General features: G+C 44.6%; 1 protein-coding gene across 1 annotated transcript; it reads right to left on the bottom strand.

The window, feature by feature from the left end:
• Positions 1-22,018: 22,018 nt before the first annotated feature.
• Positions 22,019-61,585, bottom strand: NLE1 (notchless homolog 1). Its single transcript, XM_066575113.1, has 13 exons — positions 61,505-61,585; positions 60,939-61,075; positions 56,984-57,201; positions 56,813-56,892; positions 52,953-53,029; positions 44,554-44,651; positions 39,977-40,169; positions 38,044-38,179; positions 34,306-34,352; positions 31,304-31,506; positions 29,954-30,113; positions 27,795-27,865; positions 22,019-22,378 (listed from the first exon to the last, which is right to left on the bottom strand). The coding sequence occupies exons 1-13, from the start codon at positions 61,536-61,538 to the stop codon at positions 22,366-22,368; spliced, it is 1,467 nt and encodes a 488-aa protein (XP_066431210.1). The 5' UTR covers positions 61,539-61,585; the 3' UTR covers positions 22,019-22,365.
• Positions 61,586-72,089: the final 10,504 nt, after the last annotated feature.

The raw sequence follows: 72,089 nt of genomic DNA, 5'->3' as shown, positions 1-72,089 counted from the left end.
GCGCCGGCTGCGCGGCAGCCGGCACATGAAAGAGCCGGGGCCGCCAGGCGCAGGTGAGTACGCGCTCGTCCCTGCAGGCTCTCGGGTCGGATCGCGCGGCGAGAATTCTCGCTGCCGGATCCGACCCGCTCGTCTGCAGGCGGCCTAACAATAAAAGGAGTTACGATTTTTTTGAAGGGGGGGGGGGGGGAACGAAAATGGAAAAAGAAAAAAGGGGCCACGTCATTAAGGGGTTAAGGAGGTATTCCAGGACTTAAAAATAATAATATTGATGACAAATAGGTCATCAATAGATGATCAGCTTTTAACCGGCAGCTTGGATCCCCCTGCAGTTATTGAATCCTGGGGCCACTGGCAAAGCAGACCACAGTGCAGCCCTGATTGAATATCATAGGGGCGGGGCCTGCAGTACCAACTTCTGCGTCGTACACGGATTGCAGTCACAACTACCCTGGTTATCAACTGAGATCCGAGCAGTGGGTCCCTTTTGATAATCTGTCCATCAATAGAAAAAAAAAATTATAAAAAAAAAAAGCCCAGAATACCTCTTTTACACATTGTTACTCATGTTTATTTGGGGAGTGGGGTCCTGACAGGTTAGCAGTGGCATTTTACATAGGCTTCTCTAAAGGCAAAAAGACATGGAAAAATGTGTGAATGACATAAGACATCCTAAAAACCTACCACCTTTAAAAAAAGTCAGAACCCTCCCAAAGAGAAGAGCGCATATATCTATATTCCACAACACTTCTGCTCGATTCACAACCTGATTGGTTGATTCACAGGGATTGGTTGGTTGGGTTGAATCGAGCAGAAGTGTTGTGGAATATAAATATATGCTCCCAGAGGGGCTGCCAGTCGCTGCCCCCATGTAATCTGGAAGTATAGACTTGTCGTTCTGCAAAGTAAACCAGCTGGAAAACCGTACAACTAGAACACCCCGTGCACTGACCTGAGGAGCCTGCGGTAATCTCCGGCTGATTACACCGCTACAGCCGGGATAGACGCCGCTCTTCTTCCGTGTACTTGAATTTCCCCCCGAACGTCACATAGAAGAGCCACTGATGACGTAGTTGAGGGGTTTCCCCATGGTGAGCAGTCCCACTCCTCCTCCGCACGCGCACCTGCCGCATTGGCTTGTTACTATCAATAATTCCCCCCACCCAGCCCTTGCACCTCTTACTACATGTTACATCTGCCTCGTGCATCCAGACCCATCACGTGATTTATGATTAAGGACCCCGATGCTGAAGGCTAGAGGGCACTTAAAGGGGTTGTCCCGCGCCGAAACGGGTTTTTTTTTTTTTTAACCCCCCCCCCCCCCCCGTTCGGCGCGAGACAACCCCGATGCAGGGGTTAAAAAAACAACCCGCACAGCGCTTACCTGAATCCCGGCGGTCCGGCGTCTTCATACTTACCTGCTGAAGATGGCCGCCGGGATCCTCTGTCTCCGTGGACCGCAGGGCTTCTGTGCGGTCCATTGCCGATTCCAGCCTCCTGATTGGCTGGAATCGGCACGTGACGGGGCGGAGCTACACGGAGCCCCATTGAGAAGATAAGAAGACCCGGATTGCGCAAGCGCGGCTAATTTGGCCATCGGAGGGCGAAAATTAGTCGGCTCCATGGGAACGAGGACGCTAGCAACGGAGCAGGTAAGTGAAAAACTTTTTATAACTTCTGTATGGCTCATAATTAATGCACAATGTACATTACAAAGTGCATTATTATGGCCATACAGAAGTGTATAGACCCACTTGCTGCCGCGGGACAACCCCTTTAAGTGTGGCTCATTTTATAGATCTGGTATTAGGGCTCCTATCCACTAGCGCTTGAAAAAAAACCCCGCAGCGATAAAAAAAAAGGGTAGTGGAAAGGAGCCCTACTATTTGCAATGGAGAGAGGCGGGGCGGGGGCGGGGCTAATTCCCGAATCTTAGCCCCGCCCCCGTCCTGCCTCCTCTGATTGCAAATAATGCAGAGGGGCGGAGAGGAGGCAGAGAGGGGGCGGAAGCACAGTCCCTGGCCCTGGCTCTTCCAACCCCCCCCCCCTGCACCCGAGGACAACGTATATCGGCTCGGCGTGAAAACCGAGCCGATATACGTTCGTGTGAATGCACCCTGAGGGTGCGATATTGCTGCGTTTTTTCTTGCAAATGTCTATGGGACTTTCAAATGTTAAAATTGCATCGCACAACATTAGAAAAGTCCATTTGACAATTGCGTTAAAAATGCAAGTGTGTGGGAGCCCTAAGGCTGGGTTCACACAGGGCGGATTCCTGTCGGAAATCTCGCGGTTTGGCCGCAGCAAAAACCGCAAGATCTCCGCCGGGAGAACCACCGCCGTTGCGGCTGGCGCTCCCATAGAGGAGAGTGCGGCCGCGACGAAAATAAACAAAAAAGGAAAGGTAAATAGACATGCTGCATCTTCTGAAACCGCGGCGGCCGCAGCCGCGGTTTCAGACGGATTTGCCGCAGCGGATTGGCCGCCCCGTGTGGACGAGATTTCTGAGAAATCTCGTCCACATGGCTGGCTCATCCCGAGATTAGCGTTCGCGGGTGGATTTGCCGCGGCAAAGCCGCGGCAAATCAGCCCTGTGTGAACCCAGCCTAAAGGACCATGTAATCTGTTTGAGACTAAAGGGGCTTTCACATGGGTGGATGAAAATTGTGTCATTTTCACTGCACTATGTACATGTAGTGCATGAGTGTTTTTTCTGTGTGTGCAAACACATTTCTGCTGGCTCCATGTGTAAGAATGCAGTGGATATGCATGTAGCCTGTATATTCACTGTGTGGTACTATTGTACCTTGACACCACCAGAAGTGGTAGGTGTATAGCAGTGTTAGGCTGCTTGACAGCCAGGTGATGTCCTCACTGCCTGATTAGTTGAACTGACCTCTCCAGCGGAGATTGGGTGCACTCACCCCTCCGGCGCTGTGCCTTGTGCTGCGGTGAATAGTCCATGGTGGCTGCGGTGAGTGACCCAGCCACTGATGTGGCTTATTTTCGGGTGCTCTTCCTTTCCCCCCTCATGCCAGCAGTGATGTTTGGCCTCCCGGCCCTCTGGCCTCCGGTCATTAATGGTGCAACAGGACTGTAATGTTCAGCCTCCCGGGCCTCCAGCCTCACATCAGTAACGGCATGCTGCCACAAAGTCCTCGCTGTTGCCGTCGTTGGCCTCCAACACTGCAGGTGCTTGGCGCCGGCAGCGCTGGGGGAGGTTTACACGCTGCTGTGGCGAAGAGGTGACACGGCCGCTGTAGCAGCGTAGAATTATTTTTCCTTGGCCTGGAGGGTTAGGCTTAGTTTAACTGTTACCCTTACATTATTGGCTGAAAATGCTTCCATGTTTATGGTGGCTGGCTCTCACATGGAAGCATTTACAGGTAAATGGAAGCTTAAAGCCTGGTTTAGACACAACGATTATCGCTCAAAAAATGTTTTGAGTGATAATCGTTGTGTCCATTTACAGCGCAAGGTGATCGCTCAAACGTTGAGCAATCACCTTGCGCTCCGAGCAGAGGATGCAGAAGACAAGCGGGGTAGCCCCACTTGTCTTCTGCATCCAGCTGTTCTCTGCTCAGAGCGCCTGGCTGTTATACAGCCGAGTGCTCCCAGCGGGGTATGAAGAACGCAGCTGGACAGCTCTGTTCTTCATACTCAACCTGTGTTCAGGGAGCGGGATACAGCTGAAACAATAGTATCAGCTTTATCCCACTGTGAATTCCTGATAACCGATCGCTGATCTTTCAGCATGCTTAATGATCAGCGACGGCTTAACGAAAACTGCACAATGTCAGTGCAGTTACACACGATTATCGCTCAAAGATGGCATTGAGCGATTTTTGACCGAAAATCGTTGTGTCTAAATCGCCTTAACAGTTAAACTACTCCTAACTCTAACCCTCCATCCCATCCAAAACTCTTTCCACGCTGATAGCCAATCAGGCAATGGGGGCGTCATCTGGCTGTCAAGCAGCCTAATACTGGTGTACGCCCACCACTTCCAGTGGTGTCAAGGTACAACAGTACCCACTGTGTGTCCTTGGGCAATTTTGGTCTGTAATATGGACCACAATAGAACATGCTGGGACTTTTATTTTTTTTGTGCACATGCATAAGAAAAAAAATGCATGTCAGAACACTACGAGGGAAACCGATTGTGCTCTATGCTTTCCGTAGTATACCTATAAAAATAGACATAATGCGGATACAAAATCCGCCAATATGAATGAGCCCTTAGGGCCCCGCACACTTGCGTTTTTTCAACGCTGTGATATTGCTGCGTTTTTTTAACACGGATGTCAATGGGACTTTCTAATTTTAAGAACACATTGCACAAAAATCGCAAAACACAAACTTGCGATGCGTTTTTACATTAGAAAGTCCCATTGACAATATCGCAGTGTTTAAAAAACGCAAGTGGGTGGAGCCCTTATGGTAGTTTAAAACGGGCGATAACAATATCACTGCAAGAAAATCATAGCAATAACACAATTTTGCTTATGAGACATCTGAGCAACAGCGTTGCTTTTTTTTGCAAAAACATCACTGCCGCTTGTTATTTTATTGCACGATTTTCTGGCAAGAATGACTATAGGAGTTTCTAATGTTAAAAACGCATTGCACAAAAATCGCAAGTTTGTGCATTTGGATGAGATAAAACGAAGGCTCCATGAATGAATTCATGAATCTGTGAGTGCTGCCTCTGATTGACTGAGCGCAGGTACCAATCACAGGCAGCTCTCAGCTGTCATTTAATAGCTGAAAGCTGCCTCTGATTGGTCACAGTGCTCAGCCAATCAGAGGCAGCCCATCCAGCAGGCGGGGATTTTAAACCCCCGCCTGCTGAATACTACTTAGAGCAGTGCAGGAGAAGAGTCGGCTGGATGCGGCTAAACCCCGGCAGCTGCAGAGAGGTGAGTATAGACTTTTTTTATACTTGGATTGATTTTCAGGGAAGGACCTATATTTGAGGCCCTTCCCCGAAAATCACTGCAGCGCTTGCCAGCAGCCCATCACTTTTCCATGTGCACTAGCAAAAATCAATTGCGATTTTTCCGATCGAAGAGGGGGGAAAAAATCGCAGCATGTTGTATTTCAGCATGAATTCTGCGCGGACGGCTTCTGTTAAAGTCAATGGAAGCCATCCAATCCACGGCCCTTCCGCAATCATCATTGCGGAAAGGTCGCGGGATCCGGGTTATCACCTAGCGTTGACGCAACAAAATCTGTACTGCGCATGTGCAGCGGCGCGCTGTCCGGCATATCTATAATATTATGAAGAATCCGGACAGATATGCAGGGGTCACCGGCTGAGAGTGTAAGGCTGAAGCCAGTGCCTGAGGGTGCAGGACAAATGCCTGAAGCTTGGACCAGGTTTTTTAGGCTGTAGGACAGGGGCCTGAGGGTGTAGGGTGTAGGCCTAAAGCAGGGGCTTGAGAGTGTAAGAAGGAAGCTTGAACCTGGGGCCTGAGAATATGCAAAGTCTGAAGCCAGGGCCTGAGGGCAGATGGTGCAGGCCTAAAGCTGGTGCTGTTGAGTGTAGGGCAGAAGCCTAAAACTATGGCCTGACGGTAAAAAGGTAGAAGCCTGAATTTGAGGCCTTAGGGTGTAAGACAAAAGCCTGAAGCCAGGGCCTGAGGGAGTTAGGTGGAAAATTGAAGCCGGGGCCTGAGGGTGTGAGACGAAGGCCTGAAGCCAGAGCCTGAATATGTATGACAAATCTCTAAATATGGGACCTGAGGATGTAAGACGGAAGTCTGACCCAGGGCCTGAGGCTGTAGGGTGGAAGCCTGAAACTGGGGCCTGAGGGTGTTGGGCTGAGGCATGAAGCTGGGGCCTAAGGGTATAAGGCAATAACCTGAAGCTGGGGCCTGAGGGTTTAGGGTGGACGCCCACACCTGGGGTCTGAGGGTGTAGGATGGAAGTCTGAATTTGGGACCTGAGAGTATAGGGTGGAAGCCAGGGCCTGGGTATGTAGGGCAGGAGTCTGAGGCTGGGGCCTGAGGGTGTGGGATGAAGTTCTGAAGCCAGGGCTTGAGGATGTGGGATGAAGTCCTGAAGCCAAGAGCTGAGGGTGTAAGATGAAGGCCTGAAGTCAGTGCCTTGGGTGTAGGGCAGAGGCCAGGGCCTGAGGGTGTAGGGTGAAAGCCTGAAGCTGAAGTCTGAGGTTGTAGGGCAGAGGCCTAAAGCTGGGGCCTGAGGTTGTAAGGTAGAAGCTTAAAGCTTGGGCCTGAGGGTGTAGGACGAAGGCCTGAAGCTGGGCCTGAGGGTGTAAGTCTGAAGCTGGGGTGACCTGAGGGTATAAGGCGGAAATGTGAACCCAGGGCCTTTTGGTGTAGGGTGCATGCCTAAAGCTGGGGCTTGAGGATGTAGGACTGAAGCCTGAAAACGAGTCCTGAGGATGTAGGGAGGAAGCTTGAAGCCTAAGAGTGTTAGGTGGAAGTCTGAAATCAGGGTTAGAGGATGGAGGTACCGATCCTGAATTATATCCTGCATTATACTGCAGAGCTGCACTCACTATTCTGGTGGAGTCACCGTGTACATACATTATATTACTTAACTTGTATCAATCCTGAATTATATCGATCCTGCATTATACTCCAGAGCTGCACTCACTGTTCTAGTGGAGTCACTGTGTACATACATTATATTACTTAGGGCTCAGTCACATCAGAGTTTTGCATTCTGTTTTTAACTGATCTGTTTTTGTTTATTAAGCATATAGCAAAACATTTAAAATGGAACCAATTTATTAACGGATCCGTTAGACAGATCTGAAAAACAAAAGAACCATTTCTATCAGTTTGTTTCCATTTCGTCCCATTTTGATCTGTTTTTAGGGCTTTTTCAGATGAGCCTTTGTCCAAATACTCTCTTCTCAGCACAATATATTTGTGCAGTGAACGAGGTTAATATGCACATGTGTGCACATAGTCCTGTCCTTTTTTGCGCACGCAGGGCCTGTTTATATGTGCGCATGATACTATTCTCAATGTGCGCATTGTGCGTATATACATCTTTCTGAAGAAGCTCTTAAACCAATCCATTTTGTCTTCTTTTGTCTTTCTTCCCTTCTGCGCACACTTATTTGAAAGTAGTTCCATTAAACGGACAGCAAAGAGGGAAACCAACAGGAAACAACCTTTCCGTCCAGTTCCATCACTTGTTTGTTTCCTTTTTCTTAGCGGAAAAAAGCACCGCAGACTGCGCTATTGTAAGGAGGTTGTATTGTCATGGTTCCCTTTGCACAGAGGAGCTTGCAGTAGCTGCTAGTGGCCATAAGCCGCGTCCATTCCAGGTCCGAGATGCAGGCGGGAGAGGGGGAAGAATGCTGTTGTGGAGACATTCCTGTGCCCCCCTTGCCGTGTGCGGCTGAGCATTAGCCTGCTGGAAAATGACTCTTGGAAGGCCTGCCATGAGAACACATGTGGCTGCAGGATGTGCTGAACATATCGCTGAGCTGCCATTGTCCATTGTAGCACTACTAGGGGTGACTGACTGTCATATGCGATGGCCACCAGATCATCACACCAGCAGTGGAGCAGTGTGCTGATACACAGTGGGGCAGTATGCCGATACACAGTGGGGTAGTGTGCCAATACACAGTAAAGGCAGGATTGAGGCGCTAATCCCTACGTCTCCAGACATGAACATGGCCATTGTCAGTGCGCAAACTAAACTTGGATTTGTCGCTGAAGACAACCCGGTACCACTCCGTAGCAGTCCAGTTTAGTGGTGCACAACATCACTGAAAACAGTGGGTGGACGTCAAAAGCAGTATACATAATGGGTGCCGTGAGACCAAGTGTCCTTCAGCCAAGCGGCTGGTAAAGGTTTCAACAGAAGACACAGTGGCCTGTAACTATGGTGCTACCTGTCTCTGGATGGCAGCCAGTGATACAGTTGAGGCTGCTTGTGCTTGTCGGATGACCAAACGGTCCTTTATACTGGTGGTCTGTCGAGGGCAGCCTGGGGCTGGTCGCCTTGTGTACATTCCCTCATGCATCCACTGGTCCCAACACCTCTTAACAGTCTGGTCAGAAGAGCCCAGGTGGCGGGTGATATATCAATACAACCATGCAGGTTTTCACATCCCAATAATGCTCCCTCTCTGAAACTCTATTAACTGGGCAAAATCGCTTTGATTGTAACGTAGAGGCGTCTAGTGGTCAACAAGCTCTACACAAGTGGAAAAAGAGGTCCAATACAATGTGCAATTTATGAAATCACCTATATGGTAACATGCACCCGTTGCTGAACTTCTAAAGGTAGAGCCCCTCTTAATATGCCGACATGCTTTACAATGTGCACAGGAAAAACAGCCCTTAATTGGGTTTGACATGAGCCACGTCACTGTTGGAGACTCCTGTCAAAAGTGGCTATGTACCAGACAGTCCCGCAAATTGCAAACTCTTCTGTAAGTGATCATCAGTTGCTTAGGAGTCAATCTTTCATAAATTGCAGATCGAGTGGAGTAATATATTTGGCAACATGCCCGTGTCCCTTGGACTATATTGGGAAGACAAGACAACAGTTGAGACGGAGGGTCCTGGCCCATATCGAGAACATTAAGAGGGAAGAACACATGAGCTTAGCGATTCATATACATGATTACCACAACAATGACACGGATACAGTTAAATTTCAGGGTATAGAACTCCTGAGATCAAATGGTCGACAAGGCAATATAGATCGGAAGCTCCTGAGAAAAGAAAGTGCCTGGATCTATAGAATGGGATCCTGCTCACCTCGGGGCTTACATGAACAACTTTCCTTTTCCTTCTTTTAGAATAAAAAATATGGAATTAGATTATAAGATAAAATATATGCCTTTTTGTCTTGATATCTTCTAATGGTATGCGTATATATCTATATATATGACCAATAACAGAGCCCGCATTAGGTGTCTACACATAAGGACACACAAAAAAAAATCCTTTTGATGACATCCCACCTGCCTCTGTGAAAGATCACGCATTAACACGACTCTCGGCTGGATATGTAATAGACCTATCTTTTTGGTATTTTTTGGTATGGTGTTGTTGTGTCAACCTATTCTGGATATTTTATCTGTTAATTTGGACTGATCGCCTATAATTGATAAAACCCCTTTCTGGGGGCAATATGTCCATTGTAGCAACTTGAAAACGGAGACAGTAATATGTTTATTTCAATTGATGGGAGAATATGATCTCCTGCCAGGAATTAGTGAATGCATGAGGTATACACAATATACTTACCTTGGATATAGCTGACATCTTTGATTAGTGCTGGTTAAATATTCACAGCACCTTATATTCCAATACCTAGAATGAGATGGATCCAAATGAATAGATGCATCTATTAATAAAATGTGTTAAGACTCAAGTTCTGTTACTCTCCAACAGAACGCCTTCTAGCATCTCTTTTCAACTGTGCACTATCTTGAACCCGGCTACTCTTCTTCTAATTAAGTATCCTGGTTCAAATGGGGGAGAGGACATGGGCACTGCAGATCAGTTATTTTTAAATTCTTTGAAGCAAGATTCTGATCTATTTGAAATAGAACATCAGCATGATTGTCTAGCATTGATGCAACAAGAAACTGCAGGTTTTGAAACAGTTACTGCAACCCCTCTTGACAATGCACATTTTGAGCTTTTTGTAGATGGTTCCAGGTACCAGGGTGAGGATGGACAATTCCACACCGGATATGCAGTAGTCACACAACATAATGTCCTAAAGGCAGAAACACTGCCTCCACATGTCTAGCACAAGAAATGGACCTAAAAGCCCTTATTGTAGAGTGGCAGAATGTAAGATGGCAAACATTTACACTGATTCCTGGTATACATTTGGCATAGCTCATGATTACAGCCCAATATGGAAGGCCAGACAGTTTCTTACCTCAGCAGGACAGCCAATTAAGAATGGTGCCCTCCTGTCACCAAAGTAGCAGTCCTCAAGGTAAAAGCACACACCAAAGCGGACACAAGAGAAGCAAGAGGCAATGCCCTAGCAGACAGCACAGTAAAGATAGCAGCCCTCAAGCTGTGGAAGAAAGAAGAAAAGAAGATACTGACAGCATAAGTCAGAGACACAAATTTGGACATTGATATGCTAAGGACTTTACAATTACAAGCCAGTAAGGAAGAAAAGGATAAATGGACTAAGATGGGAGCAACAGAACAGGACGGTGTATGGCAAACAGTCAACAGAACTTGCCTACCACGGTTCCTGTATCCCATGATGGCCCAGCTGATGCACGTAAGGACGCACCTATGAAAAGCAGCAATGATGTCGATGCTTGAACGAGGATAGGTGGCACCTGGTGTAAGGCCTGGCGGTTCGCGGGTCCGTTGTGCCCGCACCGCCGGTCCTGTCACACGTGCGGCTGCTGTGCAGCCCCGGTCCTCGTCATTTCCCCTGGCCGCCGAGCTCCTCCTCACCGCCGAGTTGCTAGGGACGCGGTGGGTGTTGCCCCGCGTCGCATCCTCGGTATCATAGCAACCAGGCATGTGTTTCCTTTCCTTCCTCCTGCAGGGCTGGGGGCGGGTTCCCCAGTGCTGCTGGGTGCACTCAGCTGCTGTCAGGCTCCCCGTCCCAATCAGCTGCTGGGGCGGGAGCTCTGACAGCATTTAAACCTGCTAGTGTCTGCAGACCAGTGCCAGTGTTAGTTTGGTTTCCCTGCTACACCAGCGTACTTCGTGTTTTTGACTCCTGATATTGACTCTCTGCTTTTTGACCTCACGTTGCCTTTGCCTGACCCTCTTGTACCACGTACCCTCTCGTTGCTGACCCGGATTGTCTGACTCTCCTTGCTGTTGTTTGTTCCAGTGTCTGTCCGTTTGTTAGTCCCAGTGTCCCCCTTCCTTAGTAAGTGTAGGGACCATCACCCAGTTGTCACCCTGGGGCTTAGCCCAGAGGGGCAAGTAGGTAGGGACAGGGGTTGCGAGTATTTTCAGGTTTCAAGTTTTTGGGGTGCAGAAGATAACCTTTTTAGGGTATATCATTACTCCATGGGATATGCAGATGGATCCGGGGAAGGTGAAAGCCATCACAGAGTGGGCCCAACCAGTCACTCTAAAGGCCCTCCAGCGCTTCTTGGGCTTCGCTAATTATTATCGGAAGTTCATTAAGAACTTCTCTTTGGTGGCTAAACCCTTAACAGATCTCACTAGGAAAGGGGCGGATGTGAGTACCTGGTCTCCAGATGCGCTGGCGGCCTTCGCTACCCTGAAGGCTGCCTTTTCCTCCGCACCCGTTCTTGTCCAACCAGACCTGTCTTGCCCGTTTGTGGTGGAGGTGGATGCCTCTGAGTTTGGAGTAGGGGCGGTACTTTCTCAGGGGCCATCTACACTCACAAATCTCAGACCGTGCGCTTACTTTTCTAGAAAATTTTCCCCTACTGAAAAAAATTATGATATAGGCAATCGTGAGTTACTTGCTATAAAATGGGCGTTCGAGGAGTGGAGGCATTTTTTGGAGGGAGCACGCCATCAGATCATGGTACTCACAGACCATAAGAACCTTATATATTTAGATTCTGCTAAAAGGTTGAATGCTCGACAAGCTTGTTGGGCTCTTTTCTTTTCTCGTTTTAATTTTCTGGTTACCTACCGACCCGGTTCAAAGAATGTTAAGGCGGAGGCCCTATCTAGGAGTTTTGGTATTCCGGAACCTCCTGAGTCGGAGCCTGAGACTATCCTTTCCCCTGGGGTGGTTCTTGCAGCTGTCTCCTCTGACCTCTCGCTGCTAATTCAGGCTGCGCAGCAATCAGCCCCTAAAGCACTTCCAGAAGGGAAACTGTTTGTTCCTTTACCATTAAGGTTGAAGGTGTTAGAAGAGACGCGTGCCTCGGTCCTTGCTGGTCACCCCGGTATCCGGGGAACTCAGGAATTACTTTCCAGAACTTATTGGTGGCCTCATATGAGTAGGGATGTTCCGTCTTTTGTCACTGCTTGTCCGGTGTGCGCCAGGGGGAAGAGTGTCAGGAGACGTCCTGAGGGGCCTCTTCTTCCCTTGCCCATTCCGTCCAGGCCCTGGACACATCTGTCCATGGACTTCATCACAGATTTGCCGCCGTCACAGGGGAATATGGTCATTTGGGTCATTGTAGATCGGTTCTCAAAAATGGCACATTTCGTTCCTCTGAGCAAGTTACCAAATGCCAAACTGTTATCTGACATGTTTATTAAGGAGGTGGTACGGTTGCATGGGGTTCCTGAGGACGTGGTCTCAGATAGAGGTGTACAGTTTGTCGCTCACTTCTGGCGAGCTTTCTGCAGGAAATTGAATATTGGTTTGTCCTTTTCGTCTGCTTTTCATCCCGAGTCAAATGGGCAAACTGAGAGGATGAATCAATAATTAATCCAATACCTGTGACTGTTCGTTTCTGACAATCAACATCTGTGGGTTAACTTTCTACCTCTCGCCGAGTTTGCCATAAACAACCATGTAAATTCGTCTTCTCATGTGTCGCCGTTCTTTTGTAATTATGGTTTCCATCCTCGATTTTCTTTTTCTGCGCCCTCAGTTTCTGACACGCCGTCTGCGGATTCTGCCATTAATGAACTGTGCACAGTTTGGGCCCAGGTTCATAAGAACCTTCAGGGTTCCCAGGATAAACTTCCTGGTCAAGCTAATAAAAGACGCATGATCTCTGCACCGTTTGTGATTGGGGAGCAGGTATTACTGGCCTCAAAAAATTTGAGACTCAAGGTTCCATCCCTAAAGCTGGCTCCCCGCTTTGTTGGTCCGTTCACCATCTCCCAGGTGGTCAATCCTGTTGTGGACAGACTATCTCTTCCGCAGTCATGGAAGATTCATGACGTCTTCCACAAGGGGCTGCTGAAGAAATATGTAACCCCAGTTCTGCCCGCTCAGAGCCCGCCCTCTCCTACTCTTGTACAGGGGGAACTGGAGTATGAGGTAGAGCGTTTGATTGATGCTCGGCGTGTGAGAGGTATTTTACAATATCTGGTACATTGAAAGGGTTTTGGCCCTGAGGACCGTACATGGATTCCTTCCCGGGACGTACATGCACCACTGTTGGTTCGACGGTTCCACAGCGCCTTTCCCCTCAAGCCTGCTCCAGGCCGTGGGGGTCCAGTGTCCCCCCGTAGAAGGGGGGGTACTATAAGGACTGGCAGTTCGCGGGTCTGTTGTGCCCGCACCGCCGGTCCTGTCACACGTGCGGCTGCTGTGCGGCGCAGGGGGGGCCCGGTCCTCATCACTTCCCCTGGCCGCTGAGCTCCTCCTCGCCTCTGGGTTGCTAGGGACGCGGTGGGTGTTGCCCCGCGTCGCGTCCTCGGTATCATAGCAACCAGGCATGTGTCTCCTTTCCTGCCTCCTGCAGGGCTGGGGGCGGGTTCCCCAGTGCTGCTGGGTACACTCAGCTGCTGTCAGGCTCCCCGCCCCAATCAGCTGCTGGGGCGGGAGCTCTGACAGCATTTAAACCTGCTAGTGTCTGCAGACCAGTGCCAGTGTTAGTTTGGTTTTCCTGCTACACCAGTGTACTTCGTGTTTTTGACTCCTGATATTGACTCTCTGCTTTTTGACCTCACGTTGCCTTTGCCTGACCCTCTTGTACCGCGTACCCTCTCGTTGCTGATCCGGATTGTCTGACTCTCCTTGCTGTTGTTTGCTCCAGTGTCTGTCCGTTTGTTAGTCCCAGTGTCCCCCTTCCTTAGTGAGTGTAGGGACTGTCGCCCAGTTGTCGCCCTAGGGCTTAGCCCAGGGGGGCAAGTAGGTAGGGACAGGGGTTGCGGGTATTTTCAGGGACTTCCAGTTTCCCGGACCCCGAGTCCTGACACCTGGATTCTCTGTAGCTGCTGCATCATTTTTCCAATCTTGTATTATCTGTGCCATAAGCAACCCAAGACAGAAGGTAAAGGTACCACAAAAGCACTTGCCTAGGGTACTCTACCCATTTCAGAAATTGCAAATTGACTACATTCAGCTCCCATCTGTTGGGAAGTGCAGAGCTCTGATATTGTGAACAAGGATGCTGTTGGGCTTGAACTGCTTACTGGCACACTGTGGCTAATAGTCTTTATAGGGTCACTGTCAGGCACTGGTTATGGGGCTGCTGTTTGCAGGGACGTTCTTTGCCGGACACTGTTCATGGGGGCACGCTGGCGGTCTTTCTACATTATAGGGGTATTCTGACACTGTTTATGGAGGCATTCTATCTAGCACTATTTATGGGGACACTCTCTGTCTGGTACTATGCATGAGATCATTCTCCATCTAGCACTAATGTGAGCACAGTTTAGCACTATGTATCTTGCACTATTTATGGGGATATGTAGTGGCTCGAAGTCTATATATCTGGCCCCTCTATAACTGTCTTATAATTGTAATTCATGCCATGTCTTCAGTGTGGATGCACTGTGCAAATTGTCTTGTCTTTAGTTATGTGAATTGCACAGCTGCAGCATGTAAGAGGTTAATGTTTGTGAATGGCTGGGATATGTCTGAAAATTGTAACCAACTTTCTTGTCACATGTTGCTGTATGATATAAATATGTGATTGCAAGAGGTGAGAAAAGGGGTTCCGTTGCTTCAACGGTAGAGTGTGGAGGGAGAGTGCCAGCCACATGGAGGTACCTTCAACCCTCATATGGTGAAGAATGGAAGCTGAGGAGAGGTATCCTGACACCCTAATCCCAGCATCCCTAGCTTAAGAGCGAGTGAAAGAAGGAGCCCGCTATGCAGTGTTCAAGTTACTAATCACAAGTGAGTGTCAGCGGATTGTTGTGTCCACCTCCGGTGTGTTTGTCCAGGAGTGGAGCCATACAGATAACTAAGCCTGTAGGCTCCGTGTCATCCTGTGCCCCAGAGTGTGTGTGTGTGCAGGAGCGGAGTTATACAGATAACTAGGACTGTAGGCCCGGTGTCATCCTGTGTTCTCCTCTGACATTTTCTGAACTGTTCTTCCTGCACCGGTGTGTGAAGTTTGCATTGGAGAAGTAAAGTTTCAGTCACTGTCCATTCCCTATGATTGAGGGATTCAAATATAACTGTGTGTGGACTCTTTCTTTTATTTATCTGTCGGACATCCCACGGAGTGAAGGAAGGGTGGCATCACAAGTGACAACTCTTTCAAGTCCACTACACGTCCACACAGGTAACCGCTGTCTCAGCGTTGCCTGAAAGAGGCCTAGCGGTGCCTTGGCCGACTTTGCGTGCGTCCCTCTGGGGAGGAGTTTGTTATAGCCACCATGACAAGTGCCATCTCTACCCCACCATCTCCTCAGTATGTGGCTTGTGTCTCGGTTGCTGCAGGGAACCCCTCTTCTTTTGGCATCACGAACAGTATAAAACACCTCTGTGCCGCATCAACGTGGTTGTGTTTCCACAAAAATTGTGTTTTTCTAGCGTGTTAAGACAGAATTCAAATCTCTGAGGCAAATATTTGCCATGTCTTTTTCCAATGCTGCAGAGGACTCGGAAGAGTCAGGACTGAGTCTCATATCAAAATAATCAAACAAGAAAATTCCGCTCAAACTGCAGTGGCAAAAATCTGTTACGCTCTATGAGATGATGTTATTGTGGTGTTGGACCGTGTACAGTTGATGAACTTTGCTACAGAGCTCCACACAGATTCCAACATGGACACCCAAGATGGCGCCCAGCCATCTGGTTCTTCTTCGCAAGATGTTTCTGCCAAATGTTCCCCGCCAAGAAGTTCCCACCTTGGCTGCAGTAAAAGTAGGGGGGAGGACGACCCACACTGAGGAACTCTGGAAGTCAGAACTGCCCCCAAGGGGTGGAGCCTTGTTCTGGAGAAGAGCTGTTGGACCTCTCAATTCACAACACCTCTATCGACACTTGTGAGAAGATGCTTCCTCCCCAGCAAGAGACCGAGGTCACCAAGAGAATTCAGGATGAACCTGCAGAATACCCTTCACTACGGTTTTATTGGAGAGATGAGCTGGAGCTCCTTGAGTTGACGACCCTTTCTGTCAACCCGTTCTCTTCCGGCTCCGAAGAAAAATATAGAGGGAGCTCTGAAGAAAAAGTTTATTTGGCCAGGGACCCTGAAACCTGCCAGGCCTAGAAAAGGAGTGTGGCCTGCCCGTACAGAAAAAGTCCCCGCATTGGCAACCACTCGCCAGATCTGCCCATACCAGTAAGGACCCGAGATGGGAATCGGGTGTCCCCGGACAAGGGTTGCATCCTTTTGTCAGGGACTTTGAGGACCCTTGGGTAAAAATTTTGTTCCACTCCCACGAGCATCTACATTTATGGAGAGAGTTGCGGCGACCAATAGCGGGACCTCCTGGACCAGGGACTGAATTGGAGCAAGAACCCCCCATCGGAAAATCCTGAAGTAACTAGTGGGACGTTGTCCACAAAGCTTAGTGTCTCCGAAGCAGACTATTGAGAGGCGAGTTCGGGATCCTGATAGTCCCGTATCTCTGGCTTCCCTAGGGATCAGCACATGGTCAAGTCTGTCCACCCGCACTGGCTCGTCTACGGACTGTGATTCGGATGAGCTAATTCCTGCCAACAGAGTGTTGAGACCCAGAAATTGCTTCAAATATTGATAACCATAGACTCTTTTCCTCAGAGACATTTTTGTTTGTTTTGTTAAGTAGGCTCCTGAATCCAAGGACTAAAAAGATTTTGCATTTCCCTAGGTATAGCCTAATTATGCCAATTGTTTATGCCGTGCATTATGCTGTAATGTATTGAAATGTTATGCAATGTTAAAGTTCAAGCTTATGTGCAGGAGGAGAAACAAAACATAGTTTAAGGCCTCATATCCACAGTGAAAATAAAACGTAAAATCCGCAGCGGATCACCCGCGTGCGTGATCCGTACCTAAAATTTCCCATTGGAATGCACTGACTACCTGCGGGTAGATAAATAGCCGGGGATGGTATTGTAAAGTGATTTAAAAATTTCATGCGCGTGAAAAAAACCGCAACATGCTCTATTTAAGTGCGGATCACGCATGCGGGAGCTCATAGAGCTCATAGCTCAATTGATCTCCCGCAGAAATCCACGTTACATATTTGCAGTGGAACTGATTTTCCCCGTGGACATGAGGGCAAAGTAAAGTCATTTTCATTTACTTAAGCTGCTGTTTGAATGTGACCGCGTGTTTTTTGGTGTATGTTTGGTGCATATTCACCAAATTTTGCATATGCTCAAAAAAAAAAAACGCAAGAAGGCCCAATTGATGTCATCTTCTTTTTTCACACTGACTTTAATGGGCTATTTTGGTTTGTGAATTCGGCCTAAAATAAAACATGCTGCAGTTTTTCACACACATAAAAATCATGTCTAAATGCACCAATGCAAAGTAAGGGCTTCTACCCACTGATGTTTTTTTTAACTATCGCTGTGTTTTTTTTAACAGGACTTTCTAATGTTAAAATTGCATTGCACAAAAATCGCAAGTTTGTGCTTTAGCGATTTTTGTATGATATGATTTTAACATTAGAAAGTCTCATTAAAAAAAACGCAGCGATATCGCCGCATTAAAAAAAATGCTAGTGGGTAGAAGCCCTAATGGTGTTGCTGCCTGCATGTATTCTACGTCGGTGCACTTATTATTGTGCCTAGTTCTGGTGTAGTTATGCACTGGGTTGTTTATCCAATGCCTCAGCAATATAATCTGTCCAACTGGGTTTATAATCAGAATCTTTGAAAAAAAATGTATCGAATTTTTTAGTTTGGTTCTTGACAATTAGGTTTGAAGCATTTCTGTTTAAATCAACTCATCAGGAACCGATTTTTAAAAGACCCAACAATGAAGGACTCTTGCTTAGTAATGGTGTCACTAAATTATTTTTTTTTAAAAAACAGACTGCGATGCAAGATTTCCCCATTGAAACTACTTCCACGGAGTGATGTGAGATGTTTTTGATAAAAATACCACCTTGCATCCGCATGTTGGTGAGCATGATATTGGACCATGATTCATGGCCTGATATCGCACTTGCTTCTATGAAATTAGCCTAAGCCCACTCTCACACAGACATTTTTTCCACGATTACCATGGCGTTCAAAACGCTGCGGTAATCATTGTATAACGCTCCCATTGATTTCAATGGAGCCTGACAGACGTGCTTGAACGCTGCACTTTCCACCACTGCAATTTTCGAGCGCTGTTCGTTATATTTTTTGCATTTAGCGCACTTCATCAATCATGGGGTATGCTAAAGTTACTATTGGAGGCAGGAATGTTGCCTCCGAAAACAAAAGTAAAATCCCAGCAAAGCCATGTGTGAGAGTGGCCTAAGGGGCTACAAATTTTCATGTGGTCCAGGAAATAAGTCATGTTTGGAAAGCTTAAGCCAAGGGGGTAGATCATGTATGTAAATTAGTTTTGCAGATGGAGTGGAGGGATTTGGTAAGTGGATGAAGAGACTCAATAAATAGGAGGGTGTTGGATGTTGGGGTAGGGAGAAGTGTTGGGACAATGCTGATAAATGCTGCAGTAATCCGTCTGTCAGCAGCAGCAGATTGTGGAGCAGCTACTGCATGACGCAGGATATGTGTATTGTGACGTTCATCTCGGTGCTCCAGTCCCACTATGGTGATGCACATTTCATTTGACCCATGATTCTTGCATCCAGTGAGTTTCTGAGGCGTTATTACATGAAGATCAACCAGCTCTATGCGGCCCTATGATGAATCCTTTAGTAAACTCGTCCGTTTGTTGAAATGCCTTTCAACAGTGTCTTAGCGACATCTTCACTTCTTAATCTTCATCCGGACACAGAAAACAACACTACGCAGTTTTTGTGGATGTGACATCATCACCAAAGTTAGCTTCACCGACTGTGTTTCCCCTTTTATCACGGTCTCAGATCATGTGATTGGCCCAAAACGGCATCAATTTACATAATTTGTTTCTCTGAACATAACCTAAAAATTGGAAAATTCTGTGACAAAATCTTCACAGTGGGGCATTTTCTCTGTTAGGCTGTGTTCACATGGAGCCACAATACTCCAGAATGTCTGCAGCATTATCACATAGAAAACAGTCAAAATATGCAACATTAGAGTGAAACAGCGCTCACCTTTGACATTTTCGGCTGTCAGTATAGTGCCATCAACTGACCAGCGGTACTGCGCTCAGTACAGGCCGCCGGGCAGTGGGTGAACGAGTGCGCTGACAGCTGAAGTTCTAGGAGGTGAGCGCTGAGGAGCTTGCCACAGAAATTTCTGCTTCAGCAACTGCGGATTTCTGTCCAGTGTGAACACAGGCTTTGGCCAAATGCACACAGCACGATTTTTAAAATTCAATTATTTTTATTAGATTTTCTTCGTCTAAAGATGTTTAAACAAATAATACAAAAACACCGTAAATAAGTTCTGTGTTTTTTTTTTCTGTTCTTTCGTCGAATGTTGATTCTTCATGTAATTGTACTTGTATCTTGCAAATCCAAGGTCAATGCAGTGTAGTCTTTCTTCCCCTACCGCCCCCTAGTCCCTCCTGTACCTAAACCGTTGGATAACGGCGATCATGTGACCGGGGACCTCGGTCACTGCTCCAGGCTCTCGGCCACCTTTAATAGCCAGGAAATTTTAAATTTCCCAGGCCCTCCCCAGCTTCTGCACTTGCCAGTTTTGCGACATTCCATGTGCCAAAACTGGGGAAAGGTACATGGATAAGGATCGCGTCGCTGGAGGCCACCTCCCCCCTCACAGTTCGGATCTGCGACAGGTGAAATTTAAGCCTTTTGTTACTTTTACATGATTGCCGTTATGCATTGGATAACTGCAATCATGTGACCAAGAACTGTGTACTGCGGCCCCTCGTGAGATCTCCAGGCTATCGGCAACATTTAGTAGCCAAGTGCGGGTAGATTTTAAAATTACCTCCGCAACCTGCGGCTTTTGCGCATGCGTCCTCAATTCAGGCGCATGCGGAAAAGCTGGGGTTAAGTCAGTGGATAAATCCAGGGGCCTTAGGTACCTAATTTCATGAAACAAATTTTTCTACACTTTTTAAAAACTTTTACATAATCACTGTTATCCATTGGATAGTAGCAGTCATGTGACCGTGAACCACATACAGCGGCTCCTGGTGACGGCTCCCTGCTCTTGGCTACGCATACTAGCCAGCAGCAGGGAGTTTTAAAATTTCTTGGGCCTCCGGGCCCTCTGCACAAGTGCGTGATGTGATGCCATCTGGCGTGCTTGCCGGTGTCAGGGCCGGGGTGAGTACTCTCAGCTCCTTTACAGATCCGATTCATAAGGGGAGCTGAAACTTTAACTTTTATTTACTTTCTATTCACTTTATTGCGATTGCCGGTATCCAGTGGATACCGGCGACTGCGTGACCAGGGGTCCCATGGGCCGGGATTATATTCGTTGTCATGCTGGTAATATATCTACCTTTGCCTTTCTGGGTGTTGAGAGTTAATGGACTACAAAGGGCCGGTAACCATAACCAACTGCTATACAGCAGAGAAGCAAAGTGGATTTGTTTACTGCACACGACTAGTCCATCTCCACTCAATATATTTTCACGGTTTATTATATTATGATTCAAGTATCTTTTCGTATGATAACTTGTATCCCAGTCGTGATGTTTAAGATACGAGTGTTTATTTAATAGTCCGCCTGCAGACGGCCGGGTCGGATCCCGCTGCGAGAATTCTCGCAGCGGGATGCGGACCTGTGCCCTTGAACAGCCCTGCGGCTTACCCACTCCCAGCGTCTTCTCTCTGCGCTGTGTGCCGGCTGCCGCATGTGCAGAGAGGAGCTGGCCCGTCACCACAGACATTTCTGTGCGGGCCTCTGCGAGACCCCGCCCAGAAATAGAACATGCCACGATTTGTTTTCACGCGGACAAATCACAGCTGTCTGCGGGCGGAAATTCTGCAGGAAATCCTGCCCGTGTGCAGGGGGCCATAATCGTACGTTTCTATCATGTTATTCTTGAGTTGCAGAAATTTAAATTATTCAGTTGTATATGTTTTTATGCTGTAAGGGATATTTTTCCCGAAACGCATCCCATATTGTCTCCTGTTACTTATTTTTACTGCATGTATGCATTTTAAACACTTGGAATAAAGATGGAGTTTTCACCAAAGTAACTGGTGGCGTCGGAATCTTTTATGTAAGCTGCTTGGGATTTGAACCTGCACTTGGATTGCGGTCCGTGCGTGCCTTTAGCTTGGGGTGTGGAGTTCAGGTGAGCGGTTTGGTTTTTGGATGCTTGATATTAGTTCGGTGAGATAAGTCAACCTTCTAAGTGGGTTCTGCGGACGTACAGCTAATGTGTATGACCAGCTCACATGGCGAAGCAAGGTTGTGTATTGGAAGTCAGGAGGAAGAGCTGTGTGCCATCCCTAATCACCGACAAGAGCCCAAACCTGAATCACGGGGCGAGTCTTGGGCTCTCACACAGACCGCTTTTTACTGTGATTAGCGATTTGAATTGCTGAATCCATGATTGGGGTCCTCGCAGACAATCCGCAGTAAAACTCTGGCATTGAAAGGCATGCATTTTTCAAAATTTCCTTCAAAATTGCAGATACGAACTGTGTATTCCACGAGCAGAAGAAAAATCGCAGAATGCTCTATTTTCCCGTGGAATTCGCGCGGATGGCCTCCATTGATGTCAGTGCTTGTGGGTACGCAACGTTATGGTTTACGCCATCGCAAAGCGCTGGTGCAGAAAATACAAACAAACAAAAAAAAACAAAAACTGCACTGCGCATGACCACCAGCGTGCCTCCGTGGTTATCCCCAATACAGCTTAGTGAGGTACACAGGGTCACCAGCTGAGCTCACAGCCAGAATCTGCTGCAGGCCTCCAACCTGTTCATGTGAGCCCGGCCTTATTTGTAACACATGAGCTCCAGCCAATCAAAATAAACTTTTTTTTTTTTTTTTTTTTTTTTAAATCCCAGGTTCTTTCATACCTCACCAAGTCTCATGGTGAAGACTCCTTGGCACCCGCAGGTCAGTGGCTGAGAGAATTTGTACTTGAGTTATTGACAACTTGATTCTTTTAAATTCTCATTACTCCCATGCACATAAGTATAAAGCATGCCAGTAATAGACCATCAAATATGTTTTATTATTGTAAATAACTGTACTGCTGGCCATATAAGCTGTAGAACAGAACCACATTCCATTTCTCTGTTTTTAGGTCTTCAGTCCTTTTGAAGGCATGCTGATCTTAATCACATTTGCAGCAGTGCTGGTGTAGATTACATATTTACATTGATACCCATGTCCAAAGGCAGATTACACATGTGATCTTAATGTGACAGGTCTTGGAGTCTTCTTGCATGTTAGATTGTCTTTTGGTCAAGCTGTTATAGAACCCCCACATCAACGGTCATCCTCATGATGAAAGTATCAACTCTAAATTGTCCAAGCCATATCAGCATCTTGCTGGTCTCACCGTCTCCATCTGTAGCAGAAAGATACATAACGTTATAGAGTGAACATTGTGGACTGCATAATGTGAGGGGATCAGGTGGTTGGGTTCTATCCAGGTATAAATGATACACTATTGACTTTTCTTTTACGCAGCTGGTGTTATTTTTGTGTAAAGAAACCTATAATACACTCACTGTTAAAAAAAAAAAAAAAGAAATCAAGCACCTTGGAGTTGTCAGAATCAAATGAAACGTTGATAATATGCAAGTGATTACACTATCGGAGCAAAAGGATAATTTATAGGTTAAAAACACTTGAAGGGAGGCTCTAGCACCCTGTCGTACCGCCCCTAAATTGGATACAAGATATGATACAAGCAGGCATGGAGGCTCTAGTACCCTGTTGTACAACCTTTAGCTTGGATACAAGATGTAATATAGGCGGGCATGGAGGCACACAGGTTCTGTATGGTATCCTGCAGCACATCTGTTCACATTTGCTGTAACCGAGCCTCTAGATCGTGAAAACTCAGTCTGTCGACATTGGTGCCCCAGATGGTCCCATACATGTTTTATTGGCAATAAATCTGGCAACCGGGCAGCCCCGGACATGTGATAATGTAGTGCAGGCATTCCTGTGAGACCATTGCTGTGTGCAGCCCAGCATTATCCTGCTGAAGAATGCCTCTCGGAAGCCGCCATGAGAGGAATACATGTGGCTGCAGGATGTCCTGAACATATCACTGAGCTGTCCTTGTCCATCGTACCACTACTAGGGGTGACTGACTGTCGTATGTGATGGCCCCCCAGAACATCACACCAGCAGGGGGCAGTGTGCCGCTCCACAGCAAAGGCAAAATTGAGGTGTTCACCCTTATATCTCCAGACACAAACATGGCCAACATCCGTGCCCAAACTAAACCTGGATTCATTGCTGAAGACAACTTGGTTCCATTCCATAGCAGTCCAGTTTAGTTGTTCACAACACCACTGTCAAAGGGTGTCAAAGGCAGTACATGTAGTGGGCAGAGATTAAATGTCCTTCAGCTAAGCGCCTGACAATGGTTCTGACGGACACAAGGACCTGTAATGATGATGCCACCTGTTTCTGGATGGAGGACAATGAAACAGTTGGAGCTGGTCAGGCTGGACAATCAATTTACTGGTGGTCTGTCAAAGGTGTCCTGGGCCCGGTTGCCTTGTATGTGTGCCCTCACCACATACACCGGTCCCAACACCTTCTAGCAGTCTGGTCAGAATGACCCAAGGGGCAGGCAATTCGACGTTATGACCATCCAGCTTCTTGCATTCTAATGTACCCCCTGTCAAACTCTGTTAACTAGGCAAAATCTCTTTGCATCATAGAGGCACGTCTAGTGGTCAACAAGAGGTCCACTACACACAAGTAGCCTCTGAGAGCATTTTTAAAGGCCAATGGGGGAACCACTCTTAGAGTCTCAGGTGGCAAGACAGTTCATCTAATCACGCCACGACTCTAATCATTTGCATATCTGCCTGAAATGTAACTGCATGCTGAGTTTTGAAGCAAAATGACAACTCCTTCTAGGTGCTTGATTTTTTTTTGACGATAAGTGTAGTCCAGGATCATTGAGGATCCGCAAGATCATTAGACAGAAGAACAGCAAATTTAAGGAAGGGGAGTACAGATGGGGAAGATTTGCTGAGGAATTTTCGTGGAGATACTCTGCACAGAAATTCCATGACATTTACAGTAGCAGCAAAGTACATGAGATTTTGAAAATCTCATCTACACACTGTGGAAATAATCCTCAGGGAAAATGACATGCTGTGGAATTGAATTCCGCAACGCATGTCAATTTTAGTGCTGTTTCCACTGTGACATTTACTTCTTCTTAATGAGGGGGTAAATTCCATACAGAAATACCTTATAAAGCCAGCTTCAAAAAGGCATTCCACTGCAAATCAGCCCCCATGTGGACCAAGACAGATGACAGACAAAAGTATTATTGAATCCACTGCTGTAACATTTTTTTCCTCTACCTTAGGACTGGCAGAGGCATAAATCCATCTAAAGTGAACAATGGAAGGCGGCTGCTGCTAATACTGGCCACCAGCATCAGATGAAAATTGGCTAATTTTCACCATTTTGGCTGATCAGCGATTTAAAGTTTTACCAGTGAATCCTGCAGGTTCACGATGACAGACTGCTAGTTCCCATAAAACTGAACAGAGATGTTTATTGATAAATATGTTCCTGGCCTATCAATTTAGTCAGGGATATTGATAGATCATTCGCATGATATGTGGTGTATGACCAGCTTAGAGTGTTATTACATGAGCGATGTGAATGCTCACAGTGTACCGTTAACCGCTGTGCTGCACCTGGACCAGCAACTAGAGGCAAATTACAAGCATTAGCAGCTGCTGCTATTGCTTAACAACAACCTAAGGGTGCATTCACACGAATGTATATCGGCTCGGTTTTCCTCATCTGCAGGGGGGGGGGGATGGAAGAGCCAGGAGCAGGAACTGAGCTCCCGCCCCCTCTGCACTACTTGCAATGAAGAGAGGCGGGACGGGGCGGAGCTAATTCGAGGAACTTAGCCCCGCCCCCATCCCGCCTCCTTTCATTGCAAGTAGTGCAGAGGGGTGGAGAGGAGGCAGAGAGGGGTCAGGAGCTCAGTTCCTGCTCCTGGCTCTTCCATCCTCCCCACCCCCTTGCTAATCAGGACGACGTATATCGGCTCGGCGTGCAAAACTGAGCCGATGTACGTTTGTGTGAATGCAGCCCACAGAGCACCTTTATGCTTAAGACTACATGGTGACTTTGGGCCGTAACAGAAGTTATACGACTAAAAACTGCGGTGTAACTTGGGTCAAAAGGGGTGTCCCACGTCATAGGCCTCTCACCAGCCAAGCCAGGATCCTACTGCACACTGATGAGCGTAAAACACCCTGAAACAGCTGTCTGTGTATGGATTCTGGCTTGGTTTCCTCTTCCCAATCATTTTTATAAAGATCCATATAAAAGGGTCTGACATTGATTTGCAGGAATGCTGCCATCCAATAGGTGGCGCTGCAGAGGTGTTGTTCCATCTTCCTCATTTGCACTCTGTATCTTCACACTCACCCTGAAGCAAATAGGGTTGCACGTAGAAAAACATCCACTGAGAACGTTACCAGTCAGAGGCGTTCTCCTACACTGTGAAACTGTCCAATGAGCACTGACCGTATCAGATTGCAGGGACATACTTCTTTGACAAGGTAAGTGGCAAGTCTGTTTCTACATAGTAAAAACTGTGTGTGGCTGAAGTTCTGACCACCCACTGGCCATTGGCTGCTGTGGGTGGGCAAAGTTTCAGACACAAACATTTTTTGTTATACACACAGAACCTAATACCCAGATGTCAATTTATTCATGCATATCTAGAAGAAATACAATAGGAACAGCACAATGCAAAGGCTTTAAAAAAAAATAAAATAAAATAAAAATGCAGAATTATTACAGTGCCTTGCAAAGGTATTCACCCGCTTGGCGGTTTTCCTTTTTTACTGCATTACAACCTGGAATTAAAATGAATTTTCATTTAGACTTTATGTAATAGGGCTGACAAAATAGTCCACATTTTTATAGTAGAATGTAAAAGAAACTCTTACTCAAAAAATCTCTTGCTTTCCTGCGTATTTATGGCGCGTCTGCAGTGATAGCAGATCGGACGGCTTCCATTGGTTTCAATACAAGCCGCCCCTGCAGGATCCGCAGGAAAATAGAGCATGCTGCGATATCTTCCTGCGCGTGCAATCTGCACACCGGGGGTTTAAAAAAAGCAACACATCCACATGCTTTCAGCTGCTCTGCTCGTGCCCACGTCTCCCTATGGGTGGCTTGATTTGCGGATCTCCTGCGCTGCGGGTTCTGCAAATCGAATCCGCCCGTGTACATGAGGCCTAAAGTTGTCAGTTTTTTTTAATTGTTTGTGTCTCGATACAAAATATTTACAACCCTTAAAATGTTTGGCATGTTCTGTAAATCAATTGGTGCCAACCACCCCAAAGTCCACTAATTCCAGGTTGTAATACGAAAAAGAAAAACTGCAAAACACCAAGGGGGCGAGTATTTTCAAAGCATTGTATATTATTGGGCATAGTAGTGTTTACTAACACAGACAAGTCAAGATAGAGCACAGGTCTTCTTTAGGCCGAATGCCTACAGACGGATTATCGCTACGGAATTCGCAGTCAGACACGCCGAGAATTCCGTGGCAATATGAGTCCATAGACATGCTACAGTAAACAATTCTCCCCTGTCCACAACTGCAGGTTCTATTCTGTGCAGAAAAATTGCACGGACGGCTTCCACTGCAGTCAATAGAAGCCGTCCGTCCCGAGAAATTCCGCGCAGTGGGCACTGCGGAAGTATCGTGGGAATCCACGTCATAGCTCAGCGCCGCTGTGTCCTGCGCTGCACTGCGGCTTGATGGGCAAGACACTCGTGGAAGATCCGGACAGGTGAGTAAAGGGTCTCTGGAGAGCGGGGGATTGTAATCCGCTGCGATATTTCGCAGGCGGAATCCGACCGGGTCGTGTGCATGAGGCCTTAAAGGAAAACAATCAACTATTTCATGCTGTTATCTGAGAGCAGATGATAGTGGATACATGGGAATACGGACACATCAGATGATTTTTCTTTGCTTTATTCCTTCGTTATGCTTGTAGCGGCAAGCACACTAACTGAAACAAGCTGTTATGTGTCATAGTGTTGTTTGAACAAACCTACATTTTATTTGTTGCTATGAGCACTGTGGGCCAGGAGTCCCACTGGCATGATCATCAGCTGCAGGCTCTTCCCAATCATCTACTGCTTTCTCCCCCACTACTGGGCATAGGGAGAAGGCTGACAATTAGCAGCAGGAGGAGCCCCGCAGCTGATGAACTTGCAGGACTACTGGTCCACAGTACTTGCAGTGCATTGCAACTGATAATATGCAAGTCTATCCAAATGACACCATAATCATGTATAACTGAAAGACTGTTTTAATCAATATGCCTGTGACTACTTCATGCTGCTCTCAGAAAGATAAATGTTCATGCTTAACTTTTTCCAATCCAATTTGTATTCTGGTTTTCCTGTGGAACTTACTCTTTTTTTGCCATTATACAACGGCGCTATCTGCTGGCTAAAGCAAGTACTGCATGAGGTAACATGTTGGATAGGCTCCGATAGCGGACAGGCTGGCAATATACAGTAAGTGAACCTTGACGGACGTCTTCCAACATCGGAGCTTTATAGCCTTAAATCATAATGTCTTCATACGTCAGACTTTGGATTGGAAAGGGTTAAGAATGTCCACCTAGCTAAAGTTGGCACAATAGATTAGAAGCAATGATTTTACTACTCTGAGAATGATCAACAGGGAGGGGTATTTCAAACTGTCTCTATACACCAGCAGACATGGCAGTACTCACATTCTTAAGCATTTATCCTTCCCTCCACTGGCTACTCTCTGTCCATCTGGGCTCCAGTCAACAGCATAGATCTAGGGAAGAAACAAATACTCAACATGACAGAAACTAATAGATGTGGACGTTAAAACTTAAACTTGATCCAGACTCAATTGTACTCGTTCTACATATATCTATATGTATAGATCTCAATGACCACAATGACAAAAAGGGGGGGGGGGGGGGAGCCCAATACACATAAGTAAATTGCTTCTGTACAGTTTGCATTGGAGCATGCAAGACAGCATAGAAGCCAACAGATTTCAAAGGATTTACCCTAATCCAAAGTACAGACCTGAAGCCGACATTTCACACATCACCCATGATTCTACTTGGATCATACGATTTGGCAAATTATTTTGAAAAAAAAAAAAAAAAAAAATTAAAAGAACACTCCTGCATTTAGGAGAGAATTTTTTTTTAAAATCAAGCACATGCAATATTCCATCATACCAATAGGTGTGCGTTTGTATATATGCACACATACATGTACATACACACAGATCTCGAAAGAAATTAGGGGGCCACTCCTGCAAAAACACCCCTCACATGCTCTGATGTCTTCTATGTACTATACATTGCACTTGCTTCCATACAGTGCAGCCATCTTTATGATACTTATTAAATATGATCTTGATTTTTAGATTTCTCCCCACTTTGTTTTTCTATGCTTTACTAGCAATCCCATGATGCATCAGCATAGCACCATATAAGCAGCTAGAGCTAGTAACATCTCTGCCTGCTGGGAGGACAATGTAATTATCATCTTATATATTCACCGAAATAAGCTACAGACCATACGTATACAGTTAGGGAACAGTCATCCCCATCCTTATAACTGTGTGACATGAGTTTCTAACAATCAGCAGTAACTGTGACAGAAGTTTTTGTCCCCTCTATGGAGAGCCTGTGTGGTACAATTCACACAGTTTCATAATACAGGAATTCTGGTGACTGAAAAAGTGACTTCATGAAAGATAAAAAAGCTGGGTCATCAATCAAAATGGTGACTCTCCCATGGTTTCTGTATCTCTTCTTCTCATTCCTTTCTGGTCCGCAGACTTTGTCTGCCTTCAAAATGTTTACAATTCATATGAGGAAAATAAGCGAGGGTTCCTAATTTTGTCCCCAATTTTCATAAATATTACAAGGTAGCAATTGAGTTCATGATATAGTACTGCCTCCTTAATGAGTTAATGTTGAGTCTGTTGTTCTTACCTTATACAGTTAACCCTTTAACCCTGACAGATTCCCTTTAAGAAAGGGGATCATTGTTATACAGTTTTGATAAGGTGGGTTTTCTGGACTCTGAACATCAGCAGCAGTATTTATTATTAACTGGAGAGCTGTGATATTGGGAGACCAAACATAGGAATGTTTCAGTAGTCTCTCGCTGTAGCCTTAATTGATTCAGGGCCTTTATAAATACTTTTTATAAAACAAACAAATGTGAGAAACTTTGCAATATATCCTTTAAAAAAAATATGATCCATGAGTAAAGATGAAACAAAAAAAAAAAAAAAAAAGTTTTTAACTTTACATAATTGCCGTTATCCATTTGATAACAGCGACCATATGACCGGGAACTGCATACAGCGGCTCCTGGTGACATCTTCCTGCTCTCAGTTACTCCTGCTAGCCGGGAGCAAGTAGATTCTAAATCTCCCGGGCCTGCGCAAAAAACGAGGTCAGGTCCTGGAAAGACCAAAATGTCATGGGACATCGCGGAGGATTGAGTTGAGTTGTTTCAACTTTCCTCATGGATCTGATCAGTGAGTGGAGCTGAAGTTTTAACTTTTTTTCACTTTCGGCTTACTTTCATGTGATCGCCGTTATCCATTGGATAACGGCGATCGTGTGACCGGGGAGCGCGGTGAAGGGGTGTCACATATTGCACCCCCACCCCCTCCAGACAGCTCCAGGCTATTCACTACCTCCATCAGCAGAGAGCTGTCACGTCCACAGCCACCTCGGCTTTAATCCCCAGGGCAATAAAAACACGCTCGAACTTGGGGTTGTAGTCCACAAAGTCAGGACACAAAACCACAATTGGGCGGTCACTAGGGGGTTAAACCAAGGTAATCAAAACAAAGCACATATTCCTGTATGAAAACATACCATACCTCATCAGCATGTCCTGGGAGGTCCACAAGCAACTTCTTAGTCTTAGTATCCCAAACTTTAAGTGTGCTGTCACTGCTTCCACTAACTAAAAGTCTACTATCTGCAGACCAAGCAATCTGATACACAGCGGAGACATGGCCACGTAGGGAAGCCAAGTACCTGCATTGCAGAAAGAAAATACATCTCATTAAGTTATATAAACCTAAACAACTGTCTTAAATGACTATGGCCGGATTCACATCTGCGTCAGAACCAACTGCTGCAGGTTCCATCACAGTTGTGGCTGAAAATACTGGAAGAAAAAGTGCTGCATGCTATAGTCAATGGGGTTCAGCGTAGTTCAGTTCCCGTCCGGAGAAGGAACTGCTCAGCCGCAGGGATTCCCCTTTCCTGCTCCCCAAACAGAGCAGGAAAGCAGAATCCCCAGCGCAGGTGTGAAAGCATGTAAGTTAATTTCCTTGGAGGGAATAATACCTCATTCCCCTTCAAAACTTGTAGTGAACTACAGCAAGGGAAAAACAATCAAAAACATTCCTATGTTCTTCATCTAGTTCCTGCTATCCATATCTGTACATTTTTCAAACTCCCATAGTCACGGCTTTGGTACCTTACTGGATAGTACACAACAGCAAGACAATCCTACACAGAGGGGAAAAAAATGCCACATGTAGGAGTGCTCTGCTCCTAAACTTTACATAAAGTTTAATGCAAAGGACAGTTTAGAAAAAATGGCTATAAGAAGATGGCAGGGCATGTTAAATTAAGAATATTAAGTCTATTTCAAGAGTCTTTTATTGTAATCCCTTACTAGGGCGTCCTTCCTCGAAGGTGCAGCAACAGCAGCGGCAAAAAACAGGTGACACATGAAAAGGATAGTTACCACCACTGCTGCAGCTTGCCAGTAAGACCCACCATAGGCATGTTGTTGTCTAACATTTATCCTAGAAATATCATTGACGTACTTTTCAATTATGCTGGAGTTTAGTTTGGCATTTTTTTGGATTTTAGGTTGACATAATTCTTTCTGAGTTTACAAGAACTACAAATGTCCACAAGTACCTTCCCAGTATGAAGTTATTGTGCTCACATTAACAAGTTGTCAGTGATTATGACCCAGTTGTTACTATACATTAATATTAGAGGGTTTGTCGGACATTTAAAGAAAGTCTATAAAAGCTTTTTTCATTTTACCAAATAGATCACCACTCTTATCTGCAGGCTGCATCTGATCCTGTGGTTTTGCAGATACCCCTAGTCAATTTAATTTAATGAGGCTGAGCTAAAGCACAAGTTTGGTGCAGTTCCTGGAGAAAGGGGGTGGACGAAAAAAAAAAAAAAAGACCACCTACTTTCCAGTTTTACCATCCCATAATTTAATGGATTTGTCGAAGGAAGCACTGGCAATGATTCTGGTGTCAGGTGAAAACAGAACTTCATTAATGAGAGCCTGGTGCCCGGTCATCCTCTGTAAAGGTTTCTTATCTTCAGCTGGAGCCCAGAGGAATAATGTGAAGTCATCTGAGCCAGACACAAGCCTCTCAGGACCTTGTCCCTATATAAAACCAGACATAGATGTAAAAAGAAATGCCCTCTGTAAGTACATCTGTAGAGAGACTCTAACCACATTTTTTGACAAGGAGTTGAGACCTAATAAATCAATACAGTCATTATTAGAGTTGAGCGAACGAACTCTGCCAAGCTTGCTGCTCGTTCGAGTATTGGCGTACTCGATGGTGCTCGTTACTGGAATGAGCATCAAGCCGTGTTCGACCCCGCCGCAGTTTTTGGCTCCTCCCCGCCGCGATGCAGCGCGAGTCATTGGCAAATTTGTTTGAGAGGGAGAGGGCACGAACCATGGAAAAAAAAAAAAGCTCGGGACCTGGCATCCCACATACAAAAATGCTCGAGTCTCCCATTGTAGTCAATGGGGCTCGTTACTCGAGTAGAGCTCTCGAATTTTACGAAAAGCTTGACTCTAATAACGCGGACCCGAGCATTTGGGTGCTCGCTCATCTCTAGTCATTATACAATAAAGAAATATACCATATTAAAAAGATCAAAACATTTAGCATTTAAGAAGGTGACTATTAGACTCTTAAAGGTACAAAGGAAAACACATAACTGGGGACTGCGAGATAGACATATGTGGGGTGCCAGGCACATAAAAGGCATTTCCTGCCAGCTGAGAGAGTATTCATCCCTTGATATGGGAGGTTAACAGGTTCACAAATGGGTTAAGTGATGGAGTACGTTTCTCATCTTTTCTTCTTTCCTAGGTTTCCTCAAGTCCAAAATTATGTGCAGATTGATATCTTTATAGGAGTTGGAGCTTAAATTGTTTATCCCTTAACGGCACATGATGTGAGTTTACGTCCTGGCTGCCCGATACTTAAAGCAACAGGATGTAAACGTACGTCATGTGCATGGCATAAGCTCAGAAGCTGAGCCTGTGTAAACCGCAGTGGGCCTCCCTCTGCACCAGTGGGAATTGATGAAAACACATATCCCCACTATTAACCCCTTAAATGCTGAGATCAAAGTTGAATCACAGGGGGAGCATCCAGCTCTGCCATCTTATATGATCGCTAGTGATAGTACAATGCAGTACAAACATAAGGAAGGGGGAAATAGAAATGACAAAAATATGGAAAATATCATCACCTATGAGCTCCATTAAACTAAGTTATGCTGCTGGTAGGGCAGGTGCCCAGGGATGTGCTTTTTGTACTTACTGGGCTCCTCATTTCCGTATCGTTAACCATGGAAATCAGCATGTGGCCAGACTTCTCTCTGCACATTGTGTGAATGCTCCCATTGCTTTCTAAGGGAGTGTGCGCGCACCGATGAATCCACTGCACTGTCCGCAAACCAACTTCCACGAGTGACAGAGTGGAAAGAAGGAGCAAGGCAAGTATAAGAAGTACATCCCCTGACTCCTCGGGACCTGCCCAATGAGCACCATATCTTAATTTATGATGCTCATAGGTGGAGACAGATTCCCTTTTAATACCGGTTTCCTGCAGCTGTCATTCGATGAAGTTTAGTGCAGACAGATTTTATAGAGCTCTCAATGAGCCAGAATTTTATTATTCACTATGACTGTATGACAGGCATTTAAAGCTCCAAAAAAAAGCTCCAGCTCCTAGAATGATAAACTAGGAGATTAAATTAGCACAAAATGTTGGAGTTGCTGATAAAAATATAACTATATATAGACAACAAATATCTTTATTGGTCTCTGCTAGCTGAACCTGTTGGCCTGTAGTGTAGAGAGTTTTTAGATGCATGCTCTACAAGATTGCAAACGATCTACATGGTCATTCAAGTCTTTGCCCCATGTGTGTCACTCATCAAATTACTAACAACCACTTGTCAGTTAGTATGTGAGTGCTTCTGATGCTCCGCCCCCTATTGACATCATTGAAGGTCCTACAACATATATAAAACACAGAGACTGACTAACAGAAGAACACCACAGTTAGGGCTCTTGGAAGGGGAGGACAAAAATAACACAATGAGAAGACAAGTAAGCCGTTAAAACACAACTCAGCGGTCCTGACAGAAGACACCAACCTACAGTCGCCTCAGAGATCCGGTGGACTGAAGAACCTGCAGTAACGTCACTGCTGTGGGCGGAGCTATTGTGCAGTTTGGAAGAAAGTACTGTATACACCAACAGCAGCTACTACCAGGACCTGTGATGATGTCACCGTCATGTAATTAGCTGTGTGGGTGGAGTCAGGAATCAAATGACCAGGGGCTGATCACTGTATCCAGGAGTATGGTGATGTGTGGAAATCAGGATGGATGTGGTAGAGCTATGTGTGTGAATCAGGATGTAGCAGAGCTGTGTATGTCATGTGCTGTGTGCGTAATGTTTGGGAATCAAGATGGATGTAATAGAGCTGTGTGTGATGCGTGGGGATCATAATGGATGTACCATGTAGCAGAGCTGTGTGTGATTTGTGGGGTCAGGATGTATCTAGTAAAGCTGTGTGTGTAATGTCTGGGAATCAAGACAGATGTAGTAGTGCTGTGTGTGCAATGTGTGGGACCAGCATGCATGTAGTAGAGCTGTGTGTCTAATGTGTGGTGTGTGTAATGTGTGGAAATCAGGATGGATGTAGTAGAGCTGTGTGCACGAGATGTGTGGGGATCATAATGGATGTACCATATAGTAAAACTGTGTGGAGCATTGCGGCACCAGATACACTGGTACTATAATTTCCTAATAATTACTAGTACTATTTCTATTCTTTACAGACATTGGATTTGTTTTTATCCAATGTTCTGCAAAAACAGATTACAAAAAATATTTCCACACTTAAAGTTTTACTCCTCTTGCACTCACCCGAACTTGATTGTATCTCTGTAGAGCTTTTTCTTTCAACTGCTCCACTAGATTGTCACAAAAATAAAAAAAACAGTTATTGATGCTCAGTATTCAGATTTTCTTGAAATTAAATGAAACATAATTTGAAAGGCATAGTAGGTGTCCTTCCGGAGTAAAGGTTTTTAAATTATCCTTTCACCCTATATCAATCTATGGAGTGACCAACTGAAAATAGTGCAAGTAAACTGTTACAGAAAATAGTTACAAAATCACAAACTATAGGTTTGATCATCTTCAAAACAGGTCATTGTATCACACAAGAAGAATGTCATGAATTTTAAAGGGGTTGTCTCGCGGCAGCAAGTGGGGTTATATACTTCTGTATGGCCATATTAATGCACTTTGTAATGTACATCGTGCATTAAATATGAGCCATACAGAAGTTATTCACTTACCTGCTCCGTTGCTAGCGTCCCCGTCGCCATGGATCCGTCTAATTCTGATGTCTTCTTGCTTTTTTAGACGCGCTTGCACTGTGCGGTCTTCTTCCTGGTGAATGGGGCCGCTCGTGCCGGAGAGCTGGTCCTCGTAGCTCCGCCCTGTCACGTGTGCCGATTCCAGCCAATCAGGAGGCTGGAATCGGCAATGGACCGCACAGAGCCCACGGTGCACTATGAGAGAATACCCGCTGTGCATCGTGGGTGAAGATCCCGGCGGCCATCTTGGTGAAGGAAGAAGAAGGAAGACGTCGCAGAGCGGGGATTCGGGTAAGTAATAAAAACATTTTTTTTTAACACATCCTTTGGGGTTGTCCTAGCGCCGAACGGGGGGCCTATGGAAAAAAAAAAAACGTTTCGGCGCGAGACAACCCCTTTAAGCATTTTTCATGCCTTTTTTCATTTAGTTACATTTTATGTAAGGTTTTTCGGCACTTATCAAGTCCTATAGAGAACCTTTTGGGAAAACCACAAATAGGCAAAACACACCATGATCTGGGGAATTCTAATTTTGATTTAAAAACAAACAAATTATGAGGGTGGTTTCACATATAGATTTTTGTGGCAGTCCAAAGTTGCCAAACTGCTGCTTTATTATTTTGCTCTTCTGGACAACTTATACAAAAATTATGGACAGCCATTTTTATGGAGACATTGGAAAACCCTAAAAACAATTTAAGAAAGTGATACATGTCTACTGCTCAGAACTGTGATATCAACAGATTAGCAGCATCTACTGTGACCTGTAAATTGATAACTGGTGGGGCATGGCTAGCGCTCAACATTGAAGCAGGTAATTCATAGCCCTCCTAATCTAAACCTGGCTTACATAATTATCCTGACTCTACCTGGCTCCAAAATATTGTTAAGGCAAATAAATCTATTTGCTATGCAATGTGCTTCTGGGGTCAAAATTCAGTTAGCGGCTAGCCAAGCCTGGGAAATCACTTTCATCACAACACAACTGGACGTGATCAAAAGTTATCTATTTATTGATTGACAGGCAGTAATTCAATTTTTAGTACAATTTATTACCATTTATCGATAAAACAAAAACAATATGAATATGCAAGATAAGGAATTAAATATCTAAAATGTGAATAGGATTATATGCTGCTGATATGATTTTATTTCTTTCCAACCCAAGATACACTTTGCCAGATATGCTATATCAATTATAGACAAATTCAGAAGCTTCTCAGGCTAACTTTTATTTTAGTAAAAATCTATGTTTAGGACTCTAAAAGAAAAAGGATGGATAATGGGAGATGAAATTTGCCATCTCAAAATTGTGCCACAAATTAAATACCTAGGAATATATATCCCCAGAAATTACCAATACTCACATCTAAATATTACCTCCCTACTTCCCTTCCTCGAAGAAAAATTTAAAATATGGAACCCACTTCACTGGCATAATAAGCTTCTTTAAAATAATAATGCTACCTAAACTTTTATCTAGCATAGCACAGACGGATATTATACCACAACGTTTCTTTAATACAATAAATTCCTAATTATCCTTTATTTGGGATTACTCCAGACATGGAATTCAAGTCGAAACACTACAAAGACCCAAAGACTTAGCAGGAACGGCTTTACCCGAACTAAGATTTTGGGTATTGAACTCCTACCCAATGCAGATCATGAAATATTATACTCCTCCTCCAATATTCCAATGTCAGTTTTAAAAAATAAAAATTATACACTAGACATCTTTTACCCATTCATAAATTGGCAACTCAGATATGGGACTTAGGAAAATAGTGACAGGATATCAAGAACTAGCATCTGAAACTCCCTTCTGGAAAACAGAGGCCTCCAACACCTTTTTAACCCCTTAGTGACGGAGCTTTTTTGCTTTTTTCCATTTTTGTTTTTTCCTACTCCCTTTTAAAAAAATCGTAGTTCCTTTATTTATCCATCGGCGTCGCTGTAGGAGTGCTTGTTTTTTGCGGGATGAGTTGTATTTTTCAATGGCACTATTTATTGTACCATATAATTTACTGAAAAACGTTTAAATTCTAAGCGGAGAGAAATAGAAAAAAAAAACGACATTCCACCATCTTTCGGTGTGTCCTGTTTCTACAGCGCACAAACTGCAACAAAAACAATCTGATATTTTTATTCTATGGGTCAGTACGATTACTACGATACCAAACTTATATGGTATTTTTTTTGCTGTAGTACTTGCATTTTTTTTTAAAAAGATATTTAATTTTTTTCAATTATTTTCTGCGGTCATATTGTGCGCGCAATAACTTTTATTTTCTCGTCGACGTAGTTGAGCAAGGGCTCATTTTTTGCGGGATGTTCTGTAGTTTCCGATAGTATCAATTTGGAATACATACGACTTTTTGATCGCTTTTTATTGCGTTTTTTCTGGGAGACAGGGTAACTAAAAAAGTGTATTTCTGGCGTTCTTTATTTTTTTTTTTTTCGGACGACGTTCACCGTGCAGGAAAAATAATGCGCTACTTTGATAGATCGAGCTTTTACGGACGCGGCGATACCAAAAACATATTTTTATTTTTTGATTTAGATTTTTTAATAATAGATATGGCAAAAGGGGGGTGATTTAAACTTTTATAACTTTTTTTTTACCATTAAAAAAAAACTTTATTGATTTTTTTTTTTAAACTTTAAACTTTACTTTGAAGTCTCCCTGGGGGACTTTAACATGTGATGCTTTGATCGCTCTTGCAGTATGACGTAATGCTATAGTATTACGTCATACTGCTATTTCACAGGCAGTATATCAAGCCACCCCACGGGGATAGCTTGATAGGTAGTCTGTTAAGGCAGCCCTGGGGCCTTTCATTAGGCCCCCGGCTGCCATGACACCTGCAGGGCTCCCCCGATCTTACCGCGGGGGGGGGGGGGGGGGGGGGGGGGGCCGTGCGGGACCCCCGAACAGCATTCTGGGCATTTAAAGGGTTAATTGCCCACGGGTGTCAGCTGTAATAAACAGCTGACGCCCGCGCTGTATGGAGGGAGATAGCGGCGCTATCTCCCTCCATACACGTCCTGCAACAGCAGGACGTAGAAAGACGATAGCGCCGTCGCTAAGGGGTTAAACGTCCTGACTCAGAATATTGGGCTGAATATGTAACAGCATCATTTACACATTTATTAAAGAAAAAACACAATATTAGTTTAATTCTGCAGCCCCAACGTAAAACGGATAAGACGACAGAGCTAGAAAAGGCTAGTCTAAATAATACTGCTGATAATGAACACGAATTCACAGAATACTTACAGGTGCCTTGCATGTCTTGGGGGTTGATGGAGGCTTCAGCAGGATTGAAAGCCCCAGTGCGGAGAACATAGTCTGTACTAAGTGCCATAGTGTTGACCCAGTGCCCGTGACCTTGTAGAGTGCGGCACAGAACTCCCTAAAAAACATGTGTTTACACAAATGCTGTAATCTTCAACTTTAAGTGAACTAAAGCCATTAACTGCCTACTCTTTATCAGTACAGGAAATCATAATAAAAAGAAAACAAAAATAATGTGAAAAAAGATTGCCGTACATTATTTCCCTACTTAGTCAAGCGAAGGAGAAAGTCTAAGGGCTCAGCGGTATGCATTAAACGCCGCAGGTCTCCCCACAGTGTTTTACACATTTTGCAGCTATATGCTCTGCCAGCAGAGCGCTGGCAGAGACTGTCTATGGCACTGCGCATGTCCGAAAATCACACTCATACAGACATACGCAATGCGACTTTTTCTCCTCATTAACTCCCCGCTCTGTGCAGAGCAGGGATGTGTATGGAAACGTTGCCAATATGTAATGTATTGCGTATGGACAGCATATCATACGAAGTCCATACAAATTTATAGGGCTCACACTGCGTACATATGCAAAGAAATGGAGCATGCTGCGATGTACTTCTCTTGCGTATCCATACACAGTGTCCACACGCCAATGTGCATGGATCAATAAAAGTCCATTGACTTTCATTGACTCCATTCACCGTGCAATGCTTGCGAAACACATGGTGAAAACGCGGTCATGGACATGTGCCCCTTACAGTGAACCTTAAATGAGTGTTTGATTTAGACCACTGCAATTCATAGGCCTCCTCATGGCTAGAAACGAGTCACTGACTCTGCAGGCCCCCGACTTGTTGGGCCCATTGATGTCTAAGGCCAGTGTGTAACCAAACTCTATAGGGTAAAAGGTGGACTTGCAGGCTACCAGTATACTGAAAATGTCCGATTGCTGGGAGATTTTAGACAGACAATTTTACACTAAACTGATTCAAATCAATAGCAAAAATAGAAGCTAATTTTTTTGTATACGTGAGCTGTGATTTTCAAACACCCATTTTACATGTATTACTATGCATAAGAAGAAAGCCGTGGTTGGGCGGTGGAGTCCGCAGTGCATGACTATACTGGACTGTGTGCTGCAGCCATTAACCCCTTAAGTCTGTTTGATGCAAGTGTACATCGGGGATTAGTTTGCCTGAGACTTCTATGATGGACAATTACATCCAATGCAATCAGCTGGAGGTAATAATCACATTGTGATGTTCCCTAGTAGGACTAAATGCAGCTTGGTACTAAAGGAGATGCAAGTGTACCAAATGACACCATATTTACACATCAAGATTTGCTTTAAGGCTGCCTGTCCACGAGCGTAGCGGTATCCTGCGGCGGATCTCCGCCGTGGGGAGCCGCCGCCCGGGAGCAGGAGCCGGCAGACAGATCTCCACTGGTCAGCCTATCTGAAAGGCTGACCGCGGAGAATCGCGGCAAATCGCAGTATGCAATGATTCTCCGCTCGTAGACCGGGGGGGGGGGGGGGGGGAGCGCTCTCCATCGTAACGCTATGGAGAGCTTTCACTGCGTTCCCCGCGGTCGGATTATCGCCGCTGGGAACGCAATTCAAACTCGCCCGTGGACAGGCAGCCTAAATCGGCTCGTTTTTGTTGTTGGAATGAACATTTTTTTATAAATAACAGGGCAAATTTATGAAACTGTCTAAAAGCAAAACTGTCTTAGTTGCCCATATCAACCAATCACAGCACAGCTTTCATTTTACCAAAACAGCATACAAAATAAAAGCTGCGTTGTGATTGGTTGGTAGGGGCAAATAAGACAGTTTCGCTTTTAGACAGTTTTATAAATTCCCCCAAGAACTCCTAAAAAAAAAAAAAAAAATTAAATTAAAAAAAAAAAACTTACATCACTCGCCCTCCAAGCTTTTATGGTCCTATCCTGCGAGGCAGAATATAATAAGCCATCTCCACCCCACTTAATAGTAGTCACCGACTGCGTGTGACTGGTAAGGATCTTCTGACATTGTCCCATGATGGTGTCCCAGATACGAATGCTGCAGTCTTTGGATGCACTGGCAAGATATCTGCACTCTGAGTTCCTTTACAAAAAAAGATGAAGTACATTATGAAGAGAAAACAGACATTACAGATATGCTAAATCACACCAGAATATTGTGCTATACTGACATGTTCAGAGGATTACCCCTACTGATATACAACTCTATTGGGTAGTAAATGCAAATCCCTCACTGATTATTAGCCTCTGAGAAAAAGAAAAACAATGTATGTACGGATACTTGCTGCATGCAGAATTGTGGGAAAGGAATCCCCATAGTAAACTATATAAAAGAAAAAAAAGACATTTCAGCGGGTTTCAAATGCAACAAAACTTATATCTTCTATATATTTTGGCCTCTAACAGGCATTTCACATTAAGAGAGAAAATACCTTTTTTGAAACTGAAAAGCAGACAGGATCTCCTTTACTGTAATGCATGGATGACAGTGGCCATAAATCACTGCCAATAGGGTAGCACATTATCGCCAGTGATCTACTTTCTAATTTCTAGCTCTTCAATTTTTCTATAAAGTCACTAATAATCCTGATAATAGTAACAAGCAGTAGTCTGTTAATATCATGGAGTATGACAGTGGAGGCCAATGTACCCTCACCTTTTCTTCTCATGTATATGACTTGTTCGATTTGTATTCTTTCTATTACACCAAACAGCAGAATACAAAAAAACTGCACAGCAATGCATGTTGTCTTGTAGGATGATCTTCAGGGCTCCAACACACTTTGCGTTTTTTTAAAGCGAATGTCAATGCGACTTTCTAATGTTAAAAACGCATTGCACAAACTTGCGATGCATTTTTAACATTAGAAAGTCCCATTGACATTCGCGTTAAAAGAAAAAACGCAAAGTGTGTGGGAGCCATTAAAGGGAAACTAACGTTTGAAACAACTCGTGTTTATATAATAGGTAGTATGGCAACTAGCTAAAACTAAGATTTTTGTTCTGGGGGAAAAAAAAAGAAAGAAGAAACAAACACACACACACACACACTCTAAAGTGCTCACTATTAGGGTGAATGCACACAGGCAGAAATTCCCGCAGAATTTACACCCGCGCACGCTGCTATAGGATTGCATTAGATAATGCAATCCTATGCAAATAGACGCGATTTGACGTGAAAACTAGCGCGGTAAACAAATCGCAGCATGTCCCATTTCTGTGCGAGCCTTACAGAGGCCCGCACAGAAACGTCACGGCTGACGCGCCGGCTCTGCTCTGCGCATGTGATGTCTTAGTGGCAGCCGGCACATAGCAGAGCGGAGAAGACGCCAAAGCAGGTGAGCCGTGGTGGTCACTGCAGGGGCACAACCCGCATCCCGCTGCGAGAATTCTTCCAGCAGGATCCGACCATCTGCAGAGGCCTTAGGGGTCTCCTTTATATCTAGTTTGCTGTCCACTACTTCTTGATTAAATCAACAAGAGGCGTGGAAACGTTAAAACGGGAGAATTAATTATGAAGCTCAATACAGTGTATGGAGAGCAGAAGGAAGGTGTGTGGAGTGGAGTGGTGTGGGGCGGAGAGGCTCACATAGATGCTGCTAGCAAGCTAATAAGTCTCTTTTTACTGAGTTTTAGCTACATAAATCACATTCCCACTGCTCACTCTTGCTGTACTCTGTACTACAGCATAGGTCTGTGCTTCAGACAGAGAGCAGGATCTGCAGTTCTCTATATAGAGTCTATAAAACACAGCACAGCAGTCAGGATTCTCCCTCCAGCCCTGAGAAAATCAAATGTATACCATGATGAGAGGAAAAATACAGAATATAAGTCATATAGTTGCCAGAAATAGTGTTATTCCTCATGTACACAGAGGAATAACACTTATCCGAAAGCCAGGTACGATTTAAAAATATCCTCTCATTAACGCCTCCTTCCCACGGACGGATTTCCGCTGCGTTGCCCGCAGCTATTAGGTTCTATTGAACCTAATAGCTCAGGGCACACGGTGCGGAATTCCGCACCGTGAAATCACCTGTCCTCACCCGCGGCATGCTCTATTTGCCGCGGGTGTACGCACGAACGGCTTCCATTGCAGTCAATGAAAGCCGTTCATTCACGCCATCTTCCGCTGTAGCACAGCGAAAGATAGCGTGAAATCGCCTCTCCGCCTGCATATTTGGTATTTCAGCCGCACTTCAGTAGCGGCGAGCGATTCCAGCGACCTGATTGCTTGTTGGGGACACACCCCCCTTTGGAGATGTGCAGGAGTGCTACTTCACGAGACCAGCGGGGGGTTAGGGTTTAGAGTTAGGGTTAGTTGCCGACCCTCCTACTGCTGTGCTGCTGCTTATTTAACGGGCCGGCCACTCGTGCACATCTCCAAAAGGGGGTGTGTGTCCCCAACAACCAATCAGGTCGCTGGAATCGCTCACTGCTACTGAACTGCGGATGAAATCCCAAATATGGCCGGCCAGCCGCGTCATGTGACGCAGTGGGTGTGTCATGTGACGCTGCGGTGCGTCACGCCGAAGCGTCATGCGGGACCCAGGACGCTGGATCCGCAGCTAAGTATGAGGTCTCTGGGGGGCGCCGTGACGGGCTCCGCGGCGGAGTCCGTCACGGCCGTGTGCAGCCGGCCTGAAGCGGACTTCAATTCTAAAACAACTTTTTATAAAAGTCAACAGTACAAAGTAGAAGTTTTCAAGAAAAACAAAACAAAACAAAAATAAAAAAACAACAACTTTGTACTATATTTTATTAGAGAGGAACGTCTCTTTCTCCACTACACTCACTCTGAATTCACTGATAAAATCTGTCTGCAGAGAGCTTTTCAACTTCACAGAGATCAGATTACAATTGTCTCTAGAAGTATAATGAGAAAAGGAGTGGGATTGAAGGAGCATGGTCAAAGTCGCTATGTCCCCCCTCCCATACAAAGCAGAGAGAAGACCCTGTCACCTAACTCGCTGCAGCATGGAGGACATTATGCAACACAGCTGAGCTGTGCAGCTGGGAGTCCAGCACTGGTGCGAGATACAAAACTTACTAGAGCCTTCGGCAGGGTTTCTGTGTGCCTGTCTCTCACTCTGCAGCTGGTCCTTCCCCCGCAGACGCCTATGGGCAGCTGTATTTTGACCTCAGTGAAGCTAGGTCATATAGGATTTTATAAATGAATTTAGAGTAAACAGTTGAGGAGGAGATGGAATCTAATACTTGAAGAACTAAGCATTTCTCTGAAGACACATTACATCATTGCTTTTCTTATAGTCACTTGCACTATTGGTTTATGGAAAGCAATTTATGATTAATGGTGCACTTTAAGAAGAGACTATACTGTATTTAAAGTAAGAGTTACTTCAAAAGTTCCCATCATTTTGTCCACTGTTTGACACTCTGGTGGGACCCATCAGCGGGCCTGAAGTTGTGAGACCCGTCGTTTTGAATCAAGTGTTTTACTTGATCAGTCTCAGTTCTAATAATCTTTAGTTATATAGCGCCAACATAGCTATTTGATTATGTCCAAAATGTTTTTTCTCCTGACTGCAGCCTAGCAAGCAAAGAAAGAACCAATGTAGTTATGCAGGTGAAGCGGTCCAGCATTGTAGAAGTTTATTATCAGTGTACGAGTCACTCAGTCTCAAGAAGTTCTGCACTCACTATAGCTGCACTAAGTTCAGGTAGCTAAACCTACATAATGACCTGTCAGACCACCTACTGCAATCAGAACATACTTGCACAAGTCTTGTTTTAAGGGTGTATTTACACGGCCCACAGCGAGTCACTCTGAGATTCTCGGAGGTGACTAGCATCGCACAGCACACTGTTTATATGCGGATGATCTAATCCTATTTATGCCCGCGCCAGATCCGACTCGGTCGCATGCTATCGAACTAAAAGACAGTTTTAGTACTCCTTTCGGTATACGGATCAACTAAGGGAAGTCTGTATGTATGCCCTTATCCCCAAAACCATGGTCTGGTCCTCTATTATTATATGGACTTTAGAGAGCATCTGAATTCAAGTATTTGAGCCTAGTTATTACTAAAGACCCTGATGTAGATAATCATCGAAAGATTACTCCACTGAAAAGAACACTGGTATATTCTGATTGGAAAGGTCTCCCCTTTAATGTCCCAGGCTGTGTTAATTACAATGATCATACATTCCTATATGTCCAGAAGCATGTTTCCAATCCGGTTCCTCAGGTCTTTCTTGGTCAGGTTAAGCCTTTTAGGGGTCATATCGCTTAAAACCATCTACCCTGCAACATCTGAAGCTTTTAGGTGGTTTGGCTATAGCAGATTTGTTTTATTATATGCACTATAGGTAGCAATAAATATATTTTTTGAGATTATGACTGCTCAGTAGATTCAAGGTTTTTATTCCAGAAAATTTCAGCACCACTTTATATTAATTAACAGTTTAACAAAACAAAAAAAAACAAAACCACAAGTCTGACTTACAAATGAAGAGGCTCCCAACACAGCCATGTTATCCACTTTGTGTGTCCGATTAACGTTTTGCCAATCTGTTTCCCTGTGTTCGGGTCCCAGATATATATCTAAAACAAAATTAACACAGATAAAGAAATGGATGATTAAAAACAATTAAATATTTACACTAAAAGGTATGTTCACACGGCAAAATAGTCTGCTTGAATTACGCCTCTAATACAGCAAAATCTTTCTGCTTCCGACCCAAGTGCGAGTTTAGCCCCGTCGATTGGCAAAATCCCAATGCATTTCTGTGTCAAAAAGTAACAAGGCTAAATCTGCACACGGATCTGTGGCAACAAGACGCATTCATGTCAATAATGATTTGTAAACACACCCTAACAGCACAAGTCAGGGGCGTGGCTAGCTAATGCCGAGATAGGACGCATGTGAGACGCGCTCCCGCTGTACTCACCTTCCCCGGGCAGCAACCTCCGACAGAGCGGCAAATTCCGCCCATTCAGGACAGGATGGGCAAGAAGATCACCCCCGGAACGAAAACGCCGGCTCCGAGCGGCAGAAAAGGGGCACTGGAGCGATTTATCGGCGCCCAGAGCGGCGGGAACCCGGCCAAGATGGCGCCGGCGCCGGCTCCCACAGGGTCACGTGGGTCCCGACAGTCCCCTCCGCCGAGCGCCGCACAACACAACCCGGCTCAGCAACCGCTGCGGTCCCCGTCCCTCGGCACCTCACAGAGGGAGAAGCAAACAGGCACAACGCAGCAGGAACCTCCAGCGCGAGAGGACCCCGCACCTGAGGCACCAGGAGAAGCAGGAGAGAGCAGCAGAACCGTGAGTTACACCAACATGGACTCCCCCTCAGCACATGCAGGCACACCAGCAGCAGCTTCACCTGCTGCACACTGTACCTCCCCTAGCACCAACAGGGGTAATGATTCACTGGGGTGGTCAGTATCCCCTGAGAGCAGTGCACCCAGCAGCCCAACAGATAATGCACATAAAGGGGAACTCTCCAATAAAGACACCGAGCAGTGGAAAACCCACATAATGTCGATCCCCACAAAAAGCGAGCTGCACGCGCTGTTCGAAAAATTTGAAACATCAAACAAACAAGCCCTTGATCGTATCCACTCTGACATACACCAGATGGGACACAGGTTGCTGCAGGTAGAGGAGGTGCAAGAAGACACGGCGGCCATCTTAGAATCACATAGGCAAGCCATACAATATCAAACAGACCAAATCGCCAACCTGACTATGTATATAGACGACCTGGAGAACAGGAATCGGCGAAACAATCTTCGCATCCGGGGTTTACCCGAAGAAGTAGATGGCCCCCAACTGGAGACGTGGGCGCAAACATTTTTCCTGCAATTACTAGATCGCGCACCGGACAACCCAGTCATAATCGACAGGATACACAGGGCGCTGGGACCCAAGGCGACCGACCCAAATAGACCAAGGGACATAATATGCAGGATCCATTTCTTTAGAGAAAAAGAATCCATTATGCGCGCCGCCAGAGAAAAGGGGGACCTTATGCACAATGGCAAACCTCTCATCATACTCCAAGACCTCGCACGCCACACGCTCCGCCTCAGGGGCGCACTGAGGCCGCTGCTAACATTGCTCAGAGAAAGGGACATACCATATCGCTGGGGATACCCATTCTCCCTGACCGCCAGAAAAGAAGGCAAGTCAGCTACATTCCGCATGTTAGGAGACCTCCCTAAATTTCTGGGGATCCTCCAACTCCCCATGATCGCACTCCCTGACTGGCCAAGCACCCCAACCTTGCTATCCCCAACTGTCCAAGAGCACTGGCAGACGGTCCCACCCAAACAGCGCCGTGAAAGCCGCAGAGGACCTGAAACGGACACCTGATGCCATCTATCCCACAGTGAAGCCCCCATGAGAAGGACTGGCCAGAAACTACACTGAAGAGAGACAAAGGAAGCCGGAAGATGGATCTCATTTGCCGTTCATAACTTTCTTAAGTTCCCGTTAAATACCGGATCACTTGATCCGAACTGTTGCCGTGTTGCCGTTTGGAGGTTATTTACAGGGACCCTCTTGGGTACCCCAAATGTTATAGCAATTATCCCGGGGGGTGGGGGCGGGGGCCGGTCCTGTCCTGCCGAGCACTCTACCACTCCCTACCTAAGGTGAGCTGTCGCACAGCGCTGCGACCACAACACTTCTCACCATGATGGCGTATGCGGCCGCTGAATGCCGCAAAAGGTTTTTTCTTGTAAACCTTTCTTTCTCCTATCGTCTTTTCTACTCTTTTTCTGTCACCCGACCCAACTACACCCTGGTTACTAAACAACTCCCCCACCTGAATATAGATCATGGCTAGTATCACATTCGGCACATACAACGTGAGAGGGCTAAATAAACCCGCCAAGAGGGGGCAAATATTGGATCACTTGCACAGGCAAAAAATTATGATTGCGCTCTTGCAGGAAACTCACTTCCAAGCAAACAAAATCCCTAAATGTAAAAACCGAAATTATACAACATGGCACCATAGCCCGCATCCCAGCAAAAAAGCGGGAGGAACCTCGATAGCCATACATAGGCAACTTCCTCACAAACTTATTTCGTCATTAATGGACGAAGACGGAAGATACGTCTTCCTGAAAATCCAAATCTATAACGAAATTTTAACTATCGCTAATATATATTTCCCAAATCAAGCACAGGTGCGCTTTGGAATCCGGGTACTGGGGGCCCTGAGGACCTTCGCGGACGGCTCCAATATACTGCTAGGTGGAGACTTCAACCTCTGCATGGAACCTCTACTCGACTCCTCTGGGGGTAAGTCTGTAATCCCACACACGTCACTACGTAGGCTACGCAAGGAACTGGCTAGTCTTAGGCTCATTGATTTATGGAGGATTCTGCACCCTAAAGAGAGAGACTATAGCTTTTTCTCCCCGTCACATAACTCATACCAACGCCTAGACTACTTATACATCTCACATAGACTACTAGACCGCGACCCCTCAAGTACCATTGGCCCCTTTATATGGTCAGACCACGCTCCGGTTTGGGGATCGATCCGACGCGCCACACATGACACTACCAACATCAATTGGCGCTTAAACGACAACCTGCTGTCGGACTCAGCTTGCACACAAGCGATACAACAGGCCATTGAAAATTTCAACACAGATCACTCAACAGACAACACATCAGACCCTATAAAATGGGAAGCCCTCAAATGCGTACTCAGGGGAATCTTTATTTCCCATGGGGCGCGACTGAAGAAGGAAAGGAACACAACTTTGAGGGATTTGTTGTCCCAGATGACCCACCTTGAAAACATAAATAAGAGAGACCCGCTGAACGCGAGGGCGTCTGAAATCTCAGAAATACGTGGCCGAATCCTACAGCTGCTGGATCAGGCCTCTTTGTGCCGACGGGATAGAGCTAGAGGGTACTTCTATGAACACGGGAATAAAAGCGGTAAAGGGCTAGCAAAAGCACTAAACCCAAAACCTCCACAGACATATATCTTTGCAATTAATACGCCAGACGAGGGCCAAGTTAACACAAACGCTAAAATAGTAAATGGCTTCCATAAATACTACCATGACCTATATAACCTGACGGACAGGCTAGGGAACCAAGATGAAGCCCTACTACAGGATAGAGATAATTATCTACTTAATTTTGCTCCCAAACGCATTCCAGAAATGGAGGAAAGCGAGCTCGAGGGAGACCTCACCCTTGAAGAAGTAAAAGAGGCCATCCAATCCCTGAAAATCGGAAAAAGCCCGGGACCAGATGGCTTTACGCCACGCTTCTACAAACTTTTTGCAGAGGACTTGGCCCCCCTAATGCTCAAAACATTCAACTCCATATCTGATTCCTGCCCCTTCCCCGCCCAGGCCCTACAAGCTGTGATCACGGTTATCCCCAAGACAGGAAAGGACCCCGCATCCTGTAGCGGTTATAGACCAATATCCCTCTTAAACGTGGATACTAAGATCTTCTCGAAAATCTTAGCTACCCGCCTACAGTCACACATCCCCTCACTAATTCATAAGGACCAGGTGGGCTTTGTCCCGGGGAGGGAGGCAGGGGACAACACAATTAGAACGCTTGCCCTCGTGTCGCGGGCGCGCGCCTCCGGGGATCCCCTGTGCCTACTCTCGGTGGATGCAGAAAAGGCGTTTGACAGGGTGGGTTGGGGGTTTCTGGAGGCGGTGCTGGGGCGGGCGGGCATGGGTCCGAGACTCAGGAGCTGGATAATGGCGCTATATAAGTGCCCCTCCGCTCGAGTTCGGGTCAATGGTCAACTCTCGTCACCCATACAAATACGTAATGGCACGAGACAAGGTTGTCCCCTGTCTCCCTTCCTGTACATCCTGGTAATGGAGACCCTGGCGAACGCTCTCCGAGCAAACACCAACATTAGCGGCGTCAGAATAGGTAACAAAGAAAATAAAATAGCCCTATATGCGGATGACCTATTGATATACATAACAAACCCCAGAATCGCTCTCCCTAACATTCTTGCAGAATTTAAAAGGTTTGGGAAACTCTCCAACTTTAAAGTGAATCTCAACAAATCAACAATCCTTAATGTCACACTAGCAGACTCGGAGGTGGAAGCTTTGAAACCTACTCCCCCGTTTAAATGGAAGCAGGACGATCTTAAATACCTAGGTGTCACGATCACAAAAAATCTAGACATGCTCTTCAAAAAAAATTTTAAACCCCTTCTCGCCACACTAGAAACAGACTTTAAGAGATGGCAACAGGTCCCCATGTCATGGTTTGGCAGAATAAATACAATAAAAATGAATGTGTTACCGCGGTTTCTTTACCTGTTCCAAACGGTGCCCATCCACATACCTGGGTCCTTTCTATCACAGATTAGGAAAGCCATCATGACTCACATTTGGGGAAACAGCAGACCCAGGCGCAATTGGAGAGCCCTCACTGGTCCCAAGGACCGGGGAGGCATGGGCATCCCAAACGTCGCCTTATACCATAAAGCGGCACTGTCCAAACGGATCCTAGACTTATTTCATAGCAGAGCCCAGAAAATATGGGTAGAGACCGAACAAGACTCTGTTCCCTTTAATGGCAAGGGACTCTTATGGGTCCCAGGCAATGGGAAACACAAAGGCTTGGGCTGGTCCCCATTTATAGAGGATCTGGTCTCAACCTGGCTAAAATCAGCGACTAAAGCGAGCATGATCCACAGGCCGGGCCCACTCACTCCCTTGGTTGGTAACATAGATATTCCTAATTTCCTAAAGGGTACCACTCTAACTAGCGTTATCACTGATACAATCCTCAGGGTTAGAGACATAACTCAAGGGGACGGATTTAAAACACTACACGAATTGCTGGAAGGACAAAGACCCCCACCCGGAGCGTGGTTCCAATATCTACAGCTGCGACACTACGCGGGGGCCTTAGGCGATATACACCAAATAAGACACCCTCTGACCACCTTCGAGAAGATGTGCCTATCGGCCTCTTCAACTCAACAAAAAATATCATCTTTGTACAAGATGTTAATAGAGGAAGACACATGTAACAGTAACAAAGACCTGGAGAGGGAGTGGGAGAGGGACCTCGGAATTGCACCCCTAGAGGAGTCATGGAGGAAATCATACATTCTAACCCACAAATTAAACATGTCCAGTAAATTGCAAGAATTGAACTATAAAATTCTGACAAGATGGTACCGCACCCCGACGGGACTAGCCAGGATATTCCCCCAGTACCCGGATACCTGCTGGAGATGCCAAAGAGAACCTGGAACACTAGTTCACATATGGTGGTCTTGCCCCCAGATCCGCCCCCTCTGGAGGGAGGTCAATACTCTGTACTCTGGTATATGCAGATGTGAAATCACCTTCACGCCAGAAATGGCCTTACTCTCCATGTTCCCAGGTTCAATAGCCAGCTCTAAAGGTTCCCTACTTAGATTTTTCGTCCTGGCCCTGCGACAAACAATCCCCAGAAACTGGAAATCTACGACAGCCCCCTCAAGGTTGAAGTGGCTGGAAGCCCTAGACCACATAAGACACATGGAGGAACTCTGCGCAAAAGACGAGATGAGACACAACAAATATATCGCTACGTGGTTGGTCTGGAACCAATTTCGTCTCTCTCCCGACCTAAACACGTGGCTTGACAGCGGAGCTCTACCAACAACCACAACCCCCTCCATAGTCAGCTCTACTATTCCATAAACCACACCTCTATTGCTACCTATCCCAAACCAGGGTCACCTGTTCCCCATCCCCTCATACCTCCTACCTGCCCCCGTTCTGCCACCCCCACGTCCCGCTCTTTTTTCTTTTCCTTTTTCTTCCCCTTTTTTCTTTTTTTTTTCCTTGTTGTTTATAATTTTATGTGAAACATATAATTATTAGCCCGCCAGGGCCTGTTGTTGTTAAAAAGGTTTGTCTATACCGAAAAATGAAGAAACTGCCTCACAGACTGAGAACGTGGATGGAAAATGAAGACAGATTGAGTATTTGTTAATTATAAATGTTTATTCATGACACCATTCCATAATACTGTAACTAACGTTTATTAATGGCAGACTAAATAAAAAATGTTTGAACCATAACAGCACAAGTCATATTACACTTAGCACGTAAAAAAAGGTTTCAGAGTTTGCTACAATAGGTGGACAGGCTAGCCATCTTGGGTACTTTTCAAGCACTACTTTGATTCTATTTAACCCCTTTCTGACACCTACTGTAAAAGAATGGCAGATGACGGGTGACTAGGCATGAAGCCCAGTCCGTATGCAGTGGTTGTCGGCTGCAACTCTGATCCCAGGACAGTTCAACCATTTAGATGCCTTGGTCAGTGCTTACTGTAGCACTTAAATGCCCGGATTGAGGGTGGGGCTTCCTCTGTTCCCCAGGATGAGATCACAGGGTGTGGTTTGGTTGCCATGGCAGCTTGGCCTTAGTGAAGGCTCCTAGGCATGTAATAAATTTCTTCCTAATAAAGCATCCCTACGACTGTCATGTGCTTAGAACTGGCCAATCAGAACAGAGTGTAGTATCTTAGACTACTGATGTACAGTGAGCATCTGCTAGTCAAAAAAAGTAGTGAGGCTATGCCGCTTTGTCTGAAACGGAGGGGTTGCTGTAAGCCCCGTCTGTGGCAGGGCCTGATAAGATGCCATTGAACTGGATGATCGCAAGTTCAAGTTTGCTAATAGGACAAAATAAAACATAGTAATTGGTATTGCCACATGCGTAAAGCTCTGATCTTTTTTTAAATATTGCATTATTTATCTGCATGGTGAATACCACCAGGAAGAAAAGAAATACACATTTCCAAGTTGCGCTTTTTTTTGGTCCCCAATAAAGGTAAAAAAAACCAAAAAAAAAACACATTTAAAAAAGTGATTATAAATTGGTTAAATGAATAAGTTATGAATTTCAGAAAATGTCAACAAACCAATAAGAAAAAATAAATAAATAGAAAAAAAAAACACCATTGTCAAGAGAAGACTATAGCTGTATCTCTCTTGGAAAGGGTGGTGAACAACGCAATGTGTACTTCGTAGGTGCAAAATTTGAAGCCAAGACCCTTTGCTTTAAAATGACACCAAATGCACGTAAGCAGCTCTTACAGTACTGTAGCTACAGCCGTTTGAAGTGGAGTTGGAAGCATTGAATTTACAGCCAAAATAGCACTTTTCTGATAATTTCTCTACCTCAAAACTGCAATATGGTGTCCTGCAAAAAGCATTTTTACGAAAGAAAAAAAAAAAGTTTATTTTGTGCAAGAGTGGTAAAACCTAAAACATTTATAAATTTGGTGGTCATAATCGTAATGACCCGTACAATAAAGGTAACAAATGTTTACACCACATGATGAGCGCCATAAAAAAATAAATATAAAAAAAAGCAAAACTGTGCAATTGCTTTTTTTCACATTGCCCTAGGACAATAAAAATATAATGTCTTGAATGACTTCTATGTAGCCAAAACTGGTTCTTATAAAAACTAGGAGTTGTCCTGCAAAACAAAGAGGCACCATACAGCTACATTGGTCAAACAAAATAAAGTTATGACCACTGGAATACAAAAGGGGATTGCGAGTTACAACTAATTTTAGCCTTAAAATCCAGTATCACTTGAGAGTGATGACTGAGTGCATAGTTAAGCCTCAAGTGACATAACTAATTTTATTTACATGAGATAGAAATTCAAAATCTACAATATTAAAAATATGGAAAAAAAATTGGGGGCCTAAAGTTTTTTTTTGTTGGTTTTCAGTATACAATTGCCACCTCATTGTTTTTGCACACTAATCTGCTTGCTTTCACCTCTCTTTACCTGCATGCACTGTAACATGGAACTGAGCATTCACTGAAGACACATTGAATATGAAGTAAACATCTTCACATACCTGGCTATTCTTACAGCCTGATGCCAGCTTTTTCCCATCTGGGGACCAGGCAATGCTGAGCACCCAGTGTGTATGCCCTGTAATTAAAACAGGTTCCCATAACTACAAATTGAATAAGACCAATTTAAGACAAGAAGGCAATACAATAAGTGATAATTACAGTTTACAGCGTCCGGCCGACAAAATTACTTCTGTAGAAAATAATTGTACTTTGTGTTTCTGCAGAGTGAATCTCCTCTTCGGCCAACATCCCGACTATAAGTTTTCCCACAGAAAAACAAGCCCTCCTACAGCTCTATCCACGAAAAAATAAAAATGCTCTGGTCCTGGAACATGGAGCAACACAAAAAGATTTCTTTTTTGCAAAAAGTGTTCACATTTTGCTAAAGTATTAAACTTTAATAAAATTTGGTGTTGTCACAATCGTAATGGCATGTAGAATAAAAGGTAACATATTTATACTACGGTGTTCACAGAGCAAAAGTAAATCTCAAAAAAAAAAAAAAAAGAATATTGAAAACTTTTTTCCATTGCCCCAGCAAAAAAAAACAAACAAAAAAAAAAACAACAAAAAATAAAAAAATGTATTCAATACGTTATGTACCCAAAACTGGCTTCCATGAAAACTAGTAATCATCGTGCAAAACACAGTGTGTCATAACAGCTACATTAATGGAAAAAAAATTAAAAATTATGACTGCTGGAGCACAAAAGTGAATACTATATATTGACCCTTAACCCCTTCATGATGCAGCCCTTTTTTTTCCATTTTCGTTTTTTCCTCCCCCCTTGAAAAAAAAATCAAAGACATTTAATTTTTTTCAATTATTTTCTGCCGTCATCTTGTGCGCACAATAACTTTTTTATTTTTCCGTCGACGTAGTTGAACAAGGAATCGTTTTTTGCGGTAGTTTCCGATAGTACCAATTTGGAATATATACGACTTTTTAATCGCTTTTTATTGCGTTTTCTCTGGGAGACAGGGTGACTGAAAAAGTGCATTTCTGGCGTTCTTTTTTTTTTTTTTTCGGACGACGTTCACCGTGCGGGAAAAATAATGTGCTACTTTGATAGATTGGACTTTTACGGACATGGCGATACCAAACATGTATTTTTATTTTATGATTTAGATTTTTTAATAGATGTGGCAAAAGGGGGTTGATTCAAACTTTTATAACTTTTTTTTTTTCTTAAAAAAAAAAAAAAAAAAAAAATCAAGTTTTTTTTAATTGTAACTTTACTTTTACAACCAATGAGGCTTTGATCGCTCCTGCAGTATGACGTAATGCTATAGCATTACGTCATACTGCCATTTGACAGGCAGTCTATCAAGCCACCCCACGGGGATGGCATGATAGGCAGTCTGCTAAGGCAGCCCTTTAGTCTTTGGGTCATTCCGTGTCAGTTCAACCAAGGCTCCCGGTCGACCATCTCAGATTTCAATGAAACTTTGCACAAAGATCGACCCTGACCCTAAACTAAGATAGCCAGAATATTAGGCTTCAAAGTGCATTGGTTCACGAGCTACAGGTCTTAATCTAGGGGGTTGTCATGTGATTACAGCGCGCAACCTGAAAAAAGTGGCGATTTCAATCCATTGCCAAGCCAGTTCCAATGACTCTAGAGCAATGAAACTTCACACACTAGGAGAACTTTTGGTGCTGAATCCAGCTAAGCTACTTAGACTGCCACTCTTATCATCATTCTGCCACCATTGCATGTCAAAGTAGCTGAAAAATTCTATCGCGCAAAATAAAACTCATATTTTAAGCAGTAATAACTCATAATCAATGCAATCCAACTCAGCTCTGAATTTATCAATGTGGACTCCATAGAAATGTTTCTCATTATTCCCATTATGGACCCAAAAGGATGCATAGCTCTAAAGATACAATGAGTCAAAAATGGCAAAAAACACTTTTTTGCTAATTTTTCCCTTTTTCAAAGGCGAAAATCGGAATGTACTCCATTTTTATTTTTTTTCATTTTTGTTCTATTTGTAAGAGAATTTTTTGCTCTACAAGATTCGATGTTTTTCATTTTGTTCCCAGACCTTCTAGATGGGAAAATATCAATGCCTGTGAAGGTCCTATGCACTCGCAGAGGTCAAATAATAAAATAAGTGTAAGTTTTGCATGGATGTATAATTAGTTTAGAAATCATGAGAAGGTAAATTATTTTTGGAATGAGACAACTTTTTGTGCTCAAGAAACTTATGTGATCAAAAATTGCATGGCGAGTTCAGGTGAGCCCCAAGCTTTGGCCTAAGATGGTCAGAATATCATTGAGAGTTGCATAATGATTGTGGTATATTACAGTGATCACTGGGCTTATTTAGCACTCTATCCAGATTGGATACTAAGATTATCTAAGGCTAGCATTTGTGTAATAATTAACTAGTTTCTAAACTAATTATACATCCATGCAAAACTTACACTTATTTTATTATTTGACCTCCGTGAGTGCATAGGACCTTCACAGGCATTGATATTTTCCCATCTAGAAGGTCTGGGAACAAAATGAAAAACATCGAATCTTGTAGAGCAAAAAATTCTCTTCCAAATAGAACAAAAATGAAAAGAAAAAAAAATGGAGTACATTCCGATTTTCGCCTTTGAAAAAGGGAAAAATTAGCAAAAAAGTGTTTTTTGCCATTTTTGACTCATTGTATCTTAAGAGCTATGCATCCTTTTGGGTCCATAATGGGAATAATGAGAAACATTTCTATGGAGTACACATTGATACATTCAGAGCTGAGTTGGATTGCATTGATTATGAGTTATTACTGCTTAAAATATGAGTTTTATTTTGCGCGATAGAATTTTTCAGCTACTTTGACATGCAATGGTGGCAGAATGATGATAAGAGTGGCAGTCTAAGTAGCTTAGCTGGATTCAGCACCAAAAGTTCTCCTAGTGTGTGAAGTTTCATTGCTCTAGAGTCATTGGAACTGGCTTGGCAATGGATTGAAATCGCCACTTTTTTCAGGTTGCGCGCTGTAATCACATGACAACCCCCTAGATTAAGACCTGTAGCTCGTGAACCAAAGCACTTTGAAGCCTAATATTCTGGCTATCTTAGTTTAGGGTCAGGGTCTATCTTTGTGCAAAGTTTCATTAAAATCTAAGATGGTCGACCGGGAGCCTTGGTTGAACTGACACGGAATGACCCCTTTCTAAAGGCCCCCGGCTGCACGGCTCCACAGATCTCACCGCGGGGGGCCGTGAGGGACCCCGAACATTGTTCGGGGCATTTAAAGGGTTAATAGCTGCCATTGTCCGAACGGCCGATCGCAGCTATTGCCCGCGGGTGTCAGCTGTAGTAAACAGCTGACGCCCGTGCTGTATGCAGAGAGGTCGCCCCGCGACCACTTAAAGGGGTTAAAAACGCACTTAAGGCAACTGAGTTTTGTGCCAAATACATGTAAATGAGACAAATTTAAAATCTACAAAAAAAACATTTCCAGGAGGGTTTCTCCAATTTTATTTCAAAATGTTTTTAACATTTTTACATAAGTAGGGTAAGCTGCAGATGCATGTTCCTCGCATTTTAATTTGACTGTTGAGCGGTTAAAGATTAGAGAATTTCATAAGGAAGTGGATGAGTGGTAGCTTGCAGTACCATTCCTAGGCACTGCACAATGTACAGAGCTCTGCTATTTCCAGCATACATCTGGCTGATTTCCACACCTGCAGTTTACTTGCCAATCAGTGGGGATCCCGAGTGATCGACCCCTACAGAGCTGATGTTGAAAGCCTATCCTGAGGATAGGTCACCAGTATTATTCTCATGAAGAATACCCCTTAAAATGTTTACCAATATCATATGACATAAGAACATATTTCATTCCTTCTGTTTACCTTTAGATGTAAAATGAGGTGTCTCTGTGCTGAGGTCCCAGAAGCGAACGGTGGTGTCACCTGACCCACTCGCCAAGTGCCTGCAATTACACATAGGTCATGTTATCGAAATGCTTTCCTAGTGGAGGAGGTGCTTTCCAACTGCATTAATATATCTGCAGTCATACTTACTTTCCAGTTGGGCTGAAAGCTACAGAGATAACAGCTTCCGTGTGTCCCTCCAAAGAACTGGTGCAGCGTGTGACTGCACACACCTTGAAGACCGCCTGAGGCTGGTAAATTATATCCAATACTTTTTCTGTTTCTACTGTCTGCTTTTCCAGTGTTTTCTCCAAACACGTCACAATCTCCACATCATGGACAAAAAATGCCAGTGGTACTGGCTCTTCCTGAACATAAAAAAGAAATAACCATATAATTTCCAAACATGAATGTTTAGTAAACTCTATGATCTTTATGTGACCTTCACTTACAAAGCTGGCCATATCCATTAGACAGCCGACAGCCGTCAGCCACTACTCCCCATTTAAATGTACATTTACCTTGGTGAAATACAACCTCTATACTCCCAGGGTTAGCCCGCCGTGTGGACGAGATTTTTGACAAATCCGGTCAATCCGTCGCAGCAAAGCCGGCACTGCAGCGCAGATTCCCTGGCCACAGCATGTCTATTTTTTTTTCTGTTGCGGCTGCGCCGCTCTATATGGTAGCGCCGGCTGCAACGGAAAGCATGCAGCCAAACCACTCCAAAACCCACGGCTAAGTGCTGCGGGTTTTAAAGCGGTGCTTTCCCGGCGGAAATCTTGCGGTTCATCGCTGAAACAAAACAGCAAGATTTCCACCGGGAATGCGACCCGTATGACCCCAGCCTATGGGGGAAGGGGGGGAGAGAAGTCCTTAATTAGTCCACAGATAAGGATGTAGGAGTTTTATGGTTTCTAAATGGATGTTTGACCAGTGCTTTGGTGCCCTAACTCTTTCAGGCCAGGTCTCTCAGATGTTACAGCCCACCATAAAACCATGACCGATATTCATATCCGGCTACGAAGTATCAAAGTTGGCCCATAGTTGCCTTTCTGAGATTTGAAGATGCCTTTTAGTATAACAACCCCGATGTTCTGTTCTGTGTCTTTGGCTACAAAGTAAAAAAAAAAAGCTTAATCACAAGTAACTTGGTCTTCCTTTCTTTAATTATGTGGCGATGAGACCTCTTTCTTGGTTTAAGTTTTATGTGCCTATTATATATACACACTCTAAAAAAAATATAATAAACTCAAGCACCTAGAAGAAGTTGTCGTTTTGCTGCAAAAAAACAGCATGCAGTTTCTCAGGCAGATATGGAAATGATTAGAGTTGTGGGGTGATTAGATAAACAGTCTTGCCACCTGAGGCTCTAAGATTGGTTCCCCCCTTGTCCTATAAAAAAGGCTCCTAGAGGTTCCTTGTGTGTATTGGACCTCTTTCTGCTTGTGTAAAGCTTGTTGACCACTAGACGCCTCTGCAACGCAATTTAAGGGATTTTGCCCAGTTAACAGAGTTTCAGAGGGGGCACATTATTGGAATGTGAGAACCTGGATGGTTATATTGATAAATCGCCCGCCACCTGGGCTCTTCTGACCAGACTGTTAGGAGGTGTTAGGACCAGTGGATGCATAAGGGAACGCACACAAGGCGACCAGGCCCAGGATGCCCTCAACAGAACACCAGTAAAGAGAACCATCTGATAGTCCGACAAAGAAAAGCAGCTCCAACCACTTTGTTGTCCACCATTTAGAGACAGGTTGCATCCTTGTTACAGGCCTGTGTGTCTGTTGGAACCATTTCCAGGCACTTGATCTTATAACATGTACTGCCTTTGACACCCACCATTGCCTTCATTTGCAGAGGTGTCCTGAATGACTAAACTGGACTGCTACAGAGTTTTCTTCAGAGGCTAATCCAGGTTTAGTTTGGACACTGATGATGGAAACATTTGTGTCTGGAAATCTAGAGGTGAGCTCCTAAATCCTGCTTTTACTGTGTATCGGCAAACTGCCCCCATTGCTTGTGTAAAGGTCTGGGGGGGCATTTTATATGACAATCGGTTCCCCATAGTAGTGATACAAAGTACAATGAAAGTTCAGAGCAATATGTTCAGGACATCCTGCAGCCAGATGTGTTCTCTCTCATGGCGGCTTCCAAGAGCCATTTTCCAGCAGGATAATGCTGGGCTGCACACAGCAAGGGGGTCATAGGAATACCTCCACAGCATTGCCACACTTCTGTGGTCTGCCCAGTCGCCAGATTTATTACCAATACAACATTATGGGACCATCTGAGATACCAACTTCAACAGTCTACAAGTTTTCATGATCTAGGCTCAGTCACAGCAAATGCGCACCGATATGCCGCAGGATACCATACAGAACCTGTGTTCCTTCATGCCCATCTCTGTCACATCTTGTATGCAAGCTAGAGGCGGTACAACAGGGTACTAGAGCCTCCATGCCCACCTGTATCACATCTTACATCCAAGCTAACGGCGGTACAACAGGGTACTACGGCCTCCATGCCCGCCCGTATCACAACTTACATCCAAGCTAGACGTGGTACAACAGGGTACTAGAGCCTCCATGCCCACCCGTATCACATCTTACATCCAAGCTAGAGGTGGTACAACAGGGTACTAGATCCTCTATGTCAACCCATATCACATCTTACATCCAAGCTAGAGGCAACACAACAGAGTACTAGAGCCTCCATGCCTGCCCCTATCACATCTCACATCCAAGCTACAGGCGATACAACAGGGTACTAGAGCCCCCATGCCCGCCTGTATCACATCTTACATCCAAGTTATTGGCGGTATAACCGGGTATTACGGCCTCCATGCTCGCCTGTATCACATCTTACATCCAAGCTAGAGGTGGTACAACAGGGTACTAGAGCCTCCATGCCCACCCATATCACATCTTACATCCAAGCAAGAGGAGGTACAACAGGGTACTAGAGCCTCCATGCCCGCCCATATCACATCTTACATCCAAGCTAGAGGAGGTCCAACAGGGTACTAGAGCCTCCATGCCCACCTGTGTCACATCATACATCCAAACCAGAGGCAGTACAACAGAGTACTAGAGCCTTCATGCCCACCTGTATCACATCTTACATCCAAGCTACAGGCGATACAACAGGGTACTAGAGCCCCCATGCCCGCCTGTATCACATCTTACATCCAAGTTATTGGCGGTATAACAGGGTATTACGGCCTCCATGCTCACCTGTATCACATCTTACATCCAAGCTAGAGGTGGTACAACAGGGTACTAGAGCCTCCATCCCTGCCCGTATCACATCTTACATCCAAGCTAGAGGAAGTCCAACAGGGTATTAAAGCCTCCATACCCGCCCGTATCACATCTTACATCCAAGCTAGAGGAGGTCCAACAGGGTACTAGAGCCTCCCTGCCCACCTGTGCCACATCATACATCCAAACCAGAGGCAGTACAAGAGAGTACTAGAGCCTCCATGCCCCCCGTATCACATTTTACATCCAAGCTAGAGGTGGTATAACAGGGTACTAGAGCCTCCATGCCCGCCCGTATCAAATCTTACATCCAAGCTAGAGGCGGTACAACAGGGTACTGGAGCCTCCCTTCAAGGGGTCAGTTTTTCGCAATAAATTATCCTTTTGTGCTGATATTGTAATCATTCACTTATATCAACGTTACAATCACACAAAGTTTTAATTGATTCTGACAACTCCTTATAGATGTTTGATTTTTTTCTACTATATATTTATTACACAGATATTCTTCAGATCTATCACGTTAGAAGCCTGATGAAGAATCCAAAGTAGATATGACAGCTTGCTGTGATAGAATTCCTTTTTTTTTTAGCCATTAAAAAGGTCTCATATCTACAGGATTACTTGGTTTCTCTTATGGAGGACAAACCTTCCTCCTTTTCCCATGTAAGAGTTATGATATTTCTGGGCTTCCACAGATGTGTCACTGGAGGATACAAGGACGGGGTATGTGGAACAACATCATTTGTAGCTGCATGCTATAATCTAGGAGGATACTGGTTGCTTGTCAGGGAGGTTTGTTACTCTTGAGGGGCACAGATACAAGTGGTTGGCATTACCTCCTGTAACAGGACATTACAGACCAGCTGCAGCTTATCCGGGGTGATGTCCACAGGTACATCAAATGACGTGCCCAGCTGCTCCCCGCTTTCATTCTTAAACTGAACCAGAATTCTTCCCACGTCGTCCTTCATATCTGTAAGAAATACGTTATTTTTAGTACCAAAAAGCACAGTTAACCCTTTAGCTGCATTCACTGTCTAGTTATGCATTTTTCTTGGAAAGTCTACATCCTCCAGTGACCCCGTGGCTGTAATACTGAAACTTTTTCTTTATGTTCTGACCCCTCTCATCAGAGAGGACACGTGCTGTAAGGTGCAAGCATGTATGTGCAGTTCATGTAAGGCAAACCACCATCCCTCCAGGAAATCTATCATTGGAAACGATGATGAACCCCCCCTAAAAGCACATCTCCACTGCTGAGCACATGAACACCACGTGTATATAACGGTGAACAAGTGGGCAGGCAGCTGATCAGAACACACGTAATGGTAATGTCACCCGAGCGGCTACATTTAGCGGTCACCGTATAACTACTGCGCTCCACACCCCAAATATCCGATACCTTTCAACTTTCCTTCACCGGAGACAGCCGACATGTGTTTACTGAGCACACATGGGTGGACACGTCATCAGTCCGCGCCACATCTATACCAGAAGTTACCTCAGTAAGGGCTGCAGCGCCACCTGCCGGATTCCCGATTGCATACACTACGGGAGGTCTTGATATCTCCCTGTATGGAGGGAAGCTAGTAGCATCAGTGACGGGCTCTGCCTACTACACAGGATAAGCCAATGCTGACTTGGTATAGGAGAGTAGTGGGGTGACAGGCATGGGGCGATGATCGTGTTAAAGGGGGTGACGGACACTACTTATGAGGGGACTGATGTATGGAGAAGTGAGTGTTCCAAAGGATCAATAACATTAACCCCTTAAGGACGTTGCTTTTTTCCCCATTTTCGTTTTTTCTCCCCCTTCCTTTTAAAAAATCAGAACTCTTTTATTTATTCATCTACGTCGCTGTATGAGGGCTTGTTTTTTGCGGAACGACTTGTATTTTTCAATGGTGCTATTTAATGTAGCATATAAAGTACTGAAAAACGTTCAAAAAATTCTAAGTAGAATGAAATGGAAAAAAAATGAAATTCCGCCATCTTTGGGTACGTCATATTTCTACTGCATACACACCGGAACAGAAATGACATGATAACTATATTCTACGGGTCAGTACTATTACTACGATACCAAACATACTGTGTTTTTCGCTTTATAAGATGCACCCCCGTTTTAGAGGGGGAAAATAGGGAAAAAATATTTTTAATTTACCCAGTTAATTTGTATTTTTTTAATAATTAGTAAAACTTTTTAAAACTTATTTTTACTTGTTTTTTAACTACAGGGACAAGAACTTGCGTGCTTTTATCACTCCTGCAGTAATTACATTATATTGCGACCTGACAGGCGTTCTATCAAGCCACGTCACAGGTGCCCGGCTGCCATGACAACTGCACGGCAACCCGCAATCTCATGAGATCGCAGTGGGTCATACAAGACCCCTGAACATCTGTCGGGGCATTTCAATTCCGCTGTCAGAATGGACTACTGCATTTAAGGGGTTAACAGCTCCGATGAGTGGTGCGGCTCATCAGAGCGTGTGACTGCTGTAAGAAACTCCCGACACCTGCGTTATATGGAGCAGGATCAAACTGCGATCTCCCGTAATACATACCTTGAATCTGCTAGACATAACTCTACGTCCTGTAGCGTTAAGGGGTTAATTGGGTTTTATGTCCTGCTCATTTACATAGGACGTACCCTGAACATACAGCTTCCCAAATAATACATATGACCCCTTCACCATACCAAAAAACCAATGCAGACCACCCACCAGCACCGCTAAACATGATCCCCAGACCAGATCCCTAAAACAAATACAAACCTATCAATAACAATGGACCTCGGACTCCCTAAAAATACGGACACTGGACCAGACCCCGAAATTATACAGATCCTAGACTGCCTAAAAAATAGAGACCCCATAAATAAATACATGCCACATATATGCAACAGATTAGGACACCTACAAAATACAGACCCTAGAACAATTCCCCCATCCCTATTTATGGACCCCAAACTATCCCTTTACAGACCTCAGACTAGACATTCATATAAGTCTTCCTGTTCCTGCACTCCCCCCTGCTTCCTGGTGGTCCCGCAGACAACATTCTGATGCTGCTTGTCAGGATGTCAGCTGGCATCAGTCAGACACAGAAGGAAGAGTACGAATGGGGAGAGGCGACTTTTGTTGGACTACTGGTTGAAATTTTCAATGTGGTTGGCTTCTTTTCAGGCGATGAGGATGTGTCATTAGTCGGCTCAAATGGCCAAACTCTACCTGATGAAGGATTCTGTAGTTGAAATCGCCCATTTTCATCAACTTTAAGGCCCCTTTACATGGGACGACAGTCGGGGGAAACGACAGCAGGAGCGCTGACATTAACGCTAAGGTCATCGGCGCTCGTGCAGAGCATTTAAACAGAAAGACTTGCCGGTGACTCGCTGGCTTCTCGCCCAGCGCTTCACCTTCTATAGGAACGACAAGCCAACGAGCCAACAAGGTTTTTAAGCTGACTGGAAAGTCAGCTTGAACAACTGCTAATGACAAATGAGCTATTTTCTTCACATTCACACTGAATGACTATTGCTCAAATTTGTTTGTTTGAACATCAGGAACATCTTCTCCATTGTTCTTCCTGTCTGCTCTACTGTGCCCATTCATGTCCAATAGCTGTTAGCTGAATCACATGACCACTTTGTTTGGCTGCCCGCTATTTCTCCCGTAAAATTTTATTCCGAATTTATCCTAATGTAAGCAGTAAAAAAATTGGAGTATTTAGGGTTTCTACTTACTCTAAAGAGAGGGCCAGGATGCGCCCATGTGACTGAGCCCAGAGGGTGATAAATAGCAGGTCTGTAGTATAATATGATCAGAAGTGTTACCTTCAACAGAACTTTGCCTTTGCAGTTTGAAAATTGTTCTCTCTTAGGGGCTCATTCTGTGAATGGTATAGGTTTTTATGGGTAAAAAAAGCATAAAAAGTATAGCTTAATGTACCCATAAGCTAAAATGGGTCAACCATAGTTCAGTCATGCATATTTTTAACTAAGGCTACATTCACATCAGTTTCTTGGCCCGATATCGTGCTTGTCAACGTGGATTTTACTCACATATATCGCAAGTGTTTCCTATTGATTTCAATGGGAAACATCGCATCACACTCGCATGCACATCGCATGGCATGTGATGTCTTTAAGGTGCCATTGAAAACAATGGGCGATGCATTCAGAGGTACGCGAAAAAATAGAACCTGCAGCGATTCTTTACCTTGCAGCATCGCTGCATATCGCATGATGTGTATGACTCCATTCCAAAGAATGTAGTTAATGTTTGCGCGAGTTTTGTGCGTGTAGCCGCAGTTTGACTTCCGATGTGTTTGTAAACTTTTTTCTTTGTTTGTGGGATGATAAAGTGTAGCCTTTCTGTCCCTCCAAAAACATATGTAAGCATATACTTTTTTAACATTACAGTGAATGGAAAAGGTATGGAAACATGGGATTTATATTTCCATGTGTCTAACATATGCATTCTTGTAATCAAATACATTAAAGGCAAAAAGTTAAACTGCAAAACTTTATTTAAAAAAAAGTTTACAGTGAAAAATGTATGTTTTTTTTAAATGTAAAAATGGGCACAAATATATGGAAAGATATGGCTTTCCGTTAGGGGCATAGGTTTTCACAAAGGAAAAATATGCTCAAAATCGCATACATTTGTATACTTTTTTATGTAGATTTTATGTACAGTCCCTTAGAAATCATCATTAGATAATTGCGTTTACAGCCATGTCTAACACATTCTGTCTGTGTTTCAGTTGTCGTGCCATGTGTACCACTCACCATGGACCACCCTGTATACTACTAAGCAGGAGAATGGGTGTTCTATACCCATATAAACCCGGCAGGAACACATAAATGGGTCACCAATGTGTGAGGTAAGTCCTTATTTTCTTCATATCTCTCAAAAGATAGGCTCTAATCTGGGGTAGGATGTATGAGGACAGAAGGGTCCGAGGAGTACTTTTCTCAGACTCCAGATTATTTTAGACTGTTCTGTACCCGATTAAATACTCATAATACCAACGTTGCCATCCAGACAATTTATAGGATTTACTGCTGACCCAGAGGAAGGTAAAATATAACCCCCATATAGCAAGTAACTAGTACTGATGTTTGGCTACTCTCTGCTTCACTGCAGGGGTGACTGAATGGGGCCCTACCATTCTTATATTAGCATTGTTTTCCTTTATATTCTATATCTAACAGATTTCAAAAAGTGATCTAATATCTTATGTTTTTGTAGTACCTATCTATATCTGCTGTATCTTATCTTATATGTATATAAAGCCCTTGACAACATGTACAGCAGATGCGCATGGGGTTTGTATAAAGCAAGCTTGAGAGCCAAGCCCACTGCATATCCAGCAGGTGTCAGCTGTGTTTCAGTTAACTAGCGATTAATCTGATTGCTGCTGTCAAACCTTTTCCCGCAGCAAAAAACCGTGAGATTTCCCCCGGGAAAAGCGCTGCTTCAAAACCCGCGGCACTTAGCTGGGGGTTTTGAAGCGGCCTGGCTGCTAGCTCTTCCGCTGTGGCCGGCGCTCCCATAGAGGAGAGCGCGGCCGCAGCAGAAGAAGAAAAAAAATGAACATGCTGCGGCCGCCGAATCCGCGCCGCAGTGCCGGCTTCTGCTGGCTTTGCCGCGGTGGATTCGCCGTCCCGTCTGGACGAGATTTGTGGATGAAGAAAAGAAAGGAAAGGCGAAAAGAGAGGAGAAAGACAATGAAAAAGAGGGCGAAAGGTATAAGAAGAGAAGGGGAAAGGCGAACAGGTATAGGTTGTCCGACAGAGACCAGTATTCTGTTATTGTTACAGCATCTCTTCTAAGTCAGCAGTTTGAGTTAAATAATGGCGTATCAGGGTGGAGTGGAGCCACTAGAAAGCCAAGCATTCTAATCTGGAGAGGCTCGAAACTGAATCCAAACAGCCCATGTAGAGTAAAATTTAGCAAGCCTCAGCTCATCTTTAGCACATAACTCTTCCATATATTTTAAATTGTCCAAAGACTCCAGCCACATCAACCTCGAAGGGGCAGAAATGGATTTCCACTTCCTGGGAATAATCTGCCATACAGCCAGTATAAAGAATCTCAGCAGGGATCCCTTTGGTTCAGGCCAATGAGCCTGGAATCATGGACAACAGGGCAATTTCAGGTGAATCATAGATTTCCTGATGCGGGTTAAAAATGCTCATGTGAGTTTTATAGATACTATCTGAAGGATGTATTGGAACCTGGGTAATGCGTTCATTTTCACTGTACTAATCCTGCCAGACCATTGCAGAGGGAGGGTCTTCCATCTGTTAAAGTCTGCCTCAAGGGTAGTTAGGAGCCGTTTGTAGTTTTTTCAAGAGATTATCCAGATCTGCTGGGATCACTATCCCCAGGTATTTAATCTCATTGTCCCTCCAAGAGAAAGAGAACGCGGGCCTTAATGCATCTACCTCAGCCCCCACCAAATTTACATTAAAGGGGTTGTCCCACGAAACAAAGTGGGTCTATACACTTCTGTATGGCCATATTAATGCACTTTGTAATGTACATTGTGCATTAATTATGAGCCATACAGAAGTTATCAGAAATTTTTCACTTACCTGTTCCGTTGCTAGCGTCCTCGTTTCCATGGAGCCGTCTAATTTTCAGCGTCTAATCGCCAAATTAGACGCGCTTGCGCAGTCCGGGTCTTCTTCTTTTCTCAATGGGGCTCCGTGTAGCTCCGTGTAGCTCCGCCCCGTCACGTGCCGATTCCAGCCAATCAGGAGGCTGGAATCGGCAATGGACCACACAGAAGCCCTGCGGTCCACCGAGGGAGAAGATCCCGGCGGCCATCTTCAGCAGGTAAGTAAGATGTCACCGGAGCGCGGGGATTCAGGTAAGCGCTGTCCGGTGTTCTTGTTTAACCCCTGCATCGGGGTTGTCTCGCGCCGAACGGGGGGGCTGTTGAAAAAAAAAAAAACCGTTTCGGCGCGGGACAACCCCTTTAAGGATCTCTGATTTACTTAGGTTCACCTTGAAGTTAGAAAATTTCCTAAATGTTTCAAATTCTTTCTGAATACAAGGGAATGCTATTCTAGGGTTGGTGACATATATTAATAATTCATCAGCACATAGGGCAATTTTGTGTTTCGTTTGTCCTATCATAATCCCCGACTTGTCAAAGGATGCTCTGAGAGTGTTCTCCAGAGTCTCTGTGACCAAAATGTATAGAAAGGGAAACAGGGGCAACCCTGTGTTGTGCCGTTATTAATCTGTATCGAGCGTGATAATTGACCGTTAAGTAGGACCCATGCAGGAGGGCCAAGATCCAGTTTACGAATCTAGGACCCAGACCAGTTCTGTCCAGGGTTGCCTCCAAGAACCTCCAATCCACAAATGGTTTCTCGGCATCTACAGAAAGGAGCCACAGTGGGCTCCCTGAGTTCTTATTGTGTTGTCCCCTGCCTCCCTCCCCGGAACGAAGCCCACCTGGTCCATATGGACCAGCGCTGGGATGAGAGGTCTGAGGTGGGCAGCAATCATCCCGGAATAGATCTTGGTGTCAATATTCAGCAATGCGATCGGCCTGTAATTGCTACATACCGATAGGTCTTTTCCCGCTTTAGGTAAGACAGTAATTTATAGCCTGTAATGCCTGAGCAGAAAAGGGGCATGTACTGGAAATTGCATTGAAAGTTTCTAATAGTGTGGGTGTAATTCTTCTCCACAAAGTTTGAAGAATCGTGGTGTAAAGCCATCTGGTCCCGGGGTTTTCCCTATTTTAGGTGACTGGATCATTTCGTTTACCTCCTGGAGCGTAAAATTGTCTTCTAAAGTGTGCCTTTCAGCACCTGATATATGCTTGGTGACATGATTTGACAGGAATGTGTCCCCCTCCTGAATCCATTCTTGATAGCGTTCAGCTAGCCCCTCTTGGAGGTTATAAAGACTATGGTAGTAGGAATGAAAACTGTGCACTATTTTAGAGTTGGTGTGGACCAAGCACTCTCCCTGTGATTGGATGGAAAAGACGTATGTTTGTGGAGACCTCGGGCTGAGGTCTGTGGCTAAGCCTCTGCTATATTTGTTGCCGTATTCGTAAAACCCCCCTATGGCCCTGTCACTCTGGCACAGTGAAGCCTGATCTAAGAGAGAGAGAATCTCATTATGGGCAGCTGAGATTTCAGCTGCTCTTTGATCCGAGGGTGCATTCTTATTTGAGGCCTCTGGGGAACCCAGGCGAGAAAGGAGCCCCTCTAGCTTACCTCTTCTATCCCTCTTCAACCGTGTCCCATGCAAAATAATGATGTACCTAAGTACATATTTTTTTTATTCAAATATTTTTATTAATTTAATTATCTTCGTCCGAAGACGCTTAAACAAACATCACAGAAAGACCCATCCAAACATACCCCCATGAGTCTCTCTTGTACTGCGTAGATAAGTTCTCCGTGGTCCTTTTCTGTTCTTTCGTCGATTATGGATTCTTTATATAATGGTATTTGTTATATCTTGGAATTCAGAATTTAACACAGTGCAATCCTTCTCTACTCCCCTCCCTCCCTACTAGTCTCCCCTCCACCCAAACTACAGCTACTTCAATGAGTTTAGAACATTATCCCCTGAGCAAATCTGTACTAAGAAGACGGAATGCATGCAGCCATGTGAACCATATGCTTTAATATTTCTGTAAAGTTTTTCTTTTACAATAAACACTTTTTCCCACATTAAAATTTGAGTGACTTTGTTTTTGAGTTTGCCCAAATTGGAAGGGGTTTAATCCAGCCAATGTTGCGCTATTGGTTTTCTGGATATGGCTAATTTCTCATTTGCATCTAACGGTGAATTATTTACATATCCCAAAATGCATACTAATGGGTAAATTCTAAAGTGATCCCAAACACATCATGGATCAGACTTCATAACTTGCTCCAATCTCTTTTTAGCTTCAGACAGCGCTACATCATGTGTATAAGATTTACTGTGTGGATCTTACATCTCGTACATAGAGGGGTGTCTCCCAGACCTATATTGTATAAAAACACTGTAGCATGATACTCTCTATGCAGTAGGCATATTTGTGATTATCTGTGGGATTCACGGGCGTTGCGATATATTGCTGCGGATTTCTGCAGCAGGGGAGCATTATGTCATTGCGATTTTCCGTGCGATTACCCGCGATGAACCTATCATAATAGGTTCATCATGGCATATCGTGATTTTTATACGCGAGTGGAAAATTGCCGCGATTTTCCACTCGTGTACATTGGGCTGCGCTTTCCATAGTTATCCTATGAAAGGCGTTCATTGGGTTTCCCGCGTGCGGATTATCGTCACGGGTAACGCAATGAAATATCGCCCGTGGACAGGAGGCCTTATGGATAGTTTGGGGGTCATCTGTAAAATCTCCCACTGTGATTCCTCAATGGGGCCAATGTCTTCCTCCCACTTGCTTCTTGTTGCAAGAGGATATCGCAGTTTTATCTGACCTTCTATGCATGCATACATTTGTGATATTTTTCCCCTTGTACAGATGGATTCACCTACGATTTTTGCTGCTAGAAATTTCTCAAATTCTAAATCACTAAATCCCTCTTCCATCTGAAAAGCATGTCTACATTGTAGGTATTTGAAGAACTGCATGTGTGGGAGATCCAACTCAGTATGCAGCTGCTCAAAAGATGTTATGTTTACTGTTGACACTATCTGGAACAATCGTCTAATCCCCTTGTCTTTCCATCCCTGGAAGTCCTCCAGTTTATTGAGCTTCTGCAATCTTGGATTGTCCCAGATAGGGGTATAATACATATAGTTTTTGATCCCTGCTATCTCCTTAACCTTCCATCATACCCTATGCATAAGGGCTAAAGTCTGGAGACTCTGGGCGTTAGATCTGAATTTGAAGCTCTCCAGGGTCTCAAATAAATGTTCATCTTAATCAGGTTCACTCTCCCCACAATCGATAGAGGAAATTTACACCACTCTATGTACACATGTTAACGCCTCCCATTTCATGGGGGCTGGGGTATTGCCAGAGGCATGGTCCTCCTTGAAGTGTTCGATAGCATGTTTTGATGTCCTGTATGCATACACCATCATTTAGCAGGTTATCCTTTAAAAGCCACCCAAAGCTGGCCCTCTCACTCCTGCATCCTTTCAATGACCCCCAGACCGGAGCATGATCTGACCAAATAAAAGATCCCATCAAGCTCGAAAGGTCGCGATCCAATAAGCTATGTGAGATAAATAGATAATCTAATCGCTTATAGCTATTGTGGGCTACTGAGTACTAACTATAGTCTTTCACTTTAGAGTGTAATATCTGCCATAAGTCAACTAGCCATAGGTTTGTGAGTTCCCGGCATAGTTTGCGTGTGGTTGAGAGAGAAATCTTCAACTTACCCCCAGAGGATTAAAGGACCAGATCTATGCATAGGTTGAAGTCTCCGCCTAGGATTTTGTTGGAGCCCTCAGCGAAGGTCGCCAGTACCCCCAGCATCCGGATCGCGAAGCGAACCTGTACTCGATTTGGAAAATAAAGATTTGCAATGATAAATATTTCATGGCCTATTTGGATTTTCAGAAATAAGAAGCGTCCCTCTGGATCAACCTCAGATGAAAGCACATTGTGTGGGAGCTGTTTGTGTATAGCTATGTACGTACCCCTGGATTTTTTCGAGGGATGAGGGTTATGGTGCTAGGTGGTGTAGTGGCTAGATTTGCACTTGGGAATATGTTCTGCTTGAAAATCTGTTTCCTGCCGGAGAGCTATTGTTATTTTGTTTTTATGCAAGGGATTTAGAATTTTCCCCCTCTTGGCAGGTTTGTTTAAGCGCATCACATTGAAAGTGCCAAAAGTAATGCTAGCCATCATGTGATCTCAGGAGAGAGTTGCCAAACAACTAGGGAAATTGATGATAGAGAATGAGAGACAGTAGGAAGTAAAAATAAGAAAACTTTGCGACATATAACAGTTGTGAATGCTCTCGTGGTAAGTCTAGAATTCTAGCGACTCACCAGAAACTGCTCAACTCGTGCGACAAATTGCACTGAAGGGGGGAGAAGTGTAAGAGCACTGCAAGGACAAGGATAGCCCCACCCACACCTGCCACCAAGCATAGATTCAGATGTTATGAGTTCTGTGAGGCCCACATTATAGGACTCTGGGCACCAGTAGCCCACAGATAAAAACAAGATGATAATGTAAGAAACAGCCAAACGTAAATTTCTATAAACTTAGCCCTCGTTTGAGACCCTGACCCATATAATTAGCTTTAGTCATGCCCATCCAACTCTCCCCCTGAAGGGATAGTGGAGATCCCAGAAAAGAGGGAAAGTATAGCACTCCGCCAGACAGTAGAGCTTCTGACAGCATTCTTCATAAGCAATGGCCTCTAGTTCACTAATAGTCATAGGTTTGTGTGAGCAACTGGCTTCTTGAAATCTCACCAAAGATTTTTTATTAGTTTAAATCAGGTGGCTGTGACGGCCACTACAGAATCTTCCAGGACATCTTCTGAATCCAAGCCCCAGTGGACCGCCATACTTTACTGTAGGCAGGGTGTTAAGCATATGCTCCATTCTTCCTCCTCCAGACATACTGCTCATACATAGGCTTGAAAAGATCCATCGCTTCACAGAATATAATCCCAAAAATCGCCCATATACATACACCCATTACAAATAATGGGTTATATTTTTGTGTGAGTTTTGTGCACCCTTGTATCGCACGATATTTATGTAAATGCACCCTCAGTGTGCAAAATAAAACCTCAATGGCTGCTACCACCAAATCTTACTGCAAATCTTTTACAGTCACTTGAGGGTTTTTGACCTCCTCCGGAATCTGATGGCAAGCGGTGATGGCTTTCTGCCACATTCAGGTAGTGTAGCCAGTGTTCCTTTGACTTTGAACTTGTGAACTACGCATCCCACTGTATCTCTAGGAACATTCAGTGCCTTTGCTATCTTTTTCCTTGTTCATGCAAGGCAGTGATC

This window comes from Eleutherodactylus coqui, chromosome 1 (genome assembly GCF_035609145.1).
Source record: "Eleutherodactylus coqui strain aEleCoq1 chromosome 1, aEleCoq1.hap1, whole genome shotgun sequence".
NCBI lineage: Eukaryota > Metazoa > Chordata > Amphibia > Anura > Eleutherodactylidae > Eleutherodactylus > Eleutherodactylus coqui.
The sequence above is the reverse complement of the archived record's forward strand: the minus strand, read 5'-3'. Positions and strand labels throughout refer to the sequence as shown.

Bases quoted from the DNA above. Each gene is read 5' to 3' on its own strand.
- NLE1 (XM_066575113.1), bottom strand. From the start codon at position 61,538: ATGTCGGCTGTCTCCGGTGAAGGAAAGTTGAAAG. The intron at 56,893-56,983 runs GTAAGTATGACT...GTGTAATTGCAG, and splicing joins GCTTTCAGCCCAACTGGAAA to GCACTTGGCGAGTGGGTCAG. The intron at 40,170-44,553 runs GTAAGTCAGACT...TTTTTTGTAAAG, and splicing joins TGTTGGGAGCCTCTTCATTT to GAACTCAGAGTGCAGATATC.